Raw genomic sequence first — 72,089 nt, 5'->3', positions numbered from 1 at the left:
TCGTCGAGTCCTCTTGCATCCTCAGAACTGTCGTGAAGGTCCAACTTAGCTCGTTGAGTTGACCCCTAACTCGCCTAGCTATCGCATGATCAAGCTCATCTGGACAAACCCTCACTGACTCGTCGAGTCAGCCCATGAACTCGGCGAGTTCCTTCGATCTGATTTCCCATTAAGACGTCTAAAGTCAGATCTATCATTCCAAACCCTAGATCTAGCCGCCTAGGATCCAAAACTCACGTAAAGCTCTGATCTTTATGTCCATGCATGGCATATGATGCTCTAATTGCCCAAAACAATTCCAAGAAGGTGCTTGCACACTATATCTCTTATATGACTGGGTAAAGCTTGTAACTTTGGGACTCTCTGGACCTCACAAGGTCCAGATCTGAAGTCTAGACCACAAAAGGGACCTTATGCACTCAAATCCCCAACAATAGGTGGTAAAAAGCCCTAACTACCACAAACATAGAATCTAGTCACCATAAGGAGAAAGGTGAGCACTTTTTACCTTTCTCAGAAGCTTTTGGACAAGATAACCTCAGATCCACTGGCCTCCTTCAAGTCCCTTGCTTGAATCCTCCACTTTACTTCAAAAATAATGCACAAAACACTCAAATACAAGCTCAAACTCTCTCTTTAAGCTCTGTGGCCGTTTAGGGTTTCTCTCAGGGTGGAAGAATGGTTGGTGAGCCGCAAATGAGGCTGTAAGTGTCCTTAAATGGGCCCCAACCCCCAGAAATTAGGGTTTATCTGCCCATAACCCACTCGGCGAGTCAAATCTCTGACTCGTCGAGTCCACTCATTAAATCCACGTGGCCAACCCGACCCTACTCGGCGAGTCGGACTCATGACTCGTCGATTCAATCTATAAGTCTCAAGGTTAAACACACATTAAGGTGTCCGAAAGTCCAGATGTTACAATTCTCCCCCACTTGAATTAGATTTCGCCCTCAAAATTGCTTCTCAATATTACACCGATGGAACATAAAAACCCGAAAGGTACCGCCGAAAGGATCTCATACCACACAGCTATCTATCTCTAAAAACACCCGAATCCAAACAAAACTCCCAACCTGGAAAAAGGACAGACCCTCCTGCCGCTACGTTACCTCTTCTGACTCTTCAAAATCTGAAAAATCTAGTGGTCTGTCTCCCTGTCAGACCGCCCTTACAAGATATCACCCTACTAATTGCTCCTCGAATAACAGACCCTGAAAACTGATTACCCCTCTGATTCTTCTGTTGCGGCGGATAACAAGTCAACGCCCCAAAATAGGCTTCCGATCACTTAAACCAGACATATTAAACAATTCGGGTCATATTCCAAAATTAACGGATTGCATCTCACTAGGGACCCATCCACTGAACTGTAATCAAAACCCATCTGAAGAGTGAACTCTCAACACCCTGCTTTTGGAAACAAGAAAAAGATCATGCTTCCTCAACAATATACTCTGACTTCTACAATCATGTTCCTCTGCTTCCTCCCAGATGTCCCTTTCAATCGCTGAGCACCCGGTCCGCTCTCGACCCCCCAGCTGAACCTTCAAAGGTTACCTATAACATGTCCCAACATGTCTCAGCGACTTTCCTTTCTCAACAACTATATCGAACCATTGCCACACACCAGTCACGAAGTTCACTTTACCCAAGCGAATACTACAATCCCAACTGAAATCATCTCACCGTCAACCTCTGTCGTCAACTACCCATTAGATTCATGTGTCTTGTGGTTTTCCCATACCAACGAACTGACCCACTCAGGTCTAAGACACTAGATGAGAAACAATACCCCTGCCATAATGAAATCCATTTCTAAATCCGAAATCTCATTCCGCCAACTCAAAACCCCACTAGAATCAGACTCAACTCGAGAGTCTGGTCCGACACATAATTGGAACCACTCGTCCCAACGAAATACTCCACTCGCGACCCATGACCTGCAACCCACGCGTACATTACTTCTCTGATTCCTTCCGATTACGGTCTCCACAGCCTAACTCAGAAAAAAATGATCCCCGACCATTTTGGAGACCTCCATCTCTTTCCCGGTCTGGCCACCGGGTTCCCGAAAACTCAATCCAATAAGGCTACTCAAGCATAAGAACTCTCCTGCGACATGCTATGACTAACGAATAACATGGCTCCCCGCAGCCCACGATACTTTCTCACTGGCTATTGAGTACTACGTCTCCCTACAGTATCACAACACTCCCCCAATGACTGGTGAGTACTACGGCTCCCCGCAGTATCACAACACCCTCTCTCTAACTGGTGAGTACTACGGCTCCCCGTAGTACCACAACACCCTCTCACCGACTGCTGAGTACTACGGCTCCCTACAGTATCACAACACCCTCTCACTGACTGGTGAGTACTATGGCTCCCCGCAGTATCACAACACCCTCTCACTGACTGGTGAGCACTACGGCTCCCCGTAGTATCACAACACCCTCTCACTGACTGGTGAGTACTACGGCTCCCCGCAGTATCACAACACCCTCTCTTATCGCCCCACAATCTCATCCTCAGGTCATTACCTCACTGCGTGCACTAACTCACGCTTCGCGGCCCAACATAGATAGGTGCACACACCCACCAAGTCTACACATCACTACTCCTGACGACCGCTGTCGACAAAAACACTTTTTCTCGCTGCAACTCACATTCTCAGATAATCCCGCTTGATGTCAATTAGCTGAAAGGGCTCCCACTGGAACCGTAGACACCTGATACACCACTCGCCATCTCGTAACTCAAGTCTCAAAATGATCCGAAATTTAGGACATCATACTCGGATACCTCGGTACATCATCACAGAACCTCACGACGTCTTGCCTCAACCCCTGATCTCCTACTTACGACATCATACCCAGATACCGCAATGCATCCTTACGAGCCAACCACCTAGAATTTACCATTACATCCTCGAAGAATTCATATCCACCACAAGGTCTCTGACCAAAGGCCACCTGCCATGGAGACACTAATCCCTTGCTGTACAACATGCACTATCTCGCTCTACACCTCGCCTCGACCCAAATAATATTGGTCTCATGTAACCGCACCGCAGGTCTCCATTTCCAGTTCTCTAACCGCTCTAGAACAATTATCTGATTCTCTCAGTAAATAATCCAGTTCTCCCCTACTCAATGTTCGAACCATCACCATTTGGTATACTGCAGTCTACTCCACAGATTGGCTCGCCAGATGCACCAATTCCGCCTCATGGCATATACCACACCGCCCTCGACGATCTTCCGGATAATAACCACATAACTCCAATTATCCTGAAATCCACCAATCTCATAAACCTCCTCACGTGACTGCCTCCAGCCATCTCGAAATCTCAGACCAACACACCATCGGATATCTCATCTGTCCCTAATTAGTCCCGACTCTCAATCTGGAAATAATCCACTATCACACCTCTCGTCTCCAATCCTTCCTCCAACGTGCCATCGTCTGGATTATCATAGAAACTGCAGACTCCGCTCTCATAACCGATACACAACATAAGCAACGAGGGCCACCGCCCCGATATACTCCTCAAAATCTCCTGGAACTGCTTGCAAAAAGTATGCCTCACCCAGGAAGGCACTTCCTTGTTCTCTTGCATCTCAGTCCCCACTAATAAATCTCTCATGGAATGGGACATACTTCGCAGTAGACATGCAACTCAGTTACTTTGGTGAAAAGATCACAACCATATGCTACCCCACAGGGTTTACCTCCAACTCTGAAACCGGAAGCTCAATATCTCTTCTGCCCCTCACATGAAACCGAAATAGCACAACTCTTGGTCACAAAAAGTAACCTCTCCACTATCGGCCGATTGCTCAACTCAGACCGGAATCCCCCATAAAGCCTCATCCCTACTCATCCCTGAGTCTTGCGACTCCAACTAATGCCTCACCAGTAAAATCTCTCGAAACTAACTCAAGTTCCTTCTCAAGTTAGGTCCCACTAAAACTCGTTCAACATGGCCCTCTGGCCCCACACTCTATCACATCTGATTTCAGTCTAACTAATTACAACAGAATAACTGGTAAACCAGAAGCACTAACTGCCACGAATCATGGTACTCAAACCATGTGGCCACCTCTCGACCTGCTATGAATCATGGTACCCAAACCATGTTACCTCTTCTCAATCCGCTACGAATCATGGTACCCAAACCATGTTCTCTCTTCTCAATCCGCTACGAATCATGGTACTTAAACCATGTTCACTCTTCTCAATCCGCTATGAATCATGATACTCAAACCATGTTCTATCTTCTCAATCCGCTACTTGAACTTCTGGAATTCTCCCTGTTTCGGGTATGGGTCCTCTGCTTTCAGTAGTACGGGTCCATACTACCTGCCACATCTACCCATATTTTCCACACAGATCGTCCCAGATTTCCTATGTAGTTGTTCAACCTCCTCGATCACCAATCTCGTTACGCAAGTTCACCCTCCGGCGAATACTCTCCTCCGTCAGTGTACTCATCTGACTAAGTTCACTCCCTAGGCTCCTCCTAGGTTCTCTCACTTCTCTGCCATTAGCTGTTAAAGAACCCCTTATGATGCCAGCCATCTACCTCCTGAATATCATCATATTCACTTAGTAGCTGACTCCCATCATCAAGAGTTCCACAAAGCACGAAGCAAACAACATTCGGGCATCGAACGATCTCTACTAACACGTACAACCACTCTAGGTTACAACTCCACTTGCTATGCTCATACTCAAAAGGATATCACTGAACTCAAGCAACTTTACCCTACGCGGGCATCTGACTACTCTCTCAGTAGACTCCTCAAATGCTCATATAGGTATCTCTCCTAGATTACTCCTCTACTCCAATCCCTCTCTAGAAAGGATTCCTGCTGGATACTCTTACTCCGTACATACTCAAAAGCAAATCACAGATAGCACAATTCCTAGGCTAAGGCATCACAAATCAGGACACTCTAGTCCTAAATTAAGAAGTACCTAGCCTATCTCTAGCTTGCATAATATCCTATAAAATATCTTATAAATATCTCATAACAGAAAAGTAAGGGTATTTTGGGAAATCACAATTCGGGCTCTGGCTGATTGTACACACTGCTCCAACTCGTTTTCTCTTAAACTCTCTCTCATTTTTAGAAAAATTTATCTCTTTTGAGAATCTTTCTCAAATCCTCAGTTTGAGTTCAAACACACCCGGAGGTGCATCCGAATCCCTCAAACCAAGGCTTTGATACCAACTTGTAACACCGTAAATTTTCAAAATAATTTTTCATTTAAAATTGCATAATTCTCATAACACATTTCACGAAAATCTCGTTTATTTAATTTACAAATCGCAACTCCAAAATTATTTGATTCAAATACAGGATCCTCAAAACATAACTCTTACACTGGTGTTTACAATCAAGTCGGTGCCTTCCCGCGATCCTGAGAAAACCTGAAACACATAACACATAACACATAACACGGTAAGCACGAAGCTTAGTGAGTTCCCCAAAATACCACACACAAAATAATTAGCCACTCGAGGCTACGGCTCTGTAAGACCCTACGGTCAATGTGTCTCAGTGGGAGCCTCCAGTCCCATAACTCGTTAGACCCTCTGGTCCGGTCTAAGTGAGAACCCTCCGGTCTCATAGTACGTTGGACCCTCCGGTCTGGTCTATGTATCACATAAGATAACATAAAACACATATATCACACAGAAAATGCATAACTCAAGCAAGGACATAAGACCCTCTGGTCACACATAGTTACTACTCTAGGTAAAGTATAGTGAGAAGACTCACCTAACAAGCAGCAAGTAAATAACCTCGCACCCGAATCTCGAACTAGCCTCCGCCTAACAAAATGGATGAATATCTCTAATTAATACAGTTTTCACAACACAAACAACCGAAGACTATTCATTCTCTTTCTAACTCTTTGAAGTGGGTAAAAGGCCATTTTACCCCTCCATGGTCTTTATTATTCATGTTGACCAAAACCCCAAAGTCAACAGAATTTAACACTCGAGTCAACAGTCCAAGTTTGACCCGAGTCTTCGAGTGCACTTATGCAACTTGTCGAGTCCACTTGCATCCTCAGAAGTCTCGTGAAGGTCCAACTCAGCTCGTTGAGTTGACCCCCAACTCGCCGAGCTATCGCATGATCAAGCTCATCGGGACAAGACCTCACCGACTCGTCGAGTCAGCCCATGGACTTGGCGAGTTCCTTCGATCTGATTTCCCATTCAGACGTCCAAAGTTAGATCTATCATTCCAAACCCTAGATCTAGCCTCCAAGGGTCCAAAAGTCAGGTAAAGCTCTGATCTTTATGTCCATGCATGGCATATGATGCTCTAATTGCCCAAAACAATTCCAACAAGGTGCTTGCACACTATAACTCTTATATGGCTGGGTAAAGCTTGTAACTTTGGGACTCTCTGGACCTCACAAGGTCCATATCTGAAGTCTAGACCACAAAAGGGACCTTATGCATTCAAAGCCCCAACAATAGGTGGTAAAAAGCCCTAACTACCAAAAACATGGAATCTAGTCACCATATGGAGAAAGGTGAGCACTTTTTACCTTTCTCAGAAGCTTTTGGACAAGATAACCTCAGATCCACTGGCCTCCTTCACGTCCCTTGCTTGAATCCTCCTCTTTACTTCAAAAATAATGCACAAAACACTCAAATACAAGCTCAAACTCTCTCTTTAAGCTCTATGTCCGTTTAGGGTTTCTCTCAGGGTGGAAGAATGGTTGGTGAGCCGTAAATTAGGCTATGAGTGTCTTTAAATAGGCCCAACCCCCGGAAATTAGGGTTTCTCTGCCCAACATCTACTCGGCGAGTCAACTCTCTAACTCGTCGAGTCCACTCATTAAATCCATATGGCCAACTCGACCCTACTCGGCGAGTCGGACTCATGACTCGTCGAGTCACTCTATAAGTCTCAAGGCTAAACAAACATTAAGGTGTCTGAAAGTCCGGATGTTACAACTCTGCTGGGGATTGTGCTAAAGCTTTTTGTTGTTCAAAAACACCAACAGAACTGAAGAATCTGCCTTCCTTATTTGACACAAAGGGGGAGACTGTTGGGTTATTTGATAGATTGTGTCAAATTCTGTTTTGTATATTGATAGCCCATTTACAGTTTGGGTCAGTCCATCCGTATTTATTATACTAGGGTTAGACTATATATAGTGCATGCATGCACCGTATTAGGAATAGATTGTATTTCTTTGCCTAACTTGCCTTAACAATAGAAGTTCTTCATCGAGCTCTTCTAAGTCAATTATTATTAATCATTCGACACCAGTTTGATCATTGTTGTTCATTTTTTGATTTACTTTTCTGTTTAGAATCTATCAATCAACTCATATTTATTCTAACAACCCCTTATCTAGTTTGGCCCAAGACTGAGGCCCAAACATGGCCCAAATATCCCATGGTCAACCCTGATCAAACTTCTGGACAAAGTCAACAACCCATCTTGACCAAACACGCCGTGTTGCCCCTTGGACACGCCATGTTTTTCCATCATCCAAATAGCCAGGAAAACTCTAGCCAACACGCCGTGTTGACTTGCCAACATGTCGTGTTTGCCCGAATTTCAACAACTTAATACCTTAAGTTGGTTTCTCTTATTCCAAGAGCTCCAAAGCTGAGATCTAGCCCCTCATGAGGTATAGAAGGATTAAGTTTCCAACTTTTTCCATTGGGACTACCCAAAAAGGTTCAAAACTCATCCATAAAGCTTAATAGTACAAGATCTTAACCAATAAACACTTAATCAATAAAGACATAGCCTCAAAATATAGTTCTGACTTCATGAGTTGGAAAACCAGGTAAAGTTGCCAACTTATGTTCATGAATGTCTAAATGAAGATCTTAAGCTTAAAAGGGACTTAATAAGTGACTTAAGGCATACATGTAACCAATTATCTCATAAAGCATGCACCTTTATGCTCAAGGACTCCAATACAAACTCAGATATGGAATAACAAGCCCTTAAACGACTTCATTCTATCATTGACCAAAAGCACAAAAAAGCACAATATAAAGAGATCTAAAAATCTACAAGACAAGAAGCAAACTTGATACCTCAGAAAGCTTTCCTACAAGATGATGATTTTGGATCCAAAGCCCTTTCACCAAGCAACTCAACTTCAAGATCTCCTCTTCCTTCACAAAGACCAAAAGTGAGCACCAAGAACCTCTTAGTACCTCAAGAACACCACCAAGAGAATTAAAGATAAATTTTAGGGTTTTAGTGGAAATGGAGGCTAGTAAGGAGGCCAACCATGAGGACTTAAGGCATTTACATAAGGTGCAACACCCTAAAATTTAGGGTTTCCCCATCAGCTGCTAACACGCCGTGTAATGGCATAAACACGTCGTGTTGGCCTTAATGAAATTCGCGCATCTTCATAACTAGACACGTCGTGTTGGATCCTCCAACACGCCGTGTCCAATCCTAAACAAAGATTTATTCCCAATAATTATTCCTCAAGGTTCCAGGTGTTACAACTCTCCGCCACTTAAATTAGATTTCGTCTTCGAAATCATTCCTTACCATCCCAAGCACGCCAGACAACCTAAAGAAAGCAACCACAACCCCGAGCGTACAACGGCCTCCCCAAGGTAACCGAACCCAAATGAAGCAGGACTCTCTAACCCAAAGAATACTGAATCCTTAACCCATGCAGAAAAACCACTTCTACTTTCCCGGAACCTGAAACATCGAATTGGTCTGACTCCCTGATAGACCGCCCATGCTGAACCACTACCATGCCAACCCTCATTGAAGTCCACGCTTAGAGAAAACACTTCCAACCCTTGACTGACTTGATGCTTCTAATGGAAAAAAATCACCAAACATTTACAACTGTAGAACACTTATACTCGACTGAAGGCTCAGATAATCCTACGAGTAGGAGATTCGTGCCCACAACGGTTAGACTCAGACAAGAGATGTGTAACAGGGTCAAACCAGTTACTCTAAGATTATTTAATCCAATCTGCAAATGACATAGCATGTTTCTCGAATATCAAGACACTCTACAAACGGATCCCACAATACTAATACCGCCTGATTCATCTTGTTGCCCCCTAGCTGCTTTCTAATAGCAGCTGAGACCTCCCTGGTCCCACGTGACTCCTAAAAGAAAGCCTCATCTGGCAACAATTGCCCAAACTATCTCGCCACCAAATCCATTACTAAAAGTGAATGGTACACAACCAACTATAGTCTTATCTCATACCCGGCCTCCAACGACCTACCACTTCCTAATTACAAGCATGTTGTGGCCCTCTCATAGTCTTACGAATAGACCCACCCTGGTCTAAATCATCTGAAGAAATCCGTGACCTATCATGGATTTGTCACACACTCACCGCTACTCAGAGACCGTTGAATACTACGAGCCACCCCACAGTTGTAACATTCCGATTAAAATAAAATAAATAAAATAAAATAAGTGAATAAATATATAAATGAAAAAATAAATAATAAGCCCTAAAAACCCTGAGATGTATATATATATATATATATATATATATATATACATATATATATATATATATATATATATATATATATATATATATATATATTATGTGTTATATTGGCACTAAATCTTTAACAATTTATTAGAATATTAGCGCAAGGAGTTAAATTTAATAAATTATGGAAATCAGGGAGTTAAAAGTAATATTTTTGGGCAATGGGGGTTAAAGTGTAACTTTTGGGCTAGATATGAAAAGAATTTTAGATTCTAAGGGCTGATTGGTAATTTTTGGACTTGTGTTGAAAGGATTTCTGGAGTCAGGGGAGATAGATTCAATTTCGGACTCAGATTGCAAAGAAATTATGGGGGAAGGACTAAAAGTGTAAAAATAGCTTAAGTTTAAAAATAGACGGGGCATAAATCCATCACTTCCTATTCCATTGGCTCTCATTTAAACCTAAATCCCTAACCCTACTTCACTTCTCTCAGCCGCCACCTTATCACCCCTTATCCTCCAACCGCCGCCCCTCCAATGTTGAGGCCGAAAGCTGCCAACTGTTCCATTACCGGCGAAGACGAAGAGCCACGAACCGACGTCGTGTTAGTAGGGGAAGAGAGAGAGAGAGTTAGGATCGTGGGTGCTGCTTCCGCTATTCACAAGTTAGGTGGCCAACCTTCTGCTTCTCCATTTCTCTTCCACTGTTGCGTCGTCGCTGCCGCTCCGGCGGCCATTCCGTTGTCACCACCTCTTTCGACTGCCATGCGCCACTGCGTGGGCGGCTGAGATTGGGTGTGCATTTTGGTGTTTTAACTTGTGTTTTGAGTGCGTGTACGTGTGTTAGAGACATGTGTCGGCATGTGCTTGTTGGCCGGAAGTCGAGGAGAACCACCATGGTTGGTTGCCGCTACTTATACTTTTTCTACCACCATCAACCACTGTGTATGGGTGGTTGTGTGTGTATAAGGCAGCGTGTGTGAGCGTTTTTTTATTGGTATGATGTTGTATGGACTTTGCTTGGCTGGAAAACCAAAGAAAACCCACCACCACCACCGTGAGGTGGTGGCTGCCACCTTCTGCCGCCGTCTGCCACTATCTTGGTGGTTGTGTTGGACATTTTGATATTCTTTTTGCTGCTAATGTGTGTGAATGATGTAAGAACTTTTATGTATGTTTGGATTGTTGGAATTATCACTCAAATCGTCGCCGTGTGTGAGTGGCTACCGCCATGGACCGCCGCCGACCATCATTGCCCGAGGTGGCAGTGTGTGGTGCCCGATTTATTAGTTATATATTTATTTATTTAGATAACCATCTAACTTTAGGAGTTGGAAACCGTAATTAGGGTTCAGAAAACCCAAATGTCAAGAAACCCTAGTTTTTGGAGTTGGTCGGGACCCACATTAAAACTTTTAATTAAACTTAAAATAATACTTAATATCTCTCTACAATTAACTTAATGCAATATTGGAATTAATGGATTAAGTCTCTAAGGGGTTAAGTGTGGAACAGTAACCCTATTTATCATTTTATGTGAAAACCATAGAATCAGGGAGCTCTATTTGGACAATGATCGGGCGCGTATTTGGGCTGGTTATTTGATTATTATTTCACCCGAGAACGACTATGTCAAACCTTAATCAGTCATGCTCTTAAGTCCTTAATGGGTCATTTCATATGAGGTGGTCACTGTTGCAAGTGACTATTACCTGTGATCGGGCATTGACTCAAGCATGAGAACTCTTGGTCTAAGCCCTTTTTCATGTTCCTTGTTTGGTTGTGGCTTTAGAGTAGGATCATTTTTTCAGGTGTATCTCACATCTGAGTATATACGGCCATGCATTTCTTGGATTGTTGATACCAGTATGTTCCTATGATGTAGTAATATATTAGATTTGTGTTTTGGTATTGAGTATGCAAAAATGCTGTAGTGATGTGTTAGATCTGTGTCCTGGTATCGAGTATGCTGCTATGTTGTAGCGATCTGTTAGATCTATGTCCTGGTATCGGGTATGTTGTTAGGCTGTAGTGATCTATTAGATCATTCTCATGGTATTAAGTATGTTGCTTTGTGCTAATAACCTATAGAACTATATGTTATTTGTGCTTGCTAGTTATCGTCTATGGAGTGCTCTTAGGGACTGTCTGTCGTCACGTAGGATAGCCTGAGAACTCTTGGTCTAGGCTCTCTTGCATTTTCCTTGTTTTGTTGTGGCTTTAGAGTAGGATCATCTGTTAAGGTGGCTATCTCACCTCTGGTTACTTATGGCTATGCATTCTATGAATATTGGCTGGTAGCTGGACTGTATGCTATGAAAGGGTTAGTAGGTAGTAGTGATTTGCATGATTGTTGTTTGCATGTATTATGTGCCTACTTGATCCTGATTCTTTATATGTCGACATATTGTGTTTGGTTTGGATTGCGGTGGTCCTGCTTTGTACGGTAGGCCAAGATACCCAGTGCGGGCCGGCTATAGGTCATAGGCACGGAGGCTCGGGAAGAGCGGTGTGGTTGAGGTGGTAGGCCAAAAAACCTTGGGTATTCCAACCCGATGGTTGATTGGACCCGACATGTTGCGAATCCAATCCGAGGATGATTGGGCCAATATGCTTATGATACAAGGGTATTCCATCCCGAGGATGACTGAACCCATCATGGACATGCCTGGTATTCCAACCAGAGTGTTAGCGTTTATTATTTGTTTTGTATGGTGGTATTTTGGGGGAAACTCACTAAGCTTTGGGCTTATAGTTTTGGGTTATGTTTCAGGTACCTCAGATGTTCGCGGGAAGGCGAAGGCTTGATCGTGCACCTCCACGTGTTTTGTGTTATGATTTTGGGAAAACTCTGATATTAAACATATTTTGAAAACTATGTTGTAAATACATATGGTTTCCGGTTGGTTTTAAAAAGTTTAATTTTTTTATGAATTTTATGGGTGTTACAAGTTGGTATCAGAGCCTTGGTTTGAGTGAATTAGAGGAACACTCATGTGAATCCAGTCTCAAACAAGAAAAAAGAATCCAATGGTTTTCAAAATAATCAAGGAGGATGAGATGTGTACGATCAACCGGTGCCAGTAAGTAGACCCCAAATTACCACACAGTTATTTGATATATTATGTTATGTTAGAACATCATGCTAGTGATAGGATAGGGATCCTCAGGAATCGTATGATAGAATTCCTGATATTTGATGCCTTATATCTTGTAGAATACATTATTTGTTGTTGTATGACTCTTTCGTGTGTGAACTAACTATTGAGTGAATGCGCTAAGTCACATACTGCCTGGGTTAAATGGTATTGGGGTGGGGGATTTGGTCCTGCTGTGCAACTCTTGTTTAACTCTAACCATTGTAGGATTGAATCTTTTAGCCTAAGATTGTTTAAGTTGTGTAGTATGTGATAGTGTTCATGCGATAGTTATCTGGCACCAATGGAGGGTCGTATGGTAGTTGATGGTCGGATGAGTTATATGGGGTCAGCCGGCCAGTCGCGATATGAGTAGCTTTCCTCTAAGAAGTGAGGAAATAGTGCATGAGTATGCTACAATGCAGTGTATTGTTAGGATTGTCGTGATCATCTTCTGAGACAAATACGGGTAGGTGTGGAAGGTAGTATGGGCACATACTACTGTAAGCACAGGACCCGTACACGTAGCAAGGAAGTCACAACCCATGGGGTTTTGTTAGAAATTGGTTCCCCTGGTATTATATGCGTTTTGGCTGATATCTCCCTGGTTTATTTTTAGCATGGCAATTACGAGACGATTTGAGGATGGATCCAGATCAGGATCAGGAGCAGATGCCCATGATGGGCCAATAGTGTTTGAGGAGCATGTCAGGGAGATCATTCGTGAAGAAGTTGTTTCTTTTGTCTGGGGGAAGATACCAAAGCTTGTTGAATCTGTCAATGCCGCTATGATGGAGTACTTTGATGACCGATATGCTACACTTTCTGAGGTTGATGTTACTGCAGCCACCACGGCTGTTGTTGCCATTAGGGCTCGGGTAGAGAGAATTTTACAGTAACAGGACTTCGGTCATACGGAGCCCGCAGAATTTGATGGGGTCTCGAACCCGATTGCGGCAATGAGATGTTTGTCTGACGTGGAGGGTTGTTTCTTCACGTGTTCTTGTCCAGATGACCAGAAGGTCAAGTGCGCCCTGAACCTTTTCAAGTTGGGGGGCAAGGGATTGGTGGAGACTGCTGACTAGTGCTTGTACTCCTGAGAAAAGGGCCGCAGTGACTTGGTAACAGTTCTCGGAGATGTTCCGTGCAAGGTATGTTCCCCTGGTACAGAGGGAGAGACTGGCGATTCGGTGACGGCGATTACCAAGATGTTCACCGAGAGGGCTTTATTCAGTCTTGAGTTCGCTGCTTCAGAGCAGGCTCAGATGACTTGGTATTTGAGCATGCTCAAACGGATATTCGACAGTTCATGTCCATCTAACGCTATGGTTCTCTCGCTTAGCTTTAGGATGCCGCAAGGAGGCGAGAGATTGAGATAGAGACCTAGGTAAGGGAGCAATGTTAGGCTCCGGATCAGTCCCATCCGCCAGCAAAGCGGTTCAAATCTGCCGACCAGATTTCAGGATCAGTTGGAGGGAGGCGTAGATCTGTTGCATGTCGCCGATGTGGCGAGGAGGGTCATTTTGGAAGAGACTACAGGCGGAGTGTGCGAGTTTGTTTTCATTGCGGTCAAGAAGCCCACATTACATCTCATTGTCCTTTTCTCAGTGAGTTGATGGATCCCATGCGCTTAGCTTGGCAGTTACCCGATGGTCATCAGGGGACCGCCAAGGTCCCGAGGACCGAGATTTGAGTTGGCAGTTCTTCTATTTAGCAATTGTGGTAGTATTGGTATTTATCTGTCATTTATGCTTGAGTTTCAAGTTTCAGTTGTAATTTTGGATGGTCAGTTAAATGGAATTATCTTATTTAGCTTTGTTTCAATTGATCTCTTGTTATGTATGGATTAATTATATTTGTCCTCTATTGTATGCGAGTTTGAATGTAAGAATGTTGTGTGAATTTAGATTATCCAATGTATGTGGATATCAGTGGTTGGGATCAAGTAATAGAGTTCGAGTTAGTAGGAGTATCGAAGGACTATGAACTTCTCAATTTCTAGCATATTTCAAGTGGGGGAGAGTAGAACCTCGTAGCAGGAAGACTTTGTACCAAGATTTGATTTCAATCAGATTTCTATGAGTTCCAGACTTCTGCGCAACTGCTAAATCTTCGGGTTTTGCAGCAAAATCATCGTCAGCTATTGGATTTTACCTTTAATTCGTATTAGCCTTAGTGTGATATCATCTGTAGGGAGTGCTTGTGCTTAGACCCTAGGGTGCTAGGAGCTCAGGTTGAGGATGTGCCTCTCTGTTATCGTCGAATTGGGGGTAAGACCTAGTGTTGATAGTGGATAGCTCAGTTGGGCTGTCGGAGCAGAGTAAGAGTGTGGTTCAGTTCAATAGGAGATTAGTTAGTTTTCATTGTGGTGATGCCCTTTTGGTGCGGGATTAGTGTGCAGGCGTTTGGCCGAGAAGCTTGGAGACCGATTGATTCTGCAGATTTTCATTCATCTTGGTTGTTGTGGGGGAGTGCATCATGAAGTAGAAGCGAGAGCTGATTTCAAGGACGAAACCTAATTTAAGTGGGGGAGAATTGTAACATTCCGTTTAAAATAAAATAAGTGAATAAATGAATAAATAAATAATAATCTCTAAAACCCTTGAGATGTATTTTTAAATTTTTAGATATATTTATATTCTATATTTCTATATTTTATATTGGCCCTAAATCTATAATAAATTATTAAAATATTAGCGCAAGGAGTTAAATGTAATAAATTATGGAAATAAGGGAGTTAAAAGTAGTATTTTTGGGCAATGGGGGTTAAAGTGTAACTTCTAGACTAGTTATGAATAGATTTTAGGATGCTAGGGGTTGATTGGTAACTTTTGGAGTCGTGTTGAAAGGATTTCTGGAGTCAGGGGAGATAGAGTAAATTTCAGACTCAGATTACAAAGAAATTGTGCGGGAAGGACTGAAAGTGTAAAAATGGATTAAGGTTAAAAATTGACGGGGCATCAACCTGTTACCTCCCATTCCCTTGGCTCTCATTCAAACACAAAACCCTAACCCTACTTCACTTTTCTCAGCCGCCACCTTATCACCCCTTATCCTCCAGCTGTCGCCCCTCTACTGTTGAAGCCGGAAGCCACCAACAGTTCCGTTACCGGTGAAGAGGAAGAACCACGAACTGATGTCGTGTTAGTCGGGGAAGAGCAGGAGAGCGAGGATCGTGGGTGCTCCAGCCGCTATTCGCAAGTTGGGTTGCCAACCTTCTTCTTATCTATTTCTCTTCCGCTGTTGCGTCGCCGCTGTCGTTCCTTCGGCTGTTCCATTGCTGCCACCTCGTTCAACTGCCATATGCCACCGAGTGGTGGCTGAGATTGGATGCACATTTCAGTGTTTGAACTTGGTTTTTGAGTGTGTTTACATGTGTTAGAGATGTGTGTTGGCGTGTGCTTGTTGGCCAGAAGTCGAGGAGAACCACCATGACAGCCAACCATGGTGGTTGCCACCACCTATGCTTTTTCTGCCACCATCAACCATCGTGTATGGATGGATGTGTGTGTATGTAATGTAGCGCGTATGAGCATACTTTTATAGGTATGATGTTGTATGGACTTTGCTTGGCCGAAAAACTGAAGAAAACCCACCACCACCGCTGAGGTGGTGGTTGCCACACTCTACCTCCGTCTGCCACCATCTTGGTGGCTGTGTTGGACATTTTGATATTCTTTTTGGTGCTAATGTTTGCAAATGATGCAAGAACTTGCATGTGTGTTTGGATTGTTGGAATTATCACTCAAACTGCCGCTCGTGTGCGGGTGGCTACCGCCATGGACCGCCGCCGACTACCTCTCCCCGAGGTGGCAGTGGGTGGTGCCCGATTTATTAGTTATATATTTATTTAATTAGATAACCATCTAAATTTAGTAGCTGGAAACCCTAATTAGGGTTTACAAAACCCTAATGTCAAGAAACCCTAGTTTTTGGAGTTGGTTGGGACCCACATTAAAACTATTAATTAAACTTAAAATAATACTTAATAGTTCTCTACAATTAACTTAATGTAATATTGGAATTAATGGATTAAGTCCTTAAGGGGTTAAGTGTGGACCACTAACCCTAGTTATCATTTTACGTGAAAACCCTAGAATCTGGGAGCTCTATTTGGACAATGATCGGACGCGTATTTTGGCTGTTGTTTGAATTATTATTTCACCCGAGAATGAATAAGTCAAACCTTAATCAGTCATGCTCTTAAGTGATTAAGTCCTCATTGGGTTAAGTGTTCTTACATAACCCTACTTGGCATTTTATGTGAAACCCTAATCATCATTTCATGTGAGGTGGTCACTGTTGAAAGTGACTATGACATATGATCGGGTATTGACTCAAGCATCTTCCTGTGGGTGATTGAAAATGAGTTGAATCCGGTACAGTTCTTCGTTACTTCGGTGATTATCTACGCACATATCGAGGTGAGTTTCGTCTCACTATACCTGTGGGTCGATGACACCAATGCCGAACCACATGTTTTGGTTATCTTCTAGTAGAGGGATGCCCTAGAGACTGTATATAATCATGTAGGATAGCCTGAGAACAATTGGTTTAGGCTATCTTTCATGTTCCTTGTTTGGTTGTGGCTTTAGAGTAGGATCATTGTTTTAGGTGGCTATCTCACATCTAAGCATATACGGCCACGCATTTCTTGGATTGTTGATATTAGTATGTTGCTATGATGTAGTAATATATTAGATTTGTGTTCTGGTATTGAGTATGCTGCTATGTTGTAGTGATTTGTTAGATCTGTGTCCTGGTATTGAGTATGTTTGTTAGAACTAAGTTCTCTTAGGATCGTATGATTCTATGCAAGCTAATGATTAAGAACGTAATAAAGAACACGAGTATGGCACTGAATATGTCGTATGATTAATGCTTCAACACCTCAGAAGAGCTCGATAAATAACTGCTACTGTAGAGGTGTTTAGGGTTACAAATAATAAACGTAATTGTCGACTCTATAATACGCATACATGCATGCATATATATAGTATAACCCTACTATCTAATCTAGATAAACACGGATAGAAAACCTAGATAATCACGGATGGACAGGCCCAATCCGGATACAAAACGTAAGGCCCAAGACGCAACACAAATGGACTCAACAATCTCCCCCTTTGCGTCTTTGGAGCCGAGACCTTAATTCTGTTGAACAACAGAAGTCTTCTTCCACGTCTTAAACACCTTCGGTATAATGGCCAAAAGATGGTAACGAAATGTAATGTACCACCGAAGCATGTCTGTAAAAAATTTCTTGTCAGCCTCTGAATTCTGCTTGCACCGATGTATGATGTTGATGATGTGCTCCAAGCAGTCTGTTGAGAATAAGTGCTTGTTAACCAGAGCAAACAGAAACATGTGAGCTTCAACTTTGGTAAACATCACAGTAAGATGTGTTGAATCTATCTGGCCCATCTTCATCTTGTTCACATCCCCTGGTTTCGGTGTAGGCTTGACAGTGGGCTTTTTGTTCATCACCTTTGCTATCTCCTGATCCATAGCAGCAACTTCGTGGATGTAGGAGGCCAACATTCTCTTCAAGTGTTCTAGAATGGGCTCATATTCCTTCGGATTAGTGAGCAGAATGTTGAACAACAGAATCCAATCATGAGGATTGAGATTAGGAAGGTCTGCTAGAGAGATAGTTGACACCGTGTTTGCTGTACCACGAGTGATCTTGAAATTGACATTGACGAATCTCCCAACAAGTGTTGGTTTCAGAACCTTGACTGTAATTATCTTTTGTGCACTCCAAGTCAAGTACTGAGGTTGCCCGTACTTCAGATAAAAGTCAATCAGCTCTTGGTCAACCTTAGGATGAGGAAAAGGAACCTCATCAGTCGAGTCAAAGCAATGGAATGTGAATGCTTTTCTTGTAATATGCATGTCGAACTGCGAGTCCTTCGAGTTATCACAGTCAAATGAAGCAACTGGTTCCAACCAATAAACAGAAGGAAACTCAATCTCTTGATTGATAAGTGTCTCTTTCGTCCACAAGGGAAACAAAGCCTTCTTGCAATTCAAGGCATCTTCATCCTCTTTGTTTCTCCTATCCCTCTCCTCTGCTTCCTTTGCTATTTTCAAATTCTCATCCAACTCTCGGTCTCTCTTCTTTCTTTGAAGAGCCTCAGCGATTGTTTCTTCCACATCACTTTCACTTTCATCATTGCTTTCCTTTGGCTTTGTTTGTGAACCAGAACCTGAAGCTACATTACCCTTCAGCTCGGTTGAGACTTTCGGTTGAGCACCTTCTGTCTTTACAATCACTCTCGGTTAAACAACACGAGCACCTTCTCCCCCTTGTTTCGGAGGTACGAACCTCTCAGAAACACCCTTCATTTCATGGAGCATGGCAAGAGCAGGGAGCAGCTTGGTTGTGAGATGATTGCGGATGGTGAGAGTAAGAATAGGATCATGAGCACCAAGGAGATTGGTCAACATGTCCTTTACATCTCCTGCACAGCTTTGAAATACAGCCCGTTGAGTCTTTAATAGAGAAATCTCTTTTTTTGCTTGGGCTAGCTGCACCTTTTGGATTTCAATGGTGGACTTGTGTTTGGCCAGATCCTCCTTCAAGGCACTTTCGGTTGCTAGATTAGCATAAAGAGAGTCAAAACGAGAATTCACTGAACTTAAAAAAGAAGTGTTCTCGGTTTGGATCGATGAGCGCACAGCATCAAACTTGGCGCTTTCTTCTTGAAGGGACTTAGAAAACGAATCCACAGAAGTTTGTACTTTCACGGCATTTGTGTCAGCATGAGCTTTCAATGATTCAAGGAAGATCTGAGTTGTATGAACAATCTCAGTAACATCTGTTGTTGCCTTTTTGCAGGAAGATGTAGACTCATCAACAGCCTTAGTAGATTTTTCAATTGCCATTGTGTATTGCTCTATGGCAGTCACTACCACAAGCTTTGCTGTCTTCAAGCAAACGATCCAGCTTTTCATGAATATCCTGTAAATGTTGACTTGTGACAGGAGCATCAGTATCCTCATCAGTGGGAAGGCGATATGGACTGAAGTAGGTAGAGTCAAATTCATCATTTTCTCCACCGAGTGTAGCACCAGAATCAGTTGAGTGGGTAGGGGAAAGAGGTTTAGTGATAACAGGAGTTTCTGTGACAATGGTTGCCCCCGTATCAGATACGTTGACTTCCACTGTTGGGTTAGGAATTGTAGTGGTAGTAGTTCGGGAAAAAGTAGGAATTGAAATTGGAGTTGTAGAAATTGGTATAGACGAAACGGGTGGTGGTGGTGGTGGTAAAGTTATTACTTGAGAAGTGACAGGTGGAGGAATTGGAGGAACCAAAATTGAAACTGTCTGTTTCGGTGATAGAGGTGGAGTAGGCACTTTATGATGAGGAGATTCTGGTGGGGTAGGAGATCTGGGAGGAGTGTTACCTCTCGGTGAGTCGTGATGAATTTCCTCTTCTTCATTCTCCTCGTCATCATCTGAGTTTGGTGGAGTGGGACTTTTGGACCTTCGTGCCATCCTCTTTATCTTCTTCTGCTTTGGTTGAGAAGAATCCCCTTCATCAGACTTTCATTTTGTAGACTTAGAAGCTTTATAATTTTCCCCCTCAGTTGGCTCTTTCTTGGAAATCCTTTTTCCTCGGTTGGTAGGCTTATCCAACGCATCCAAAGCTGCCTTCTGTTCCGGAGAAAGAACTCTCGGGCCGATAGGAGTACGCTTGCGATAGTCAGCCATGACTGTACTTTCTGCTGTGACACACCGATACACCGACTCAAGAATCGAGCCATTGTGAGGGAATTTGATTGGTTCAAAGATAATGATCTTCTTTGTGTGAAAGGTAGCAATTGACGCAACTAGGGCATCCTTCATCACAGGCATGTCCAAAGTGGTGATTGCTCTTCTGGTAATAAGAGTCCAAAAACGCCTACATGAAATCTCTGATTGCCTCGTAGAAGTGTTGAGACTCTGCACCACTTGAGACCAGATAATCGTCCCATAATCCAGATTGAGTCCGTTGTAAAGACCATAGAGAAGGGTTAGAAACGCCTTGCTCGTACCATCTGATCCACCACTTCGCTCTGCCAGACTCTTAATGAGAAGAGTAAGCATTCCATTCCACTGCGATGGCAAGCAGGACTTCTTAACCTTTGTAATAGTAGTGAGCACATCCGTATACCCCATCTCATAGAGCATTGAGAACAACTGAGACGTCGTAACAAAATCCGGCGAAACGAAAGATGAATCCACAACAAGATGCATTAACGAACAAAATCTCCCCTTTGAAATCGAAGCTTTCTTGTTGTGTATTTGAAAATAGATGCGTTCTTTGTTTTTATCATACATGGTAGTAGAGTAAACTTGTGACAAAAGCGACATTGGAACAGCTTCAACCTGTGTTAGGGCTAAAACTAGTGGGGATTACTTCAAACATTCTACAACGTGCATCATATATGCATCATACAAAAACGGGTTTAGTTCAATGATCATATTTTGATTAGGCTTGATCGTGAGCAAAGATGACGAAGCAGTCAGATCATGAACGGAAGAAGAAGTCGCCATTGTTGATCGAAGAAGGAAGATGAACAGTTGAAATTTGCCTTGAGAGAGTTTGTTGCAGTAAAAGACAAAGAAAACCAAAAACCCTTTATATACCGTTGCTAGGAGGGAGAAAAATCATGATGATAATGACGTGATCTCTGAAACGTCGCCTGAAAAAGCGTGATGTGACAGTGTGGTTACACCTAGGTATTCGTCAGCACGCATGGGTATAGAAACCGTTCAAATTCACGCGCCTAAATCTTATCTTCAATCGTCGTTTGAAATTTTGCGTCGTTATAGGATAACCCCTCTTTAGTTCCAATAGTGAAACATAGATTGAACCAATTAGTAACCAAAATGTGGGAAAATAAAATTTTCGTGCAATAGTGTGACAAAGATAAATAAATAAAGCAAATGTGTATGGGATGTGAGTGATGTCTCATTATAAGACAGAAAGGAGAGGATTCCGGGCAAGAATCGCTTCCTACAAAGTCAAGAGAGACTTGAAGTGCTTATGTGGTTTCCCGAAAAATACGATCAATTGTTTGCTAATAAACATTGAAAGGCTTCTTTTAATTATTAGGCTTAGGGTAGCTTACCTCCAAGCGAATGTCGAGTCTTAACATAAGACCAATCATTGGAAGAAGTACTTGTGAGACCGATGTGGTCTGTTGAACAAGTAGGTGGGATATATGTTAGAGTGACAAATGGAGTAATAGAAATCTCAAAACAAATAAACTGGATCTTTTTGGGAAGAAAAGCGTTGGTTTTAGACAATTTCATAAAAGATCACGCAAAATAAAAAAGAGATTTCATTGGGTAACCAGTAATTTCTTGAATATCAAAATTCACCATCAATTCATTATAGGTGTTGGATATTGGGTTTCACTCAGCACGTGGTAGTCGTAGCTAAGATCACAAACACAGATGTTGTGTAACCATAAACGTCAGTGGTAAGGACCGAGAGTCTCAAGGGTTACAGTGGTGAACCGAAAGTAGATGGAGAATATAAGAGAGGTTGCTTAAGAACCGAAAGTACCTTCTGCTAGATAGACATGACGAAGCAGAAAAACTCTTAACTCATATGAGAAGAGTAAGGTAGCTCTAGACCGAGTTTATGTTAAAATCCTAATTGGGAAGAAACGATTGATAAAGATCGAATCATTAAGGCCTGCTCTAAGTCGTAGAGGCTTTGGTCAACATGCAACAGCATGCTTCTAGGGACCCTTAACTAGTTCTTATGGAAAAAAAAAATTATACCTGCCTTAGTTCCACATTCTGTTGTACTGGTACTCTTGATACCTAATAAAAGTAAGAACAAAGAAACACACCACACAAACAAAACAAACAAACAAACGAAACAAAAAAAATATTTTTGTGTTTTTGAATATTTTCTAAAAAGAAATAAAAACAGAAAGATAAAATATTTTTGGATTTTTGAAATTTTCTGAAAAAGAATAAAAACAGAAAGATAAAATATTTTTGGAATTTTGAAATTTTCTGAAAAAGAATAAAAACAGAAAGATAAAATAAATAAGCATAAACCAAATTAAAGACGAGAGAAAAGAATGTACAGATAATACAACCGAAACCTTATCTTAAATAAGTGAAGCGAAATAGACCAAGCGATCGGTTCATTTCGGTTCCTTAAAATTCTAGAGCCGAAATAGACCGAGCGATCGGTTCATTTCGGTTCCTGAAAATTATGGAGCCGAGATGGACCGAGCGGTCGGTTCATTTCAGTTCCCTAAAATTCGAGAGCTGAAATAGACCGAGCGATCGGTTCATTTCGGTTCCCGAAAATTATGGAGCCGAAATAGACCGAGCGTTCGCTCCATTTCGCTTGTCTAATTTTTAGTGAGAGATTTGAGGATTCGGTACCGACTCTCCTTCCATCATACCCAAGCCTTGTAAAATTTTGTTAAAGGTAGCTTCAGGTAAGGCTTTAGTGAAGATGTCAGCTAGTTGATCAGTAGATCTAACAAAGTGTACTTCCACGTTCCCATCTTCTAGATGATCCTTGATAAAATGATATCTTAGTGCAATGTGCTTGGTTTTTGAGTGTTGCACTGGGTTGTGACAAATCCTAATTGCACTTTCTGAGTCACAATAGAGAGGAATCTTCTTCATACTTAGCCCATAGTCTCTCAGTTGGCTTTGAATCCAAATAACTTGAGAAGTGCAAGACACTGTAGCTATATACTCAGCTTCGGCTGTTGAAAGTGATACACAAGTTTGTTTCTTGGACTGCCAGCTAACAAGTTTCCCGTCAAGAAATTGGCATCCACCCGTAGTGCTCTTTCTGTCCAGTCCACATCCTCCTAGATCAGCATCAGAAAAGGCTTGAATGAAGAATCCAGATCTTGCAGGATACCAGAGACCGAGAGATGAGGTTCGCTTCAGATAACGAAAAATATTATTTACTGCGACCATGTGAGGTTCTCTTGGATTAGCTTGAAACCTGGCACAATAACAAACAGAAAACATAATATCTGGTCTACTAGCTGTTAGGTACATAAGGGACCCTATCATTTGACGATATAGTGTTATGTCAACAACAGGTTTTTCCAGAGATGATGTTAACTTAGTGCCAAAAGCCATAGGAACCTTCACTTTTAAATCACCCTGCATTCCGAATTTTGTCAGTAAGTTCTTTGTATAGGCCTCCTGGTTGATAAATATACCTTCTGGTCCCTGTCTAATATTCAAACCAAGGAAAAAGTTAATTGGACCCATTGCACTCATTTCAAATTTAGTCTCCATCAACTTCCTGAATTCGGCTGTTCAGCTAGGATTCGTGGAGCCGAAGATGATGTCATCGACATAAATCTGAACTATCATAAGATGTTCGCCTTCTTTCTTACGAAAGAAGGTTGGGTCAACCGAACCTTGTTTAAATTTTGACATTTTCAAGAAGCGAGTTAGTGTTTCATACCAGGCCCTCGGTGCTTGCTTTAAACCATAGACAGCTTTATCTAGCACATAGCAATGATCAGGGTATTTCTCGTTCACAAAACCAGGCGGTTGCTCAACGTAAACTGTTTCTTCTAATTCTCCATTCAAGAAAGCGCATTTGACATCCATTTGGAAAACTTCGAAGTTTTTGTGAGCAGCATACGCCAAGAAGATTCTAACTGATTCCAACCTAGCTACTGGAGCGAATGTTTCCTCATAATCTATCCCTTCCTCTTGACAATATCCTTTCACCACCAACCGTGCCTTGTTGCGAATGACATTTCCTTCTTTGTCCAATTTATTTCTAAATACCCATTTCAAGCCGACCATAGAAACATCTTTCGGTGTAGGAATCAACCTCCAAACTCGGTTGCGTTCGAACTCATGGAGCTCATCCTGCATTGCTTGAACCCAATCAGAATGATCAAGTGCAACATTTACAGTTTTCAGCTCAATTTTGGAATAAACGAATTAAACATACAAAATTCAACTTTAGAGAATAATGCAGTTTGTTTCGCTTTCAGTTGAGAACGAGTAAGAACTTTCTCAGAAGATTCACCAATAATCTGTGCTTTGGGATGGTCCTTTGTCCATTTTACTAATGGAGGATAGTTTGGATCATATGCTGGATTCAATTCAGCGTTCACCTCTTCTTCAAATTTTGATTGATCATCCTCGCCTTCGTCAGTTGCATTCTCTTTCTCCCCCTCGACTGGCGAAGTGTAACCTGTGGCAGCATCAGAGTTTGTTTCCTCTGTGGGAGTTGGATTCTCTTTCTCCCCCTCAATAGGACTACTGTTGGGTGTGTTTGAAGCTGTATGATCCCCTTGGGTTGAATCTGTATGAGTTGGGGAAGGATTTGGATTCTCCCCCTCGAGAGATACTTCACTTGTTTTTGTTGAACTCTCCCCCTTGAATGTTGAGCCTTTGCTTGGAGAGTCAGTTGAAGATTGATTGCCTGTAGCTTGTGGAGGTTCTGTTTCCATATTTTTGGCAGCTTCGTCGATGATCTTTTTGAGATTATCAATTTTGTTATCTGCTGCTTTCGCCTCCGAGTGAGCCGCTTTCTCTGGTTCATCAAACAACCGAATGTATTCTTCGAACAAGTTGGATATTGGAACCGAGACTTGGCCAGATTCTGGAAATATTTCACCTAAGTCACTTTCACTTCTTTGAACCTTCTTCATATAATTGTCGTCAAAGGTGACATAATAGGTTTCTTCAATCCGTTTGGAGCGTTTATTCGGCACTCTGTATGCTTTGGATGATAGCGAGTAACCCAGAAAAATTCCCTCATCGGCTTTGACGTCGAACTTGTTTCGGTTCTCTTTTGGATTGAAAATAAAGCACCTTGAGCCGAATATGTGGAAAAATTTGACATTGGGCTTCCTATTATTTAAGATCTCATACGGAGTAATTGTGAATCTCTTATTGAGCAAGGACCGATTCTGAGTGTAGCAAGCAGTGGCAATTGCATCAGCCCAGAAGTATAATGGGAGGGAAGCGAAACTGAGCATGGTTCTGGCTGCCTCGTATAACAAACGGTTTCGTCTTTGAACAATCCCATTCTGCTGTGTTGTATAAGGGGCCGAAAAATTGTGAGTTATCCCCTTGTCAGCCAGAAAGTCTTCAATGTCGTTATTCTTGAATTCCAGACGGTTGTCACTTCTGATGTTCCTCACCGTCTTCCTCAGCTGTACTTCCACTTGCTTAATGAATGTCTTCAACTTGGGAGTTGCATCTGATTTCTGCTTAAGAAAGAAAACCCAGGCGAAGCATGAAAAATCATCTACAATAACAAGAATGTACTTATTACCACCGATTCTCTCAATAGCCGAAGGTCCACACAAGTCAATGTGCAATAGTTCAAGAGCTTCAATGATCTTTGTATTGATGTGTGTAGGGTGGCTCTTTCTGCTCTGTTTCCCCAACTCACATGCTGCACATAGATGCTCCTTATCAAACTTGAGAAGAGGGAGGCCTCGGACGTGATCACCAAGCACCAATTTATTAATGTCTTTGAAATTCAGGTGCGATAGACGTTGATGCCACAACCAGCTTTCATACGTGTTCGCTTTAGACAGCAGGCATATAGCTGGTTTACCTCGAATTGGGTTGAGATTTAGAGGGTACATCTCTCCCTTGAGTTCAGATTTCAACAGAACCTTCTTGGATTGTTTTTCAATTATCTCAGAACCCTCATCGTCAAATGAAACCTTCAAGCCTGTGCCCACAACAAGTTGTGACACACTTATGAGGTTATGTTGCAATCCTTCCACATACGCCACTTTCCCGATTGAGAAGTCTACGTTGGTTATCATGCCATATCCCTTGATTGTTCCATAGGAATTGTTTCCATATTTTACACACCCACCATCTTTCAGGGACCAAAACTCCCTCAGCTCTTCCTTCCTCCCTGTCATGTGACGCGAGCAGCCACTGTCTATATACCATTCGTCATCGAACTGCTCGTCACTGATTACCTGCAAATTTAAGCATATTTAGGAACCCAAAGTCCCTTGGGTCCTGGTGAGTCTTTTACAGAAAAAGGAATTACAGCAGAAATATCAACCATATATGTTCTTTTAACTAAAGTGGTTTGATTTTTTCTTTTAATGGTATACACCTTGATTTTGGTTTTATCTTGTTTAATCTGTGGTGCATTAGTTGGTGTGTTGTTAGATGGTTTATGATTTTTCTTTTGACTCCTAGGGTTAGCTGATGATTTCTTATTATTCAACTTAGAGTCTGGCACTAGCTTTCCCTTTCCTTTGATGTCCTTCATAGAATTTGTTTTTCCTCTGGACTTGGAAGGACCGAAACTGGGTTTAGGACCGAAACGGGGTTTAGGACCGAAACTGGGTTTAGGACCGAAACTAGGTTTAGGACCGAAACTAGGTTTACGACTGAAACTAGACTGGGGACCAAAACCGGACTTTCTGTTCTGGGACTTGGAATAGTAGGAATTAGGACTAAAATTTTCCTTTAGTTTCTCCTTTCCTTTGTCCGTTGTTTCCTTCTTGGGAGGCTCATAGTTGGAGTTTTGAGAATTCCAGTGCCTTTTTCGCTCATTTAGATTTTTGGCATATCTTTGATTTCTCAAGCGTTTCTGTTCGGCTAACTCCTTTTGAGATTTGTGGATGTTGAAGCTGACCTTTGACTTCTCCTTGTGAGGTTCGGTTGTCTTATTTGACACTTTCGGTTCTTCACCTTTCTTGGTTAGAACTTTCGGTTCTTCACCTTTCTTGGTTAGAACTTTCGGTTCTTCACCTTTCTTGGTTAGAACATTCGGTTCTTCCATTGGTTCTTCAGGGATTTCTTTGGTTCCACTTGTGCTTGGTTTGTCGAAACTTGAGGATTGATTAATGGTTTCAGCAACGTATCTTCCTTTAACCCTCCATGAAGTCTGGTCAGATAGACCCACGGTTTCGTCTGCGTTGTCAATAGGAGCTGACCAGAAGTAGTCGTCGCACCCTTCAGTATTATCTTTGTCGACTAAGATTCTTAACTCTGCAGTTTGCTTTGGAGTGACCCCTGTGACTGCATATACCTGATTTGGCACAGTCTGAACCTTTTGATAGACCATTGCCTTTTCCTTGAGTTTCTGTTTCTGTTCTTTTGACAGACGAGCGAATTCAACCGAGTTTTTAGATATCAGTGCTTTTTCATTCTCGGTTTCACTCTTCATGAACTCAGAGCAATCAACTTCGTCCTGTACTGCGATTTCACTCATCTTGCTTTCCTCATCGAATTCAGACGTATTGTCCAAGTCTATTTTATTTTCCACGACTAGTTTGGCGTTTGAAAGATCAAATGTTTGAATTGTCTCAGATTTTATTTTTAACCTATCATTTTCATCCAAAATATTTTTAAGCATATAGTTATGTTCCTTAGAGTCAATAAAGGTTTCTATTTTGTCCAGTCCAAGCTTGTAAGACATGGATGTCTCTTCTGATGACACTACTGATTCACATTCTGCTATTATCTCATCTTCCTTAAATTCTAGAAAGGGCAAAATCATTTTATGAATTTTCTTTCCAATCTCACAACTTAAATGTAATTGAGCAATATTAGTATATAAACGCTTAGCAATTAAACAGAAAACATTTCTTTGTTTTAAAAACTTTAAATTGTCTCTTTGTAAATAAATACTTTCATCCCTAGCCCTAACTAACTCCGCCTCCTTCATCTCAATCCACATCCTTCTCTCCTCACTTTTTGAAGACACTCTGCTGAGTTGGTCAGTTAGGTTAGAATTCGCTAAGCGAGTTTTCATGAGACTACTACTTAAGTTAGAAAATTTAAAGTTTAATTCAGTTGATTCTTCTTCATAATCTGTTTTTGGAATTTTAAGTGATTCAAGGATGGATTGTACCTTTTTGATCAGCCGATCGCAGTCGTTGATCTTCTCACTCACAGGCTTGGCTGCAAAACACTTGTTCTCAGTCAGGTTCGGTTCCTTACTTGCACTTTCGGTTGATGAACCAGCAGTGACAATTAAACACCTTCCAGCTGAACCTTCTTCCTTTGCCACATAAGCCTTTCCATGAGTGGGCTTTCTAACCTCTTCATCTTCAGAGTCGGTTGACCAAACTTCAACGCCACCGAACTTATCTTCATCAGCATTCTCCTGTACAATCAAGGCATTCATAGAGCTATTAGTTGCCTTCTTTTTCTTGATTTCCTCCAATTTGTGCATATAGTACGCCTCATCATCTTCACCCTCTCTCTTCTCAGCCATTTTTCTTGACATGCAATCTTTGGCAAAATGGTTCTTGCCGTGACAATAATTGCAGTCATATCCAGAGTCTCCTGCAAGCTTGTTCTCCTTCTTTTCTTCATCCTTTTGAGAGGAGATTTTCTCTTCATCCTTCACCTTCTCAGAGCTATAACTTCCCTGCCAGATTCGGTTCTTGTTGACGGGGAATTTTCTTCTTGCAAACTTCTTCGGATTGGATACCATCAAAGCAAACTCCTCGCTAGTTAGATCACACTCAGACATATCAGTCTCTTCTTCTTCTTCTGGGATAATTTTTGCTTTTGAGACCAGGGCCAGAGGTCCCATACCAGAAACAACTTTTGCTTCTTTGGTTACCACGCTTTCATGGGACTTAAGTATTCCCACCAGTTTCGCTAGAGAGTAAGATTTGAACTGTTCATGTGCTTTCACAGTTGACACTACGGCCATTCATTCCGGTCTTAGCCCGTTCATGAAAGTTACTTTCTGCTCGATCAACTTCCTCTCTATTCCATGCTTGATCATCTTACTCAGGAGATGATTGAATCGATCGAAAGTCTGTATTAGCTTCTCCTCTGGTTTCTGTTCGAAAACTCCAAATTCAAACAACAGCAAGGTTTGTATGGAGTGTTCCAAATCTTCATCGGTCGAATAGAGTTCTTTCAACCTATCCCAGATTCCTTTAGCCGTTGTGCATGAACCAACCAACCGAAAGGTGTCAGATTGCAAGGCGAATCTGATCATCCTCATGGCCTTCACATTACATAGTAATTTGTCTTTCTCGTCCTGCGACATCTTGTCTACATCTGCCACCAGCTTGTTATACTCCTTCTGGGACTTGACAGTAGTGTTCGTTCCTGAGTGAACAAATGGCCCAAGTGTGATAGCTTCCTAGATGAGATAGCCATTGTCTTCAGAACCAACCACGTAGTCTTTGAAGTGATGCGCCCATACCTCATAATCTTGAGTGTAGAGAATGGGTATTCTGGTTGTAGATCGAATGCTGTTTGAGATGTTGATGGGATTCGTTTGCGAATCTTCGTGAGACATGATGAGCTTGCTAGAATCGAAAGATTAGGGTTTTATCAGAAATAGAGTTACCGTCGTTCTTAAGAAGACGACTTCTATTTATACGATAAAAGCGGAAACCCTAAAGAATTCTGAATATAGAAGGAATGTGTATTGATCACACAGTCTCCTGCTCTGATACCAATTGTTAGAACTAAGTTCTCTTTGGATCGTATGATTCTATGCAAGCTAATGATTAAGAACGTAACAAAGAACACGAGTATGGCACTGAATATGTCGTACGATTAATGCTTCAACACCTCAGAAGAGCTCGATAAAGAACTGCTACTGTAGAGGTGTTTAGGGTTACAAATAATAAACGTAACTGTCGACTCTATAATACGCATACATGCATGCATATATATAGTATAACCCTAGTATGTAATCTAGATAAACACGGATAGAAAACCTAGATAATCACGGATGGACAGGCCCAATCCGGATACAAAACGTAAGGCCCAAGACGCAACACAAATGGACTCAACAATGTTGCTATGCTGTAGTGATCTGTTAGATCAGTGTTCTGGTATCGAGTATGCTGTTATGTTGTAGTGATCTATTAGATCTGTCTCCTGGTATTAAGTATGTTGCTTTGTGCTAATAACCTGTAGAACTGTATGTTATTTGTGCTTGTTGGTTATCATCTATGGAGTGCTCTTAGGGGTTGTCTGTGGTCACATAGGATAGCCTGAGAACTCTTGGTCTAGGATCTCTTGCATGTTCCTTGTTTGGTTGTGGCTTTAGAGTAGGATCATCTGTTCGGGTTGCTTTCTCACCTCTAGTTACTTATGGTTACGCATTCTATGAATGTCGGCTGGTAGCAGGATTGTATGCTATGAAAGGATTAGTAGGCTGTAGTGAGCTGTATGATTGTTGTTTGCATGTATTATGTGCCTACTTGATCCAAATTGTTTATATGTCGATTTATTGTGTTTGGTTTGGGTTAAGGCATTCCTGCTTCGTGTGGTAGGCCAAGATACCCGGTGCGGGCCGGCTGTAAGCCCTAGGCACGGAGGCTGGAGAAGAGCGGTATAGTTGAGGCGGTAGGCTAACAAACCTTAGGTATTCCAAATCGTTGGTTGATTGGAGCCGACATCTTGGTATTCCATCCTGAGGTTAATTGGGCTAATATGCTTCTGGTACGAGGGTTTTCCATCCCGGGGATGATTGGACCCATCGTGGACATCCCTAGTATTGCAGCCCTAGGCTGATTGGGCCAGACATGAGTGTTTGTGTTTATGCTTTTTTTGTGTGGTGGTATTTTGGGTGAAACGCGCTAAGATTTGGGCTTACAGTTTTGGGTTATGTTTCAGGTACCTCAGATCATCGCGGGAAGGCGAAGGCTTGATCGTGCACCTCCACGTGTTTGATGTTATGTTTTTGCGAAAAATCTGATATTAAACATATTTTAAAAACTATGTTGTAAATAAATATGATTTATGGTTGGTTTTAAAAAGTTTAAAATTTCATGAATTTTATGGGTGTTACAACAGTCTTACAACACTCCCAAACTATTCGCCAACCTAGTGAATGCTACAGGCCACCCCGCAATCTTACAACACTTCCTACTTTGCCATGGCCACTGCCCATGGTCTTATCGGTCATCTATCAATCCATCCATACACATGCGGAGTCAAACACACACCCGACCAAGCGCCCAAGCTGGCTTGATTCATGCTTGGAACCCCAACTTGGCTCACTAAAAGCATGCTATCCATCAACAAGAAGGCGCTAAATAGCTCTTGGGGAGTTTCCTGAACTCCCAACTCGCATAAGTCTTAATCCAGATGGCCACGTGAGCCGCCTTCCTCCTCGAAGGGGATACGAACCTCATCCTAGTTTCATTCCTGATTCCGCTCCCGGAAATCTGAATAGTTCTCCCCCACTTGGTTCCATGAATCTCTCCTATCACACAAGGTTTGAAGGGTTCCTAATCCATCTTACTCCTTATGATTGAATCGCTGACAACCTGCGCTTACCGAAACTAGTGTTCCATCACTGGCCAAAACCAAAGACCACACAACTCTAAAGACCAGATGTACACTCCTCAAAATCTCAACAAATCCGACCACCCCAAATGCTTCCGAGGATATAGCCCCCGAATCCTGAAATCCTTTATGTTGTCGACAAGACCGAACCTTAGCAATATACCACTTCCCTTGGCACTCCCAGTAGCCAACCAAGGTCAAATACCAAATCAATGAACCCTGACGATACTAGAGAACTAACATGCTGAACCTGACCATAGACCATCCACACAATATCCCTGAACCGATCCCGAATGAGAACTAGAATAACGACTGGACACATTGAAACCCACTCAACAAGATGCAATCCCTTCTAACCCACTAATGATTCATGACATGCAAAAGGCATATAAAAATTATTGATGACACAACTCAAACAATAACAGAGAATTAGGCCAAAGATAACGCTTACTCAAACCGATACAAAAAATTCCAAACAACATAATTATTGATAACACCAAAGAGAAAGAAAAAGATAACATACCCACAATATCACCTGCTGGAGTCCTAGCCTCCCCTGTCTGACACTGCAATGCCCATCTCCTTTATGTTGGGGCTCCTGCCCTACCCTCACGACCATCAGTGATCCTCAAAGTAGTTGGAGCAGGTGCACTCACTGCTCCTCCCCTCACCATCAGACAATCGGCCTTCTTGTGGCCCACTTGTTTGCAGTGAAAACATTATGTGCTTGCCCCCCGAAGGCAATTCCTGCTCACATGACCAATCATGCCTCACTTGTAGCACCCCAAACCCCTATAACGACAAATTCCATCATGTAGTTTCCCGCATGTGCTGCACCGACCCTGGCCCTGCTGGCCCCTCAATCGCTGATCCAAAGTCATGGGTCTCTTCTTGGGACCCTCCACTACCTGCACCAGATATGGCCCCCTCACCATCCCATGACATCACATCAACCACATCATCACCAACCTTACGTCCTACCTCTTCCCACCAATCCCATGCCCTGTCCTTCAAAAGGCAGGAAGCAAATCTGACCATCACCTTCTCGGGACAGAAACTCGTCCTAAACGCGTTATCCATATCCGCTAACCATCTCCAACTAGAAATGGTTAGCTAACCATCTCGGGACCTTCATATACCCAAGAATCCTCATCCCCCAGGCTTCGTAGATTCTCCAAGACTCTTCCCGATTCGAGTATGGATCCTGTGCTTTCAGTAGTACGGGCCCAATATTACCTTCCACACCTATCCATACTCTCCTCAAGAATCCTCCTGAATCCTTTAAGTCACCTTCTCAAATCCATACGCCAAACACTCGCTATCCATCGCAACAAAACTCACCGAAGCAATCTCTAGGCTTTCCTAGGTTCCCGACCTCACCCTGTCATCAGCTGCTGAAGAACTCCCCATAATGTCAGTTAGCTACCTCATGAACACAATGGCATGCAACAAAGCCTAGATAATCCTTCGAGTAACAGACTCATCCCTACAACGGTTAGACTCAAACGAGAGCTGCGCAATAGGGTCAAATACATCACTCTGAATTTATCCAACCTTTGCCACATGTGACTAGACATATTCACTCAATAGCTAACTCACATCACTTATGGGTTCCACAAAGTAGAAAGCAAGCAGCATTTATGCAGTAACACTCCAATCCATAGAATAATCTCAAGCATCCAATCCCACACACTACAACCCATACTAGGAGCTCCCACTCCCACTCCCGCTACTGATTACCTTACGCATATAAATCATACCCAATCCAACATCCCATGCTTCCTAGGCTTCTATGCATCACATACCAGGTCAACCTATCAGTGGCAAATCAGAACTAGCATGGAAGTCTACAAGCTCATACAATAGGCATACAAAGGCATTTATCCTAGCATTCTATCATGCATAAATTGAGCAGATCCTAAGCCCTAACTAGCATCATATTTACAAATCAAAGCATAACAGATAACATGTATGGGTATTTTGGAAAAACTAACTTGACCTCGGTCGATTGCATGCACGACACCCTTTCTTTTATTAGAAAACTTGTTTTTCCCTTTTATAAATTACTTTTCTTTCATTTTAAAAAACTTCACCAAATCCTCAGATTGAGTTCAGACACACATGAGGGTATGTCTGAATCCCTCAAACCAAGGCTCTGATACCAAATTGTAATGTCCCAAAAATAATGGCATAAAATTTTCGTTTTTATATTAATAAAGGGTTAATAAAGATCAATTCCCAAAAACCAAGGTAAACAAGATTTAGAAAAACATCATCATATCAGAGTAATTCACAAGATGCAGAAACATGTGGTGTGTGCTCTACAATCATCCCGAGCTCTTCCATTTGAAAACCAAGTACCTGAAACATATGAAAACCGTAAGCACAAAGCTTAGTGAGTTCCCTAAGATACCTCATACCACACATACATAAAATCACATAATGTGCCCCGCCCGACATCAGACCCCGTCCGGCATCGGACCCTCCCCGACTTCGGGCCTCACTCGATAAACAGATCTGTCAATCACCAGTCCCCGCCTGACATTGGGTGTAGCCCAGTATAAGCATGTAAACATATAAACATAATAACATACAAACACATAAACACACAATACATGCCATAATCATAGAGATAAATAGCATACAGACTAGCCTTCGGGCGCCACCCAACATCAGGTCATGCCCGCTAATCATAAAAACACTAGCATACAATATATTCATCAGGCCCTACATTGTATCGGGCCCCGCTCGGTAAACATATACACATAACACGTGAAAGAGTCATGCAGGCAACAAGAATACTAAGAATAACAAACCATGGGCCGGCAGGTGCCTTCGACCCGGTAAACATAGTGAGGAGACTCACCTCGCACTGCAAAAACACACTGATAATCCTTGACAGCTAGACCGCCAATCCTCCAAACTATCAATATTAAATAACACCCAACTAACAATTGGAATCAAAACTATATCCTTCAATCCATACTTAGGGTAAAAATACCAATTTACCCCTTATATAGCTTGGCCCAAGATTGAGGCCCAAATATGGCCCAAAATATCCCATGGTCAACCCTGATCAAAATTCTGGTCAAAGTCAAACTCAACAGCCCATGTGGACCAAACACGACGTGTTTCCCCTTGGACACACCGTGTTTCGCCATCATCCAAACAGTCGGGAAAACTCCATCCAACACACCGTCTTTTCCCGAGTTTCAACAACTTAATACCTTTAGTTGTTTTCTCTGATTCCAAGAGATCCAAAGCTCAAATCTAGCCCCTCATGAAGTCCAGAAGGATAATGTTTATAACTTTATCCATTCGGATTACCCAAAAAGGATCAAAACTCATCCATAAAGATTAATAGTGCAAGGGTTTAACCAATAAGCACTTAATCCATAAAGCATAGCCCCAAAACATAGATCTGACTTCCTTGAGCTGGAAAACCACGTAAAGTTGCCAACTTTACGTTCATGCATATCTAAATGAAGCTCTTAGGCTTAAAAGACACTTAATAAGTGACTTAATGCATGTATGTAACCAATTATCTCATAAAGCTTGCACCTTTAAGCTCAAGGAGTCCAATACAAACTCAGATCTGGAATAACAAGCCCTTAAACGACTTTATTCTCTCATTGACGAAGAAAATGGGACCAAAACCACAACAAAGCACAATATGAAGAGATCTAAACATCTATAAGACAAGATGAAAACTTGATACATCAGAAACCTTCCCCACAAGATGATGATTCTCGATCCAAAGCCCTTTCTCTAAGCAAAGCAACTTGAAGATCTCCTCTTCCTTCACAAAGACCAAATATGAGCACCAAAAACCTCTTACTAGCTCAAGAACACCATCATGATACTTAAAGATCAATTTGAACGTTTTAGTGGCAAGAAAGGCTGGTAAGGAGGCCAGCCATGAGGACTTAAGGCCTTTATATTGGGTGCAACACCCTAAAAATTGGGGTTTCTCCATCAGCTGCTAACACGCCGTGTAATGTTATAAACACGCTGTTTTGGCCTTAATGAAAGGCACACGTCTTCATAACTAGACATGCTATGTTGGTTCCTCCAACACACCGTGTCCAATCCTAAAACAACATTTATTTCCAACAATTATTCCTCATGGTTCTGGGTGTTGCAAAACAACAATCTGGTTTCTACAATAGACATAGAATAGTAGTATCATTAGGTGTCAATCAAACTATTTCTAAATATGGAAGTTTGTTTTTCCGAAGAAAGTACACACGAATCTAGAGTTGAGAAAGGCAAAACACCCAAAGCTTGTCCTAATTAAAAATCAAAATTCATAGTGTATTTTCTATGCTGGCAAATAATATTTTTAGAAAGCAAGACGAGTTACTAAATTTATACATCACCCAATGAAAATCTAAAGTTACATGGACTCTATTTTCAACTTCTTGAAATGGAAGAAGGATTTTCGTCGGAATTGCTACGAAATACAGACGGCCTTTTTCTGTCGGTAAATTACTGACGGACACCTATACAGACAGATTTTCGACAGCTTATCAAAAAGGCTCCTCTTTGACCGACATTGACTTTATAACTAATGGATTACCGACGACACACATTACCTATGGAAAATCCATCGGTATTCCATTAGAAAATTCGTTATATATATATATATATATATATATATATATATATATATATATATATATATATATATATATATATATTCCAGTTTTTCTTAGTCAAATATGCAAAATAAACCAAACATAATAGTTGGTGATAATAATATTTAAACACAAACCTAACAACAACATTACAATTAAAGTTTCAAAATGGGAAGTGATTCATACGCAACGATTTTTTCCATACACAACTAATTATGCTTTATAGAGTTGTACGATACAACACTTTCAAAATGCACAAAACGTGTCCCAAATACCAAGTTTAACACATTCTTTTTTTCCATTCTCCCAAAATTCCTACCAACTAAGAATGAACAAAAAAACAAACAATACCAAGTTAATACTAGTTGATTAGGTGTCTAAGTCCATAACTATAATTGATATGTATTTTATTTGATAGTAACATGGTCCTTTTGTGTTGCCTTCACTCATGCAACTTGAAAGGATGACTTTTGGAGATAGAGGTTGACTTTATTATTTGGAATAATAAATTGTAATAATAAATTGGAATAATTGATTTATTAATGTATTATGAAAATAATATATTAATTAGAAATCATATTATTGATTAGTATTTGATCAGAAATTAATTTGTAATTAATTTTGTGATTAAAGGAACTGATTAATAATGCAAGGGATGTTTTGAAAAATCATTGATAGTTGTGAAACTAGGCTCTTGGACCCCTTGGATAGGAGTTGACGAAAAACTATAGGGAGGCCCTATAGATTTTCGTCCAAGGGCTTCTAAAGGAAGGGTGTGTGGTTTGCTTAGTCCCTAAGCAGGAAATTAGGGTTTCCACATGAAAATCCTAGCAACCACAAGAATTTAAGGAGGGTTACTCCTTGGCTTTTCGGCCACTGACTGCTAACCCTAGCATAACCGAAAATCATAAAGTGTCTCCTCCTCTCTCCTATCATCTTATTGCATTGGGTGTTTATGAACCATTAGAGGTGCAACATTTGGGGCACTAAGGTTTCAAGAGTCAAGGATCTTCAATATTGTCTTGCTATTACTACACAACAAGTAAGGTAATATTCTAACCCTAATTTATACATGAATTATGATTTGTATGCTATTTTCTAGGGTTATTGATTTGGTATTCAATTTGAATGTTGAATTAGTGAAAAACTTAGATCCAAAGCAATTAGGGTCGTCTGATCACATAGGATTGTAGATATGCTCATAACCCATCAATTACAAATTTCAGTATTCCAAATAATTATTCATTATCCTTAGGTGGACTAGGGGGGGTCACGGGGTTTATTTCCGGGCATATTCATCATCCTCGCAAACATTGTCATTTGTTCTAACATTTGTTCTTACGTTTTTCGCATGGTAGAAAGTTCATCATGCAACCTATCATCCTAAAAAATAGCAACACAATTGAATATTTAAATCATAATAGCAATGTACCTGAGTTTATTATAACAATGTATTTTCATTTATAATCATAGAAATATACTTTACTTTTAAAGCATAATAACAATATACTCTATTTTATTATCAATTTAATCCATAATTACAACATACTTAACTTTTAAACCATATACTTTTGTTTATTATGAATTTTATCATAAACAACAAACCACCTAACTTTTAAACCATAATAGCAATGTACTTTAATTTATTATCAATCTAATCCATAAAAAACATATTACTTAACATTTAAACCATAATAACAATATACTTTTTTTATTATCAATTTAATCAATATTAACAACAAACCACCTAACTTTTAAACCATTATTGCAATGTACTTTTGTTTTTAATTAGTTTTATTCATAATAGCAACATACTAAACTTTTAAACCATAATAGCAATGTACTTTTGTATATTATAATTTGAATCCATAATAAAAACAAATTACATAACTTCTAATCCAGAATAACAATGCACTTTTGTTTGTTATCAATTTAATCAATATTAATAACAGACTACCTAACTGTTAAACCATAATAGCAATGTACTTTTGTATTTAATCAATTTTATCCATAATAACAACATAATACTTAACTTTTAAACCATAACAACATACCTCTTACTATGTAGTGTCTGATTAAGTAGATTGGGAAGATGGTGTCCCAGAAACCACAAAATTCATATCTGGTGGTTCTATACTATAGGTATAACCCCTCTTCTTTCATCCTATTCTCCGAAGCTGGCTTTCAGCCCATACCTCTGCATCGTCCTTGTGGTTTGTTATATCTTCACCATACTTGTTCACCAACCCCTATACATATGCATCCTACAATTTACCAAAGCAACACCATTTTCATATAAAAAAAATCAAGAAAGACAATATATAAAAATGATAAAGACAAGTTACTCATCTTTAGCCAACTGTAAGAAATATTCCATTTTTTCCCAGTCTCCCTGAAAATATCTTTTATTGAACTCAACAGTTTCATGTGTCTTCATGAATAGATCCAAAAAATTGAGATCTTTACCCATATATGCTTTCTACGTAAAATACAAAACTATAACTGATGTCGTTAGTATTAAAACAAAACAAGAATGTGGGGGATATGACCCACAACCATAGGTGTCTAGGACCCAAATCCAATATGTACGGGATGAGACCCATAGCCCATATATGAGGGTGGGGGTTGGAACCCATAGCCCATATATAAAGGTTGGTGATGGGTTTTGATACATAGAATAAAGAGTTTTCTTAAGAACGGAAATAAAAGCATTAATAAAAAACTAGTTTATTTTTAACCATTGTAAAACAAAACCATCAAGAACCCTTTTACATAGGTTAAAATGATATTAAAACAACCATAAGGTGTTTTGGAGTGACAACCTTTAGAGCCTTTAAACCCATTTAGAATTGGGGCGTTGATGTAGATGGCAAGAACAAAGAGCTTAAATTTGTCTACAAGTAATCCATCACCAAGAGTAAGACACAAGGAATGCTAGTTCCCTTCTTGTATCTTGATCTTTTTAAGTCTGTATGTAACTAACACAAGTAACCACTAAAGGAGAAGCACACAAAAAGCACCAACACTTGCAACTACCTTCAAAAGTAAGGGTAAAGGGAAAGATGAGAGTGCTCTCGGTTTTCTTCTTATTTTATAAGGGAAAGAGTGAGCGAAATGAAAGCATAACGCTTCTATTTATACTTATATGCAAGACTTACACCCCATACCTTCATTTAATTCAAAGTCATGGTTGCTTACAAGTAAGATTGTCTAAGAGGGAGGTTGGAAAGCAACCTCTCATGCGTTATCTAAAATTACGATCATAAGGACAAATAAAGAGAGGGAGATGCTTTTAACTTTTATATTTAGCAGCATATGTATATGTAACATCTCGATGTCAAGGTAATTTCAATTTCAACCCTATGTTTGTACATTCTTGCAATTTTGACCCTTCAGTTGAGGAAGGTTGCTACATTGGCCCATTTTGGGAATTTCATAATTTCATCCATGTAGAGTACGCTGAGCGTATGTTGTGTACGCTAGGCCTACTAGGGCATGCCCTAGTATGCTAACCATACACCTTGTACGCAGGTCGTACGTGAAGAAAGGATAAACCTTAATTTTTAGGGTTTGGTTCATATTTAAGCCTCATTATAGCCTCATATATGACATCTCCAAATTCATGGTCATTTTAAAAATTTTATTTATGCTTATTTAAAAATGAGAGTAGTCATTTTAAAGAATAATATTGTGGAATTTGTTCCCATAAAAACATGATAAATATGTTACCAAAGTAATTCTGAAGAGATGTATTTTGTTTATATTAAAACTTTGGGATGTCATCGTCAATACAGAAACATAAGCGTAAACAGACCTTACATTCATTTACACTAGTTATCTACATCTCCTTTAATCTCTTAGTGTAATGTAGCTTCGTATCGACACATGTGATACAAATAAACTGAGTGGGTCAGGTTGGGAAACCTGGTGAGTACATAGGGTTTTCAACCCACATTAATATAATTATTATGTTTAATCATTAAAAAATTAACCCAACTTCACATCCCCATTATGTTCTTTATTCTTAAAGATCTACCCTAAGAATCATTTATTCGTCATTCATTCATTCATAAGGATTGTCCTAAGGAATAGGCACGAAGTCCATCGCTGCCAGGGTCCATCCAATAGGCACTAAGTCCATAACGGCCGATGTTATCTATTAGGCACTAAGTGCTAGTTGCCAATATCCATTTATAGGGCACTAAATCCATAGCTGCCAACGTTCATTTGTAAGGCCCTAAGTCCATAGCTGCCAATGTTATGTGTTAGATACTAAGTCCATAGCTGCCAATGTTCATCTATTTCATCTTTCATCTCTCATCATTCATCTACCCATCTTTACCCAATATTTTTATAGGTATAAAATACATATACAGTTTAAATCAAATAAAACATGTATATTTTGTTCATCCATCATAGATATCAAGAACACAAATAATATGCACACATAGCACGTAATTTATATTAAATAATTCATATCTATGTTTAAGTTGAAAGTAACTATTCACTCACTTGTTACAGTGATGATTCTGAACTCGGGCAGCGCTTCGCTTCTAGCAATTTTATTTTCCTTTGACGAAACATAGTATCATTCCCACTAGATTTAAGTCTAATATTTATCGTGACTATTTATGAGTGATATTGTTTTATAAGTGTTAAATAATACTTTTCAACCACTATGTACAGACAGGTTCCGGACATGAAACACTAGAGGGAAAGACCATTTTGGCATTATAACACTTCTGAAATCCAACAACCCTATGCGACCCTTCAAACCTGATTTCCTGTACCGCGAGTAGTTAAAAGATATTATAATAACACTTTGTATATTATAGTTTGTAATATATTTATTGTTTATAAGTTCATAATAACGATATTGAACTTAAATATAAGCTATACTTAAAGTAGGGTAAGCATAACTTACTTACTGTGAGGTTTGGCTAGGAACCAGGCTCTATGGGGGCAGAACTTTCAAGCTGAAAGTTGTTCTTCTTGGGACCTTCTGGCACTCCGGTACTCGCCTCTAGCACTTAGGAAGTACTAGGGAAAAGAAGATAGGGTTTGGGGTGTTGGGAGAGAAGGGTTGAGAGAGGGGTGAGAAATGAGGTTATATGCATCTCTATTTATAGGCTGGGAAATTGCCCAATACGACAAGTTCTGAGCCTCCAACACATCGTGTTGAGTGCCAAGTGTCACAATCTGGAGGCAAGGCATGGGGAGGAAGCAATGATCAGGATTGTATTGCGTGTCACTCGCAGATTACTCCAAAAATTAATTATCTTCTAAAATCTGTAACTTTCGCATACGAGCTCCATTTTCGACGTTCTTTATATCCATGCATAGGTGGTGATGTAATATACAACTTTCATTTTGACTCCGTCGGCTAATTTTGAGTTTATTTTTAAAGTTATATTTTAACAGGCTTAGACATGTAATGTCCGTTAAAAATTCATAACTTTGTCATCCGACGTCCGTTTTCGTCTCTCTTTATATCGTTGAGCTCCTATTAATGAGATACTCAATTCTTGTTTAGATTGTGTGGGCTAAAATTTGGCCGATCTAAAATTAGAATTTTGGGTTGTGCCCGTGCAGTCGCTGGAGTCTCTGACTTGACCTTTCGGCCATCCGTAACCCGTGCAGTCGCTGGAGTCGGTGCTACCACTAGCGTTGCTGCTGTTGTCAATCTAGGGAAGTTGGCCTTTTTATGGCCCCTCTAATTGCAATGAAAGAAAATCAGGTCTGATGTCTGAATAGTGGGGGCAGGGGCAGTACAATCCCTGCCAAAGTGCCCTGTCTTGCCGCACTTGTAGCACCCTGATCCCGACCCAGTACGACAAACTTCCTCGCGTGACCTGCCGTATTTCCCAAAGCGGCTCCGGCCCTGCTGGCCCTTCGACCTAGATTCGAATCCCTTGGGTTTCTTCTTATAAACCCCTATCACATGTCCCTCCTCTGCCTTGCTCTTCCGGATGTCTCCAAGTCAATATCCCTCTCCCTCACCCTAGCAATCATAGAGTCTAGAGTCGGGCAAGCTGAGTAGCTGACATGGTCCCGAATATCATCCCTCAACTTATCATGATAGCGGGTCTTTCGCATCTCCTCATCCCCTGCATACTGAGGTACCAACAAGGCCCTCTCTCGGAACTTGGCGGTGATCTCCGCCACTGTCTCCGTCGTCTGTCTCATGTCAAGAAACTCCCTGGCCAGCTGCTGAAGCTCGACAGCTGGCACAAACTCAGCCCTAAACCTTGTCACAAAGTCAGACCAAGTCATGGCCTCAATGGCTGGGGCTCCCAGTGAGTCACCAACCGACTCCCACCAATCCCTAACTCTGTCTCTCAAACAACTCGCAGCAAATCGGACCTTCGACCCTTCCGGGCAGAAGCTCGTCAACTGCGCAGACTCGATGTCTCTGATCCATCTCCTGGCGGAAATGGGGTCCTTCACCCCGTGAAAGTCTAGCGCACCACTCCCCCTGAAGTCCTTGAAGGACAGTGTGCGCGTAGCCGACTGGCTGGACGCCAAGTCACTCCTGAATGTCCAGAGGCGATCCTTTATCAGCTCAATAATCCCCTCCTTGATCGACCCAAAAGTGATCGGGGTCACCTCAAGGATACCTCCCGTGATCTCAAACACGATGAACTCGCGTAGCCCGTCATCAACCTGCTAGGATCCCGGGCCCGAGCCTGATCCCGATCCTGATCCAGACCCTGAACGTCCTGCGCCATGTCGCGTAATCGCCATACTGAAACAAAACACATAAACGTCAGGGACATACATACTCTCAAGAGGTCTCACACACTCTCCAAGTTCCATGGTTCCATCTTATCATTCCTTGATTCGAGAACGAATCATCTGCTTCCAGTAGTAGGGGCCCATACTACCTTCCTCATCTATCCGTACTTTAATCAAGGATTGCTTCGACTTCACCAAGTCCCTTTCACTAATACGACTTTCCAAACTAATCTCATCCTACGCTTGTCCAAGGGCATTCTCCGACCTACTCTCCGTCATCAGCTGCACAAAGAGTCCCCACCATCTTTCCCTAACTAGCTTGCAAATACTATTACATATTCGCTTACTAGTCAGTTAAAGCTAGTTAGAACCCCTATAAGCACAAAGAAAGCAACATTCGTGCATCGAGTAACCAAACCAAGCATAACCTAATCAGGCTATCATACTTCTCAGTAAACATCCCTAGCATATAGCTCAATAAACTCATACCGTAGGCATATAAGGCATCCTTCCTAGATCCTTAGCCCTAATCTAGCATGTAGTTCTCATAATTGCATAACAGGAATACAAGGCATCCTCCCTAGATCCTTAGCCTTAGTCTAGCATGCAGTTCTCATAATCATATCATATAACATAAAATATTATGTATGGGTATCTTGGGGAAAACTTACTTGAGCTCGGTCGGTCGCACGCATCACACACCTTGTTCTTTCCCAAAACTCCTTGTTTTATATTTTAGAAAAACTATTTTCTTGTAAAAATCTTTCAAGCCCTCGATTTGAGTCCAGACACCCCTGAAGGTGTGCCCGAATCCCTCAAACCAAGGCTCTGATACCAACTTGTAACATCCCAATTTTCAAGGCTAAAAATTTCATTTTTAAATTAAGCGACTTATAAAAATCATTTAACAAAACAGTGTCGATAGCATATCAATCCATAAAAACCAACATGACATGTCTCATAACATAACATCAAATAGTGATAAATTTAGAGTACAATCCCATGGATCACATAGTGCGGAATCATGTGTGTGCGGCGCTGCTACCCTGTCGGCTCCTTCCGCTTAGATGAAGAGGTACCTGAAACCAAAACTGAAAATCCGTATGCACAAAGTTTAGTGAGTTTCCCCCATCATACCACATATCACATGATAGTGCCTATTCCTCGGTATCTTTCAACCGGTAGCCGGGAACTAACCTCCCCTTCGGTATCTTTCAACCGGTAAACGAGAGCTATCCTCTCCTTCGATATCTTTCAACCGATAACCGGGAGCTAATATCCCCCTCGGTATCTTTCAACCGGTAACCGGGGACTATTTCACCCCTATCGCTATCACATAAATATGTAACATGATAATACTACTAGGCATGCATGGGTACTATCCACTCCTTCGGTATCTTTCAACCGGTAACTGGGGACTATTTCACCCTACCACTACTGCACATATATCATAGCATCCTGACACATAATATAACATATTCAACATACCAGATGATTATCACAAAGACAATATTCTTTACTATGTACCCCTTCTAACGGGCCGACCTTGGTGCCTTAGACCCATTTCTACTGGAAGGTAACTCACATCAATGTCGTGTAGTGTCTGCAGTGTCCTCGGTATGGAAATTAACTCTTTCTCGACTCCCCAATCCCTACACAACATCCTCTCTAAATTATTATTTCATACTCATAACCCTTACAAGGGTCACTCAAGTCCAAGTCAGAGCCAAAGTCAAAACCCTAGTCAAAGTCAACTTTGGTTGACCAGACTCGCCGAGTTGGTGCATCAAGTCGTCGAGTGTCCTCGTCCACGAAAAGCTCCAATTTCGTCCCTACTCGTCGAGTCTAGCAAGAGCTCGACGAGTTCGCCTTCAACAACACATCGGACCTTCTTCAACCGACTCGCCGAGTTCATGCTTGAACTTGTCGAGTTCATCTTCATCCATATGAATGAGTTCAGTCTATGACTCACCGAGTTCCCCTTGAGCTCGTCGAGTCCGTCTTCATGTGGTTGGGACAATGCCTTGAACTCACCGAGTTAACTCATACACTCACCGAGTTCTATGACTTCCAGGTCCCTAGTGAGCCCAAACAACTGAGGGACCTTCAATCTTAGCATCTGGTCCATCAACAGAAAGGATTTGATGGAAAATATGTCCCAACTCACCGAGTCCCATGAACGACTCGATGGGTCCATCTTTGTACAAAGTTATACAGTCGATTACAGTGGGTTTCAAAGCATCTAAACTATAGATCTGACCTCCTAGGGTCCATAATACACGTAAAGTTACAAACTTTATGCTCATGCATGGGCCATTTAGCTCAAAAGGCCCGAAAATGGAGTCTTGAAGATGCATGGGGCTCTCATGGCAGTAAAGTTGGCACCTTTATGCCATGAGAACCCTCCTAGGTTCCAGATGTGAAGTTCTTATCCCAAAATCGTGGTTGCATCCAATATTGGCTCCAAAATGGCTTCCAAAAATCCTAAGTTACTCCAAAAAGAGTATTTAATGAAAGGAGAAGCAAGGTCTGGACTTTTTATCTTCAATAACAGGAAGTGAAGCAAAACCTCTGGATCTCCTTGCTCCTTCTAAAATACCAAGCTCCTTCTTCTTCTCTTCAACCTTCTAACTTGCACAAAATGGCAGAAAGAGCTTAAAATCACTCAAAAACGGTTAAGGTTTCATGGGGGGTGGTCTGAGGGTGTTGGAGGCTGTAAGGGGAACCACTTAAGGTGTTTAAATATGGTGCAAACCCTAAATATTAGGGTTTCATCCGGACAGCCTCTACTCGTCGAGTCGGTCCCCCTACTCGTCGAGTAGATCACTAAAGTTCCCGCGCAATGTCGAGTCTACTCGGCGAGTTGGGCCTCCAACTCGCCGAGTCCCAGAGTAAAACAGAAATTACTTGAATTTTAAATACGTACCAGGAACCATGTGTTACACTTTCACACCTACTTATTCTTGTCCAAAGTATTGTCTCGCAATTCTCCAAGTTATTATCACAAAAACAACTTTAACACATATAAATATGTCCAAACAATCATAAAATTTTCCTTAGACTATAATAGGACTTCTTCCATGCGTATCTTTAATCATCAATTCTGCTTCAACTCGGTTGGTGGTGGAAATGTCAGACGATGGGATAACTTCATGGATTACACCACTCACTCTATCATCCTGCCAATGAAATGTATACATTCGGATGTACCGTACTTCTTTAGACGTACTGTTATTTTAACAGATGTATTCTAAAGGTAAGATATCACTCTTACGATATCTTCCAACAAGTGTCATTCAATATCGTAAGCCTCCTCGTTTCCTTTGTTTACATAATTTGCTACGAGTCTTCACCATGACGTTATGTTCACGGAAGCATGCGTTCAGCTTATCGAGACGAGAATATAGATAGAGAAGGTTTAGACGCGTAATCCTCCTTATTACTCCGAAAAGTTACATGCCAGTTCTAATACCGTAATTAAACGTTTAGAAATCTGAACACATAAAGTTTCTGGATCCGGTTGGAAATAGGCCATAGATCCGATTAAACGATAACATCATAAAGCATATAAGGCATCTTAGAGCATAAATCATTTAGCTCATAAAAGCATTTTAGGCATCTTCCCTAAATAAGCTAGTGCTTCTGTCTATTTAGGCATACTTCCTAAATATAACAGTCACTAATCTTTCGATCATCGCTTAGTGTAACGCCCGTAGATCCGGGCTAGTCAATTTACAGACAATGAGTATCAAAAATGAGTTTTTGATGAAAGATTATTTAGAAGGATTAATCTTAACCAAGTTGTAGTATATGTTACAAGGGTTCTGTAAATATAAAGAACGCCGAAATCCGAGTTATAACGAAGAAGTTATGGCTCGTCGAAGTTTTACGGCAAAACCAGCACGGCACCGGGAGACGTAAATAGTGAATTTACGATAGAGGACTTTTTAGCCTTAGTGATCTAAGCAAAAATTGTAGTATACGTTAAACCGAGAACATACAAAAAAAGAACACCCAAATCTGACTTTGTATGAGGAAGTTATGAATTTTCTAAAATTTGGCATAGTAGTGCACGGTCCGAAACTCGAATTTTAGTTCGAGCGGTTTTTGGCCTATGAGACCTAAATGAGAGTTGAAGATCTCATTAATAGGAACTCAACGATAAAAAGACAGACGAAAACGGAGTCCGTATGAAGGAGTTACGAATTTTAACCGAACATTTAACAGTATAATCTCCTCGTACTGTTAGTTTATGACCGGTCGATAATTAGCCGACGGAGTCAAAATGAAAGTTGTATATCTTCTTTTTACCTACGCGTGGATATAAAGAACGTCAAAATCGGAGCTCGTATGCGAATGTTATGAATTTGTGAAAATCGGTTGATTTCCACCTTGTGTGCGATGCCACGTGTCAGCACCTGGCTCAGACTTGGAGCCTATGTTCACTCACGATGTGAACATCAAGAAATTCACAATGTGAATCTTCCTCCAGCCCCCTATAAATAAGAGGTGAATCCCTCTTCATTCCTCACACCTCCCATCACTTCCCTCTCTCTCTCTCTAGAACCTCTCTCTAGCCCCGAAACCCCCTAAAAAGCCTAGGGAACCTCCCTAACACGAGGCGGAAGCCCCGAAGCGCCCGACGGCTCCGAGAAGAAGAGCTTTTCGGTTCGGAAACGCTGCTCCAGCGAAGTCCGGTTTTTAATAAAAACCCGCTGTAAGTGAGATACGCCTACCATACTTTAAATATAGCTTAGTGAGGTGTTTAAATTGGGATTTCCAAACAATATACTTCGTATACCAAACGGACCCTACCTCCGATATGATCCTACATGGTTGTTCTTTACTTGATTGATCATGAAGTAGACTCTGAGTTAAGGACGAATCTAGACTTATAATTAGTCGCAATAAATATTAGACTAAAATCTAGTGGTAATAATACTAGGTTTCGTCGAAGGAAATCATATTGTTAAGAAGCGAAGCGCTGCTCGAATTTCGAGTCGTCACTGTAACAAGTGAGTGCATAGTTACTTTTATCTTACACATAGATATGAAGTATTTTATATAAATTACGTGCTATGTGTGTATACTGTCTGAATACTTGTTGTCTATGCTGGATGAAATGTTTTATACATGCTTTAAATGATCTAAACTGTATATGTATTTTATATCTACAAAATGTGTTGTGTAAAACATGGGTAGATTAGAGGTGAGATAAATGATGAGCGATGAAAGATGAGATAAATGATGAGCGATGGAAGATGAGATGAATGATGAGCGATGATATATGAGTGATAAAATATGGTGCGAAGTGATAACCTAAGCAATGAGCCAAAACGAAGAGCCAAAACGATGAGCCAAACGATGACCCAAGTGATGGCCCCGCCATCTAGTAGAGTATGGATAACAACCACTGACTATTTTAGACAGTCAAGTGGAACACTAGCAAGCTCGTAACCTGTAGGTGTTGTGAACGAGATGTTCACCCGGTGTACTCTAAAAACCCATTGACATGTATTGCGAGTGGATTCTCGGAAACGATACTGTCGATAAACGAGATAACCATGGCAGCTGTGGATTTAGTGCCTGATGAGCAAACACTGGCAGCTATGGATTTAGTGCCTGATGAGCAAACCCTGGCAACTATGGATTTAGTGCCTGTTTAGCAAACCCTGGCAACTATGGATTTAGTGTCTGTTGAGTAAACCCTGGCAACGATGGATTTCGTGCCTATTCCTTAGGATGATCCTTAGGAATGAATGAACAAGAAATAGTTGATTCTTAGGGTAGATCCTTAAGAGTAAATAAGATAATGGGGATGGGTAATTGGGTTAATTGTTTTATGATTAAACATAATAATTATATTATTGTGGGTTGAAAACCCTATGTACTCACCAGGTTTCCCAACCTGACCCACTCAGTTTATTTATATCACAGGTGTTGATATGAAGTCACATTACACTGAGAGATTAAGGAGATATAAATCACTAGTGATAATGAATGTAAGTTCTGTTTATGCTTATGTTTCTGCATTGACTATGACATCCCAAATGTTTTAAAATGAATAAAAAATAATTTTCTTCGGAAATGCTTGGATAACATATTTATCATGTTTTACTGGAACAAATTCCGCAACATTTTTATTAAAAGAGGTACTCTGATTTTTATAAAGCATAAACAAAATCGGTCTTTTCTGACCGTGAAAATGGGGATGTCACAGTTGGTATCAGAGCATTAGTTTAATTGAACTAGGAATATGGATTTATTTCTAGACTTAAACTTAGAATGCTAAGCGATGATCATGAGAAGAGTGTCTAATATATTTTATGTAGTACACCTAAATAGACATGAGCACTAGCTTAATTAGGGAAGATGCCTAAGATGCTTTTATGTGCTTAATAATTTGTGATGCTTTATGCTATCGTTTGATCGGATCTATGGTCTGTTGCCGACCGGATCTGGAAATTTTATTTGTTCAGATTTCTAAACGTTTAATTAGGATATTAGAACTGGCATGTAATTTTTCGAAGTAATAAGGAGGAATACACATCTAAATCTTCTCTATCTATATTCTCGTCTCGATACACTGAACGAATGCTTCCGTGAACATAACGTCTTGGTGAAGACTCGTAGCGAATTGAATAAATGGAGGAAATGAGAAGGCCTACGATAGTGAATGATACCTATCAGAAGATATCGATAAGAGTGGTATCTTGCTTTTAGAATACGCCTGATAAAATAACGTTACGTATAGAGGAGTATGGTACGTACGAATGTACACATTTTATTGGAGGGATGATAGAACGATTGGTGTAATTCCTAAAGTTACCCTATCGTCTGGTGTTTTCATCACCAACTGAGTTGAAGCAGAATTGTTGTTGAAGATATGCATGGAAGAAGGCCTAGTAGAGTCTAGGGAAATATTTATGATTATTTGGGCACATTCGTATGTGTTAAATTGTTTTGTGCTTTTAAGAAATAAGAACTTTGGGGCTGCGAGACAATACTTGGTACGAGTATGAGTAGGTGTGGATGGTAGTAGAGGCCTATACTACCGGAAGCACATGACTCGCACTTGGATCAGGGAAAGTCACAAGGTTACTAAGAAGCTAGTAATTGATTCCGTTTTATTCAAGTATGTCGTTACCATCGTTTTGGTAATGACTAAGAAGATGATTGTTATTCTGACCCTAGTGGTCATATTAAATTGAGTCCGACTATGCTGAGTATGTTATGTGGTTCAGAGAACCAAGTTCGATGTAGCATCTGACTTAAGCCGGAAGATTGAAATAAAAGATAATCAAAGCGATCAGTAGAGGTATCACGAAAAGTTGCTTGTAGCTAGAAATGCTACCTTTTAAGATGTGATTATATCACATTAGAACATGAAGGAAGGAATAATCTGTTTCGGAATTTGACTCTAAGAGACCTGAGTCTAACCACTGCAACATACGATGATAGGTCATTAGAATATGACACATCGGTCCATGGTAGTAATAAAAGAACTAACCTTAAGATTGTTAAGAAGAAGAAGCAGTCTCCAGTAAGGATCGAGATTGTGACTTGAAGGTCATAATTTGGAGTCTAACGTGAGATAGGGAGGAGGTGCAAGATCAAGCACCGCCTGCAGTCAAGGAGCACCGCCTACATTAGTGATCTACATCTCCTTTAATCTCTCAATGTAATGTAGCTTCATATCGACACCTGTGATACAAATAAATTGAGTGGGTCAGGTTGGGAAACCTGGTGAGTGCATAGGGTTTTCAACCCACAATAATATAATTATTATGTTTAATCATTAAACAATTAATCCAACTTCCCATCCCCATTATCTTCTTTATTCTTAAATATCTACCCTAAGAATCATCTATTCATCATTCATTCATTCCTAAGGATTGTCCTAATGAATAGGCACAAAGTCTATCACTGCCGAGGTCCATCCAACATGCACTAAATCCATAGCGGTCGATGTTATCTGGTAAGCACTAAGTGCATAGTTGCCAATATCCATTTATAGGGCACTAAGTCCATAGCTGCCAACGTTCATTTGTAAGGCACTAAGTCCATGGCGGCCAATGTTATCTGTTAGGAATTAAGTCCATAGCTGCAAATATCCATTTATAGGGCACTAAATTCATAGCTGCCAACGTTCATTTGTAAGGCACTAAGTCCATAACTGCCAATGCTCATTTGTAAGGCACTAAGTCCATCGCTTCTGGGGTTTATCTATTTAGCACTAAGTCCATAGCTGTCAGGGTTTATCTATCAGGCACTAAGTCCATAACTGCCAAAGTTCATCTATTTCATCTTTCATCTCTCATCATTCATCTTCCCATCTTTACCCAATATTTTATAGGTATAAAATACATATACAGTTTAAATCAAATAAAACATGTATATTTTGCTCATCCATCATAGATATCAAGAACACAAATAATATGCACACGTAGCAGGTAACTTATTTTAAATACTTCATATCTATGTGTAAGATGAAAGTAACTATTCACTCACTTGTTACAGTGATGATTCTGAACTCGGGCAGCGCTTTGCTTCTAGCAATTCTATTTTCCTTGGACGAAACCTAGTATCATTACCGCTATATTTTAGTCTAATATTTATCGCGACTATTTACGAGCAATATTGTTTTATAAGTGTTAAACAATACTTTTCAACCACTATGTACAGACAGGTGCCAGACATGAAACACCGGAGGGCAGGACCATTTTGGCATTATAGCACTTCTGAAATTCAACAACCCTATGCGACCCTTCAAACCTGATTCCCAGTACCGTGAGTAGTTAAAAGATATTATAATAACACTTTGTATATATTATAGTTTGTAATATATGTATTGTTTATAAGTTTATAATAACTATATTGAACTTAAGCATAAGCTATACTTAAAGTAGGGTAACCATAACTCACTTACCGGGAGGTTTGGCTAGGAACCGGGCTCTGCGGGAGGAGAACTTTCAAGCTAAAAGCTCTTCTTCTTGGGGCCTTATGGCACTCCAGGACTCACCTCTAGCACTTAGGAAGTACTAGGGAAAGAAGAGAGGGTTTGGGGGTGTTAGGAGAGAAGGGTTTAGAGAGGTGTGAGAAATGAGGTGATTTGTGCCGCTATTTGTAGGCTGGGAAATAGCCCAACATGGCGAGTTCTTAGAATCCAACTCGTCTTGTTTATTGCCAAGTGTCACCATCTGGTGGCAAGGCGTGGGGAGGAAGCAATGGTCAGGATTGTGCCATGTGTCACTCGCAGAATACTCCAAAAACTAATCATCTTCTAAAATCCGTAACTTTCACATACGAGCTCCGTTTTCGACGTTCTTTATATCCACGCAGAGGTGGAGATGTACTCTACAACTTTGGTTTAGACTCCGTCGGCTAATTTTGATTTTGTTTTTAAATTTATATTTTAACAGGCTTAGACAGGTAAAGCCTGTTAAAAATTCATAATTTTGTCATCCGACGTCCGTTTTTGTCTGTCTTTATATTATTGAGCTCCTATTAATGAGATCTTCAATTCTTGTTTAAATTGTATCGGCTACAAATCGGTCAATATAAAGTTCGAATTCCGGATTGTCCACCACTATTCTAAATCTTAGAAAAATCATAACTTCCTTATACGAAGTCAGATTTGGACGTTCTCTTTATCCATGCTCTCGGTTTAACGTATACTATGACTGTCATTTAGATCGCTAAGGCTAAAAAATAGTTTATCGCAAAGTCACTTTTTACGTCACACATTGTCGTGCCGGTTTTGTCGCGAAAGTTTGACATGTCATAACTTTTTGGTTATAACTCGGATTTCGGCGTTCTTTATATGTACGGAACCCTTTTGATATATACTATAACTTAGTGACGTAACTATCAAAAAGTATTTATGACACTTATTGTCTCTAAATTGACTAACCCGAATTTGTGGGCGTTATGTCATATCTCATTCTTCTTCCGCCTCCCTATGTGAAAAAAAATCTTCAAGCAACCCTAAGTGAGAAGAGCCCATTTTTTGAGCCCATAAAATAAGTATAGATAATCATGTATAATATGCATTAGAATGTTAAACCATGAAATAAGTAATTGTTCCCAAAGGTGCACACGACTTTATGAACGATATTAATAGCTATAGGTTGGTGAAAATATAGATAACCATGTATAGTAGAATTGAAAAAAAACGAAGTGGAAAAATCGATGTTCGTTGCTTGAAAAATCCAAAATAAGAAAAAGCCATAGGTAATTTGATGACAATTACCTAGAGATTTTTCTTTTTTTCAATTTTTCGCACACTGAACGTCATTTTTTTGTTTTGTTTTTTTTTTCACATCTCTATTATACATGATTATCTATACTTTCACCAACTTATTACTAGTATGAATTACATTGTTAAACCATGAAATTAGTGACGGGTCATGAAGGTGCACAAATATTTGAAGGATATTAATACTATCTTTCATAAATTTGTGTGCACCTTCATGATCCATTATTAATTTCATGGTTTAATATTGTAATGCATATTAATACTTGTAACTTTTGACACAGATATAATCATACCCATAGACACATACACATATACATTCACATATATACATAATCATAAACATACATACACACACACACACACACATATATATATATATATATATATATATATATATATATATATATATATATATATATATATATATATATATATATATATATACTAGTTGTGTGCCCGCGCAAAGCGGCGGCGACAAATAGTTTCACGACGCTGATTAATATATTTCGATGAATAATTTTCTTATGACTATCAAATCAAGCTATGAAAACCTTTAAGTATAACCAAGTTACAATATTGATATTTTTTTTCGTTTTGACAATTCTCAAACGTTGATAAATTCATTTATGTGTCACTTCCTTGCAAAATACAATTAATCACTCATTCATAATGTCAACTTCTAATAATCATAACATCTTAACTCGTTTCAAAACTTTGACCGGTTTTGTGGGTTTTAGGTTGTAATAATTCAATCCGATTTTTTTTCAATCTATTTTAAGTTGTTTTTGTAGTCTCGAAACCATTTTAATTTATATATTTAACACAAATGTTTATCCATTTATTTGTTTATTATAGCATTTTACTTTTATTTTTTTAACAAGATTCTAAATTGGATAGGACCATTAAAATCCTAGATGCTTGTTAAAAATCAATTCAAATAGAATCCAACAATAAAAGCAAATGGGTAAAACGGAAAGATGTTTTACTTTGTTTTTGTGTTAAAAAAGATACTTACCATATAACTTCTTAGATAGATGACAAAATTCCACATAAAAATCCAAAGCCATTTCCAACCTTGACAAAACGATGAATGCAACTGTTGAGAAATCATAATATGATTATATATGATTATGAGTGGATTATAAAAAAGCCACAAGTATGAAATAGCAATGCAAGAATAGATTGAATATAACCTTCAACAAATAAGCTCATGATTAGTTACCGAGAACAAAATAAACACGACCTGATGGGCTTAACACTCCTGATGGTGGTGTTAGATACTCGATTCTACAAAAGAAATCGACATATTGACATGCTTGGCAGATGAGGCCGTATCTAAATCCCTAAAATCGTGGTTCAAAGAAGAAAATTTATAAGGAGAACTAGAATGGAGGAATATCGTAGTGGTATTTAATAATTTGATCATGGTGTGGAGAAGATGAATCATATCGTCATCACCATCGAGACCCAAACTTACCATTATTTCCATTGAGGGCACATTATTTTAGCACGATCTGTAACATAGAAACTCATGGTTGCTTAACAAGATGACCATATGCAACCATGATGGGTTTAGCACTCCCGATGGTGGTGTTAGATACTCGATTCTACAAAAGAAATCGACATATTGACATGCTTGGCGGATGAGGCCACATCTAAATCCCTAAAATCGTGGTTTAAAGAAGAAAATTTATAGACAGAAATAGAATGGAGGAATATCATGGTGGTGTTTAATAATTCGATCAGGATGTAAAAGAAGAATCATATCATCATCACCATCGAGACCCAAAATTACCATTATTTCCATTGAGGGCACATTATTTTAACAAGAAATCCAATTAGGTCTATGGTAAGAAAAAAAAGCAACATCCAGAGAAAGAATATTGTATAAATTTTACATGAGCAATAAAATCTTTTATTATGTGCCCATATTCCTTGGAACTTTGTAAACAGAGAATATGAGATTTTAGGATTCAAATTTTGAATTTGAAATGGCTAGATAAACTTAGTGTGGGTTTTAATGGGGGAAGGCTGGAGATAACATGTTATTGGGGGAATCAAAAAGGAAAGTCATTTAATTGATTGAAGAGTATCTTTCGATTATTTATGAAGCATTAATGTTTATTGTGATTAGTTTCTGAAATAGAAACGTAATATGTGTATTGAATGGTAAGCATAAGTTGGTTGTACATGATGTAGTAGGAGCGGTACCTCTTAAATTTTAAGAAATGTCTAAAATACTTTATATAATAGTAAAGATATATATATATATATATATATATATATATATATATATACATACACACATATACATGTACACATACACATATATTCTCACATAAAATACATACATATACATAAACATACACATACACATTCAAATACAAATAAATACACACACGTACATATACTCATCAATATACATAAACATATATACACAGACATAGAGATATATACACACACACACACAAATACACACACACACACACACATATATATATATATATATATATATATATATATATATATATATACACGTACACATCCATATATACATATACATAAAGAGTCACATACATACGCATACATATACATACATACACATAAATATTCTAACAACATTCTTCGCATACATATACAAATATATACACATATACACAGACACACACACACACACACACACACATATATATATATATATATATATATATATATATATATATATATATATGATAAAAATAGTTTTTTATTTTCGATTATTCATGTGTTAATTGTAGGTTCTTCGCTTATTCGTGTGTTAAACGCATTATGTGACAACCCGAAATTTAAATCTTGTACAAACCACTCAATTCAATCAAAGTTAGACTCGTTTCTGCAAACTTTTAGCACTAATTTGAGTCTGTTTGAACATTCAGAGCTTAGTACATCCAAGGAATAAGTTAATGAAAGTGCCAATAGGAGTTGTAAACCATCAACCTTGCCATAAACCCTCAAAAGAGGAGTTTACGGCCAAGGGTCATGGGTTTACGGCCGTAAACACATGTTGGCCGTAAACTCCCTCCTATATATACGACCCTTAGTCATTTTCAGCAATTTTTCACTTTTCCAAGCCTAGAACTCGAATTCTCTCTCAAGGATCTTGAAGTTTTTGCTCTAAATCTTCAAACCGGTAAGTGAATCCTTCCATAAACGAGTTAATACATCTTTTCTTCTTGATTCACCCTTCATTTCATCCATGAAATCTCTTCTTTTGGGTAGATCTTCAAGTGTTCTTCATTTCACCAAGAACACACACTAGTGTTTTTGGGCTCTAACCACTCTCTCAAGCTTCTACTACGTAAGTACACTACCCTTGGCTTGTTATATACTAGAATCACCATTTAAACACCAAGAAATCATGTCCAGAAAGGAGTTTACGGCCAAGGCAATCTCCCTTGGACGTAAACCCTAATGTTTGGTGCATATGGCCCCTAACTCCTTCCTAAGGCTTGGTCTTTAGTCTAGAACCTATCCTGGAAACTTGTAGGACCTTAAACACACAAAATGAAACATGATGACATGAGTTTACGGCCGTAAACACCATGGGCCGTAAACCCATGGGCCGTAAACACCATGGGTCGTAAACCCATGGGCCGTAAACTCATGGGGCATACCATTTGGGTCGTAAACTCCAATGAGAGGCCCAACAACCCTTAGGTGCAACCCTATGTGCTTCTAACACTTGAAGCAAGGTGTTTTCCATATCCTAGGGTGTCCTTACTTGCTTAATTAGTGATTATATAACTAATTATATACATATATGCGTCATTATATGTTAAATAGGATCCGTGTGTGTGCTCAAGTCTTCACTTGACACTTAGCATCCTATCCAGCACTTCCATCCAGACAACTCACTAAAGGTGAGTTCATACCCCTTAATCAACCTTTTAAATGCTTTTTAAATGCTTTTATGGGGGGGGGGGAATACAAGTTGAAACATTATAGTTATTATATGAATCACATGTGATTAATAACTATCAAACAAATGGATCTTACTACACTGTTAGCCGTTTTATCAAACAAATGGATCTTACTACACTATTAGCTGTTTTACCAAACAAATGGATTTCACTACTTTTCAAACAGTGTTATCAAACAAACTACTTCAAAATGTTTATCAAACTCTTTTACATGTTAAACTCTTTATCAAACTTGTTTCTATATGCCAAACTGCTGTCAAATCATTTTATGAAATAACATCAAGTCTTCAATACTTATTTAAACTCTTCAAAAGGTTTTACAAAACTTCTTTGTCTTTTAAACTTATATGATGTCAAATGCATATCTATATAGATATAGTTATATAAGTAAGATTGAAAGGACTTAGGACTGATAGCTCACCTTACTTCCTGTTCCTTGTTTGGTTGTGGACTTAGGGTATCAGATGTTTGTCCGAAGGTCGTTTGAATCTTAGTTATACATTATGTATATGTATATAGATATAAAGGTTCCTTCATTCAGTTCAATGCCTTTGGGTAGCAAAGGTATACAAACATGTTCATTCATACAATCAACATTTTTAGTAAATTATAATAGGTATAGTTTAGGGTGTTACTAATACTATTACTAGAACAACGAAACATACAAAGAGTCAGTTCATACATGAGTCAATATATACTATTACGAGAAACTAGGAGAGTATACTATACATTAGTAAAGAAAGAACATATCTACATTATGACTTACTATACAAACACTGTTATACGATAAAACAATGTGACACACCATTTAAGGATACAACGACACTGTATTGTATCAATTTGTAACCAGAGTCTCCCGGAGGGAGAGCAGACTGTTGGATAAGGTGTCTAAGTCTATAACTTATTTGGTATATACTTGACCCGACCCGGCATAGTCCATTTGGGTTACACTTCACCCAAACTGTTTATGGATAATTTTATGAGAATTGTATACTTACGATTTATTAATATATTATAAGTTATAATATATTAATATAAAGTCATGTTATTTAATTAGTTTTAATCTTGAATTAATTATGAATTGATTTAGTGATTAAAAGGAAGACTAATTAAATCATGGGCTATTGTATTTATATGGTGTGGGCTAATGCTCATTTGTTAATGGGCTAAGCTTATATGGAAGTCCATGGATGATCCATGGAGCTTTTAACCCATGGATCCTTGGAAGAGGAAAAGACATGGGTTATTAGGGTTTCACCTTAACCATGCACACTATATAAAGAAGCTCATGTTGCATGAAATACTACCCTAGTGTGTGTGTGTAATAGTGGTGGCCGATTTCTAAGTGTTAGTATACTCTCTCATACATTTTCCAAGTTTGTGGTGATTTGTGATTTCCATTTGAGGCATTCACATTATTGGTGCTTGGCTCTCAAACTCCAAGGAATCAACAATCAACAAAAGGTATGTAATTCATCTAGTACTTTTATGTTTAAAAGTACCCCATGCCATGCTAGATAGGTTATAAACCTTGGAAAATAATATTTTGCATGTACCTTACACAAACATAGACCCAAGGTTATTAGGGTTGCATGTACACTTAGGAAGTGTTAGAATGCTCAAAACCCAACACAGACATCTTGTGTATAGATCTATACGGGACAGACACTCCCACACCCTGACTGCTAGCTACAGTCCTAGCCGATAAGGCTAAGGGGTGACAAAATGTTACCTCATTACATATGACACCGGAGGGTAATCTTTTATTCAGTCGTCGATCAGCATGGTTACATAGGAGTTCACATTTAAACCTTTAATTAACCGACTTAAGATTAAAGGCAATTAGACTCTTCGAGGCGTATTGTTCATTTAATACCACCTGGAGTCTGCATTTCATTTCTTCAGACTTTCCGAGGCCTATTGTTCATTTAATACCACCTGGAGTACGCATTTCATTTCTTTAGACTCTCCGAGGCGTATTGTTCATTTAATACCACCTGGAGTCTGCATTTCATTTCTCTAGACTCTCTGAGGCGTATTGTTCATTTAATAACACCTGGAGTCTGCATTTCATTTCTTTAGACTCCTTGAGGTATACTGTACATTTAGTACTACCTGGAGTCTGTATTTTATCACTTTATAACCACTAGTGTCACTGCTGAGGTAAAACATTATTTTCCCTATTACATTTACTTTGTGATCTTGTCATATACTCATTAACGTATATCTATATTTATTTAATGATAGTCTTACTTGGGAAAATACACTCTTCCACAAGAAACAAACATACATTTCATTTGATGCCTTGGTAGAAGGCTACGTTAAGTAGAAAATATAGGATTTTCTAAGATTTACAAACATTTACAAACGTTTTACAAACATACGAATATTTACGAACTTATACATTCAAACACATACAAACATTTTACTTACAAGCAATGACACTAAAATACTTATGAACTCACCAACGTTAATGCTGATAAACTCTTTCAAAATAACTTGTATTCTCAGGTCATCAGTAGACAGGTACCGATGTCAGGAAACTGAGAAGATGGAGCTCGTTCAAGATTCATCTTTATTTTGATTTCATTTTTAGTGTCTTATAACCATCACAGAACACACTTGTATTAAATTATATTATTAATCCAATGGATGATGTTGTTGCTTGCTTACTACTATTCATTGTTGTGATACTGTACATGACGTCCTCCACCCCACAACGTTTCCGCCGTTCCGGTTTTGGGGTGTGACACATTATGTTTTTTGTTTGTTTGTCTTTTAACTACATTCATTATCATTTTTATTATTATCATTATTTTAGACAAATCTACAAAATGGTCCCTTTGGTATGCATTTTTTCCGAGGTTTGGTCCAAAACTCGACTTTTTTTTTTTGCTTCGTGGTCCTTTTAGCAATGTTTCTATGTAGAAATGGTCACTCTGAAAATTAGAATGACTATTATACCCTTTCATTTTTATTTTTACAATTTTTAATTTCTATTTTAATCTTTTAATAAAATAAACAATAGACGGGGACCTTCTTTCTCTCTCATGGTGTCGTGGAACTCTATGTAAACCTACAACTTACTCCATATTTTTGTCGGATTAAGTGTCTAAGCCCATAAATATAATTGGTATGTACTTGATTTGATAGTAGCATGGTCCTTTTTGGTTGCCTTCACTCTAGCAACTTGACAGGATGACTTTTGGTGAGAGAGGTTGAATTTGTTATTTGGAATAATGAATTGATTTATTAATGTGTTATGATAATAATATATTAATTAGAAATCATGTTACTTAATTAGTATTTAATCATAAATTAATTTGGAATTAATTTTGGGATTAAAGGAACTGATTAAAGGAACAGGGGCTGGTTTTGCAAATCAATGATAGTTATGAAATTGGGCTACTAGACTCCTTCGTTAGAAGTGGACGAAAAGTATAGGGAGGCCCTATTAATTTCGTCCAAGGCCTCAAAGTGAGGAGTCCATGAGCTGATTCATCCTTAAGCAGGAAATTAGGGTTTCCTCTAGAAAACCCTACCAGCCCACAACTATATAAAGACCCCACCTCTTGGAGTTCTGGCCTACACTTGCCTCTAACCCTAGTGGAACCTATTTCAAAGAGAATTCCCTTATCTATCCTCTCATCCTCTTGCTAGTGCTGTTTATGAACCATTAGAGGTGCAACATTTGATGCACTAAGATTTCAAGAGTCAATGATCTACACGGTGTTCTTGTTATTGCTACATAACAAGTGTGTGACAACCCGAAAATTTTTAAGCTTTTGCCTTGTAAAGCTCTGTCAGTCAGCTCAGCTGAGTGTCAAACTCATTTCTGCTATCATTTAGCCTCGTTTAGAGTCCGTTTAAAGGATCAAAGCTCAATACATTCAACCCTCGAGTATAGGAATGGATCGCGTACAATTCTGGCAACAAAATCGAGCCTTACACTCCAACATCAGGAGTGTACGGCCGCACACATGGGTATGGGGCCGCACACCCCTCTCCTGGCAACATACTCACGTGTACAAAGGGTAGACTCATCCTCCTTTAATCCCTTTTCACCTTCCCAAGCCTAGAACTCGATTTTCCTCTCAACTACCATCCGATTTTCAGCTTAGACCTTCGAGTTTGTAAGTGTTCTTCTCCCGAGTTGTTGTTAATCTTCATAAACTAGTTACATCCTTTGATTTCATCCATTTGAAATCATATTTTGTATAGATCTTCATATCTCACCAAGAACACACACTTGTTCTTGGCAATTTTGGACCTTCCCGAGCTTCCGGATCGTAAGTACCCTTTCGTTAGGCATAGATCTTGTTAAGAACACTTGTTTAAGTGCTTAGAACTGCCCAGAACTCATATTGGTATGGTGTGTGCAGCCGCACACCCAAGTGTGGCAGTACACCCCTTAAAATACCCCAAAATGGCCTCCAAAATGTGTTTCTAGCTTCACCACTTGTTGAGCAATTGTCCCACAAGCCTCCCCACCTTTGGATAACGGTTTTGTGCACTCTTTACCATGAGTGTGCGGCCGCACACTCCCTGGCCGCACACCCATCAATATGGTCGTACACTCCCTTTAAGCGAATCACATATGATTCCAACACTTGGACAAAGTGTTTCCTAGTCCCGTAAGGTGTTTTCTTGCATTTGGTTGCTTCTAAACACTATATTTATGTCAATATATGTCATTATATATCATTTAGGACTCGTTAAATCTCGGGACTTCATTCGTGGAACTTCTCATCCTTACACACGTATTCGTTTGAATCACCCACATAAGGTGAGTTCATACCCCATAATCAATCTTTTAAACTGCTTTAAATGCTTTTAAGGGGGGAATACAAGTTGAACACAATGATATCTATGTAATTGTTTGTTATAAACATTTTCCAAAAGATTTCTTATGTCATGAATAAGTAGTCAAAACATTTCAAAAACTCTTTTAAAGTTATGTTACTTTATAGTTTAACCAAACTCCGTTTTTAAAGTACATGCATAACTTAGTAGTAAAATGAGTCTTTTCAATAACAGTTCAAGTAAAATACTAGTAAACTATAAGGGGTATAGTTTAGAGGTTCAGTTCATACTAGATAACAAAAAGAGAAACAGGGAGGTAGATACAATACACGATAACATAAAGAGAAACAGGGAGGTAGATACAATACACGATAACATAAAGAGAAACAGGGAGGTAGATACAATACTTCAAAGAGAACATACTAAGATACTATAACAGAACGAACATACTAAGATGCTATAGCATAGAACAACTACAAGATCCAATTATACCAATGAATCACTAACTCATTGTTCTTAACAAAAGGTGATAGTTAAATTGGGTATACATGATCATATAACTTTAATGTGAATTACACGGCTAGCAATTGTTTGCTGCAGTCGCGTTTGGTTCCCAGAATCTCTTGACAGGGAGAGCGTATAGTATGGGTACTAGCCTTCACATTATGACCTTAATAAAACAAACATGTTTTAAGGTAATTAGTACTACAGGATGTCAATTCAAAAGACAACTATGTATTTATAAATTCCCATTACTTTCAGTAAGTGACAGTTCCACTTGAAAGCTAATACAAACTATTTTCAAGTCAAGATAGTTATAAACTAGGGAAAACTTACATTTTACAAACGACACACAGAATAATCGAGTCTAGTACATTCAGTAGGAAGGGACCAATAATGCTAACTTTATGATTCCCCAGTGTATGCATTCAGGGATATATATTAATCGGGTCCGACAGGTAATAGGATGTGTGCTCTCCGCTTCATTTCATGTTCCTTATTTGGTTGTGGGCTTAGAGCAGATACACCCAGCCTACTATCTATCCGAGCTTAGCTATATATATGTTCCGTATACACCAAGTAATCATAAGGAGTACCATGTATGGGTCAGGTTATAGGACACTAATTGAATGCACTGTTTTCTAGTACAAAACATATTTTTCAAATAAAGAACTTTTGGTATTCAAAACTAGAAACTTAACCAGTAAGGGTTTAATCCATTTTATTAAACCAGTAAAACTTAAAGGACCTTAGGTGGTTAATTCTATAATACCTTAGTTTATACACCAGGGTTATATATAATTAATATCCGATAAGTAGTTGGATGTGTGCCTTCCGCCTCATTCCCTATTCCTTGTTTGGTTGTGGGTTTAGGGCAGATCCACACAATTAACTATCTGTTCGATATTAGATTATATATAACTAGTATAAACTAAGTGATTATAAAAGGAACTACTGTGGTTATCATTTTATTATAAGAAATAAGGGTTTTCTTAAAGGATCTTTTCATCAAATATAAAGGAACTATTACAGTTAACTATGTGAGTACCGAGTGAATACACAGGGGTTATATACAACGATGATCTAACAAACAATAGGATGTGTGTCTTCCGCCTCATTTCCTGTTCCTTGTTTGGTTGTGGGCTTAGGGCAGATACACACAACCGATTGTTTGTTTACTCTGGGTTTTATATAACTTGTATGCATTTAATACTCATAGAAAGGACTGTAGAGTCATTTTTACTTATCTTTCATCAAAGCAGGAAATATAGGATTTTCTGGAGGAACATGCAAACTTTTCTAAACAGAACTTACTACAACTTACTACAACTTTCTACAAACTTTCTTACTACTTACTACATCACTAAAATCTTATGAACTCACCAGCTTAAATGCTGATCTACGCTTTCAAAATAACTTGTATTCTCAGGAGACCAGTAGACAGGTTCGCACATTGGGATTCAGAAGATGGAGCAGTATAGCTTCATGTCTTTTTTTTATTTGCTATGTATTCTATATTATGTGAATCACATACTTTGTAAACACTTCTTTCTAATGAAATGGTTGTTTATTATTTCTCTTACTATGATGCATGTCTTGTGATACTAAACATGACGTCCTCCGCCCCAGAACGTTTCCGCCGTTCCAGTTTTGGGGTGTGACAGATTGGTATCAAAGCATTGTTTATAGTGAACTAAGTATATCAACCGATAAATGATATACAACTATAAATACAATGGGGCTTAAGTGATCTGGATAATGATATATTTTAAGAGTATAACGATAACTAATAAAAATATACCTACTTGCTTATACATGTACATACTAGAAAAAGTATCACAAGAAGAACAGAACTAAAGTATTTAAAGGTTGAACACTGCAGTCAAACTTGAATAGTTATGTAATCATAGCTAGGATCAATATAGCCTTATCAACTATATTCATTCGAGATGTGACCGACATGTGTTTGGGAGTGATGTGGTGTTGCAACGGTCTTAAAACGTACCTAATACTAGTCAAGAGAATACTAGATCAAGTACACAAAGTTAGAATACTATAGGAGTATTCTATGATACTATAACGTGATAACAAGTTTAAAACATACTAGGAAGATTACATTAAAATACTATAGGAGTATTTTAGGCACTATACAAATAACTTATGTGATAACTTAAAAGACCCTTACGGATAGGTCTATAATCTTGCAATGTATACTCCCAAGGTTATATATAATTGAGGTTTTATAGACTTAGAATTTGTGATCTACGCTTCACTACCTGTTCCTTGTTTGGTTGTGGTTTTTGAGTAGGATCACTTATTCGAAGGTCTATTTAGTCTTAAGTTAAATACAACTTGTATACATTGTGCAATTATAGGAGGACTCTGTAAGGATCACCCCATAATGTTTCACTTAATCTTATAGATTCTATAGCCACTTTCATTCTCGCACGACAAGCCCAGGTAGATGTAACCACTTCCTCATAGTAGACAACAGAAGAGTCCAGGAGGAACAAGAGCAAGTTCATAAGGAGCTTTCAAAGAAGGATCAACCGAAGTAACCAAAACGTCCTATGCGTCACACTAATAAATAATAATCTTGATTAACTTAATGAGCAAGTGGATACACTGCTCACATTATATGTTAGGATTATTTTCTTACATGCAGCTGGTAACAGTTATTCAGGCAACAGATATTCATTTGAGGATAGTCATTCCAAATTCATAAAGTTTATTAGGTATAGACTCTTTTATGAATTGTTTCCAGAACCCTGTGGAAGTCAGGACCCGATACACCCAGAACTAGGATAACCTTGTCTTTTCAGCTTTTGACTTGTGTCCATTGCTTTAGACTTATCCCATCTCATCTTTGTATTCTTTTAGCAAAGATGCCTCCTCGCAGATCAAACAGACGCGCTACTCCGATAACTCTAACTTCATCTCCGCAATTCGATCTTGCTGCTCTACAAGCAGTGATATCCTCCACAGTAGCAACTGCTCTAGCTCACTTCGGTGAAAGTGGTACCCTCGGATCTGGTAGCGGTACCCACTTAACTAACCCCGGAGTTACTCATGAACACCCAAGGGAGTGTTCGTATAAGGACTTCATGAACTGCAAGCCCAATTCCTTCGATGGAAATGGTGGAGTCATCGCTCTGATGCGATGGTTCGAGAAAACAGATTCGGTCTTCGAAATCTGTTCGTGCCCTGAAGGGAGCAAAGTGAAGTTTGTTGCCTGCACCTTCTCTGACAGATCCCTGACGTGGTGGAACAGCCATGTAAAGTCACTGACCCTATCAGTGGTTAACTCAATAGGTTGGGAAAACCTAAAAGATTTGATGCTGGAAGAATACTGCCCGTTGGGCGAAGTTCAAAAGTTGGAACAAGAACTGTGGGAGCTCACTATGGCTGGCTCAGACATAGTGGCCTACAGTGACCGGTTCAGCGACCTAGCAGCTCTATGTCCCAGGATGGTTACCCCAGAGAGCAAGAAGATAGAAAGATACATCTGGGGTGTAACTGCCCCGATCCAAGGAGATATGCTGTCTTCTAACCCGGCCACATTCGATAGTGCCAAACGCCTGGCTCAGCGGCTCATCGACCACGGAGTCCGCCATGGTGTAGGAGTCTCTGTTCCCAAGCCATCGAGGGAAGAGGACTATAAACAGAAGTCGGGGAACAAGAGGAAGAAGAAGCGAACAACAGAGGACACCTCGCAGGAGGAACAAACGAGTACTATGTACACCGCCACAACGCCTGCTACTCCAGCACCTGCCAGTCGATATGCTGGAACCCTCCCGAAGTGTGGAAAGTGCAACTATCACCACACCGGAGTATGTCGGGAAATGCAGTGTCTGAACTGCCACAGAAAGGGACACACAGTTCGTTTCTGCAGGGCACCGGCTCAACCGATCTCCCAAGTCCCCGGAGTTGAAGAAAACCAAGCCTGCTATGGCTGTGGTGAGAATGGACACAACCAGGAGGACTGCCCGATAATAAGGAACTCCAGAGCGGATGGACGAATTCTGATGATCACCGCGGAAGAATCGACCTCGAAGTCGCCATCGAGCAGTGGTACGTTTTCAAAATAGAAATTACTTTTAAAAATTTAATTTATATTTATATAAGATTAAAACTTGGGGATAACACTTAAAAGTAATTAAAATAACTCACTTAATGAAGTAGGTCACAGTATTCGAAAGAACTAAGAGATCCTTTCTGAAAAGCTATGATGGCTTAGTATGTACATTTAGGGTTGTGCATAGCTAAGATTTTGCAGACTCAGAATGAGTGATTCTGCCTTAATTCCTGTTCCTTGTTTGGTTGTGGATTTGAGGCAGAGTTACTCAGTCGACCGTCTTCTTCATCTTAATTATTCATAACTTGTATATTCCAGGCGATCGTAGTGGTACCAAGGAGGATCGTAGTTAAAGTATCAATACTAGGTCACAAAGCACTTTCGCGGTATGTACGCGCACATCGCGGTACGATACGTAGAAGTGTTAACATCAAGGGGAAAACAGAAAGCCCTAGAACATTTTCTAAGAGAGTACATTTTCGAGCACACTAGGGAGGTACATCATCGTTTAACGAGCGTTTCTTTCAAATCGGCCAAAACTTTGTTCAGTAAAGAGTTTGTTACTATCATTCGTCATGAGTTGGCGTGGGCCTCACCATACTAAGTTCATATGTTTCTATCGCCTCGAGCGCCAAGTTCACGAAACCTTCGTCATTCGTAACGACAGTTCGACCTAAACCTCAGTTTTGTTTTTCATATTCTAAACCCCGAAGTACTCGTGCGAAGAGTACTTTATCCTCCGAAACCTTGCTATCGTATGTTCCACAGACCTTTCCGAAATACCACTCGTCCAGCAGACCAAGTTCGAGCACAGAGGCTAAGGGAGAATACAACCCACCTATCACTATTTGGGGTATACGCGAGGGTGGTATATGATTATGATTACGCAGACTTAGTATGTGTGTTTCCACCCTATCTCCTGTTCCTTGTTTGGTTGTGGACCTGGGGCAGAGTCGCACATCCGACCGTCTAACTAATCCAAATTGTATACGACTCGTATACATAAGGTAGCGATAGATGGACCGAGTATGAATCCTATCATGAACAGTAGGGCAAAGTTGACAGGTCTACGAGTGGGTATTCTACAAAACAGAGGAGCACAACCCTGGTGGTACGGCTAAGAGAGCTAATTTCGGGACGAAATTCCATCTAACGGGGGGACGATGTGACAACCCAAAAATTTTTAAGCTTTTGCCTTGTAAAGCTCTGCCAGTCAGCTCAGCTGAGTGTCAAACTCATTTCTGCTATCATTTAGCCTCGTTTAGAGTCCGTTTAAAGGATCAAATCTCAGTACATTCAACCCTCGAGTATAGGAAAGGATCGCGTACAATTCTGGCACCAAAATTGAGCCTTACACTCCAACATCAGGAGTGTACGGCCGCACACATGGGTGTGCGGCCGCACACCCTTCTCCTGGCAGTACACTCACATGTACAAAGGGTAAACTCAGCCTCCTTTAATCCCTTTTCACCCTCCCAAGCCTAGAACTCGATTTTGCTCTCAACTACCATCCGATTTTCAGCTTAGATCTTCGAGTTTGTAAGTGTTCTTCTCCCGAGTTGTTGTTAATCATCATAAACTAGTTACATCCTTTGATTTCATCCATTTGAAATCATATTTTGTATAGATCTTCAAATCTCACAAAGAACACCAAGAACACACAATTGTTATTGGCAATTTTGGACCTTCTCGAGCTTCCGGATCGTAAGTACCCTTTCGTTAATCTTAGATCTTGTTAAGAACACTTGTTTAAGTCCTTAGAACTGCCGAGAACTCATATTGGTATGGTGTGTGCGGCCGTACACCCAAGTGTGGCCGTACACCCCTTAAAAGACCCCAAAATGGCCTCCAAAATGTGTTTCTAGCTTCACCACTTGTTGAGCAATTGTCCCACAAAACTGCCCACCTTTGGATAACCATTTTGTGCACTCTTTACCATGAGTGTGTGGCCGCACACTCCCTGGCCACACATCCATGGCCTCACACCCATCAATATGGTCGTACACTCCCTTTAAGCGAATCACATGTGATTCCAACACTTGGACAAAGTGTTTCCTAGTCCCTTAAGGTGTTTTCTTGCATTTGGTTGCTTCTAAACACTATATTTATGTCAATATATGTCATCATATATCATTTAGGACTCATTAAGTCTCGGGACTTCATTTGTGGAGGTTCATTTCGGGACTATAAGGGGTATAGTTAAGAGGTTCATTTCGTACTAGATAACATAAAGAGAAACAGGGAGGTAGATACAATACACGATAACATAAAGAGAAACAGGGAGGTAGATACAATACACGATAACATAAAGAGAAACAGGGAGGTAGATACAATACTTCAAAGAGAACATACTAAGATACTATAACAGAATGAACATACTAAGATGTTATAGCATAGAACAACTACAATATCTAATTATACCAGTGAATCACTAACTCATTGTTCTTACCAAAAGGTGCTAGTTAAATTGCGTATACATGATCATATAACTTTAACGTGAATTACACGGCTAGCAATTGTTTGTTGCAGTCGCGTTTGGTTCCCAAAATCTCTTGACAGGGAGAGCGTATAGTATGGGTACTAGCCTTCACATTATGACCTTAATAAAACAAACATGTTTTAAGGTAATTAGTCCTATAAGATGTCAAATCAAAAGACAACTGTGTACTTATAAATTCCCAATATTTTCAGTAAGTGACAGTTCCACTTGAAAGCTAATACAAACTATTTTCGAGTCAAGATAGTTATAAACTAGGGAAAACTTACAATTTACAAACGACACACAGAACAGTCGAGTCTAGTACATTCATTAGCAAGGGAACAATAATGCTAACTTTATGATTCCCCAGTGTATGCATTAAGGGATATATATTAATCGGGTCCGACAGGTAATAGGATGTGTGCTTTCCGCTTCATTTCATGTTCCTTGTTTGGTTGTGGGCTTAGAGAAGATACACCCAGCCTACTATCTATCTGAGCTTAGCTATATATATATATATATATATATATATATATATATATATATATATATATATGTATATATATATATATATATATATATATATATATATATATATATATATATATATATATATATATATATATATATATATATATATATATATATATATATATATATATATATATATGTTTCGTATACACCAAGTAATCATAAGGGGTAGCATGTATGGGTCAGGTCATAGGACACTTATTGAATGCACCGTTTTCTAGTACAAAACATATTTTTCAAATAAATAACTTTTGGTATTCAAAACTAGAAACTTAACCAGTAAGGGTTTAATCCATTTTATTAAACCAGTAAAACTTAAAGGACCTTAGGTGGTTAATTCTATAATACCTTAGTTTATACACCAGGGTTATATATAATTAATATCCGATAAGTAGTTGGATGTGTGCCTTCCGCCTCATTCCCCGTTCCTTGTTTGGTTGCGGGTTTAGGGCAGATCCACACAATTAACTATCTGTTCGATATTAGATTATATATAACTAGTATAAACTAAGTGATTATAGAAGGAACTACTGTGGTTATCATTTTATTATAAGAAATAAGGGTTTTCTTAAAGGAGCTTTTCATCAAATATAAAGGAACTATTACAGTTAACTCCGTGAGTACCGAGTGAATACACAGGGGTTATATACAACGATGATTTAACAAACAATAGGATGTGTGTCTTCCGCCTCATTTCATGTTCCTTGTTTGGTTGTGGGCTTAGGGCAGATACACACAACCGATTGTTTGTTTACTCAGGGTTTTATATAACTTGTATCCATTTAATACTCATAGAAAGGACTATAGAGTCATTTTTACTTATCTTTCATCAAAGCAGGAAATATAGGATTTTCTGGAGAAACAGGCAAACTTTTCTAGACAGAACTTACTACAACTTACTACAACTTTCTACAAACTTTCTTACTACTTACTACATCACTAAAATCTTATGAACTCACTAGCTTAAATGCTGATCTACGCTTTTAAAATAACTTGTATTCTCAGGAGACCAGTAGACAGGTTCGCACACTGGAATTCAGAAGATGGAGCAGTATAGCTTCATGTCTTTTTGTTATTTGCTATGTATTCTATATTATGTGAATCACATACTTTGTAAACACTTCTTTCTAATGAAATGGTTGTTTATTACTTCGCTTACTATGATGCATGTCTTGTGATACTAAACATGACGTCCTCCGCCCCAGAACGTTTCCGCCGTTCCGGTTTTGGGGTGTAACAAAGTGAGGTAAACTTCTAAACCCTAATTATATGTAGATTTCGATTTATATATGCTAGATCTAGGGTTTTTGCTTTGGTATTTAATTTGCATGTTCAACTAGTGAAAAACATAGATCCAAAGGAAATAGGGTTGCATGAACACATAGGTTGTAGTTATGCTAATAACCCATCAGTGGTATCAGAGACTATGATATTTTTCAATTGAATTTGATGCATATATGTATTGTCCAAAGGAGGAGGGAATAGATTTGTCAATCTGTTCATTGAACTTGACGAGTTCCTCATGGGACTCAACGAGTTGGTCCAACTCGACGAGTTCACTGCCTTGAACTTGACGAGTTGACTCTTCCGATCCCTAATTTTTCGATTTTCATTTCTTGATTTGATTAGGATATATACCTTAATTCGTTTTTATTGCTTAAAATTGAATTTTCTGAAAAGGTAATGGTATATCCTTATCAAAATAAATGATTTAGTCAAATTTTTAAATAAAGACAAAATTAATTTATTAATTTAATTATTTAAAATTTGATCTAGATTTTTTGAAAGGTTTTTAAAATACACCCTTTGCTTTTATAATTTAAAATTTAATTAAATAGTTTAATTTTGAAATCTTAAATTTAGAAAACCTAGTATTTTAAAAGGTTTAAAGTACACTCTTATGGATGTTGTTAATAATTTAATTAAATGTTTAATTAAAAGATAATTAATAAATTCATAAAAAGGTTTAAATTTAATCAAATTAAAAGTTTAACCCACTAGTATTTTAAAAGTTTAAAATACACCCTTATACTATTATAAAATTAAAAGTTTAATATATATATATATATATATATATATATATATATATATATATATATAGGTTCAAATGTTTCCAACAAATATTGTGTGCCTAAATGCACCAATGAGAATTCAAGAAATAATAAATAATTAAATAAATCATTAAAGGGTATTTTGGACCTTTTGTACTTTTAATTA

The 72,089-nt window shown here is 39.4% G+C and overlaps 1 pseudogene; it reads right to left on the bottom strand.

Annotated features, from left to right (window-relative positions):
- Window positions 1–20,176: 20,176 nt before the first annotated feature.
- Window positions 20,177–27,401, bottom strand: LOC145164878 (uncharacterized; annotated as a pseudogene).
- Window positions 27,402–72,089: the final 44,688 nt, after the last annotated feature.

The sequence above is a fragment of the Lactuca virosa genome, chromosome 3, assembly GCF_052849685.1.
Source record: "Lactuca virosa cultivar CGN04683 chromosome 3, Lactuca_virosa_CGN04683_v6, whole genome shotgun sequence".
Taxonomy (NCBI): domain Eukaryota; kingdom Viridiplantae; phylum Streptophyta; class Magnoliopsida; order Asterales; family Asteraceae; genus Lactuca; species Lactuca virosa.
Note: the sequence above shows the minus strand (reverse complement) of the source record. Positions and strands in the feature narration are given on the sequence as shown.